The following is a 72089-nucleotide window of genomic DNA, read 5'->3' as shown; positions in this document are numbered from 1 at the left end:
TGTATATACGATTTTGAAGTTGTCAAACTTAAACTTGTAGTTGAATTATCATGTTGATCTTATTTGGTATGAAGTTATTTTGTGCCATTTGAATGGTAGGCATGTTTTGGGTTTTGGTATCTTACTTGTGGATAGATATGGAAATGGTCACTTTAACATTGATATCTTATAGTTTTGGAATTGAATATATTTGTTTTGGTAAGTAGCATGAATAAATGATTTTAGTATTTGATATTTGAAACCTTATTGATGATAGAATAAGATTCATGTGATGATTGGTTAAATTGCTTATTGTTTATATATATACAAATTATGGAGTCAATAAGAGTATATTGGTTAGGCACTTAAATTGAATGTTTTAGTATGTTTTAAGCTTGTTTGGATGTGTTTTGAAGGCATGTAAATAATTGATTTTGGTGTGGCTTGTTTTAGAAGTCATTTTAGGTGCACATGGCTTGGGACATAGACACACGACCATTCCACATGGCCGTGTGGCCTATTTAATTTTGGTGCAGGTTTGCCCCACACGGTAACGGGTTGTCACACGGCTTGGCGACACGGCCGTGTAACCCTATTTCGAATCACACACAGTTTGGCCACATGGCCTGGGCTTTGTCACACGGCCTAGCCATAAGGCTATGTGACCCCTGTTTTAAATATTTTTACATTTTTTCTGTTTTATTTCAAATTAGTCCCTGATTGTTTCTAAATTTATTTTTACGTTCCGTAAGCTTGTTATAAGGTGCAAAAGTTTTTATATTCAATGTAACTTATCCCTGATTGATTTTTAGGTTCTGTAAGCTCGTTATTAGGTTCCGTAACACAATACTAAATTGTAAAGTGTGCAAAAGTTTGTGTGTAAAATAAATTATTGTGTTAGGAAGTTTAAATGGAATGTTGAGTGTTAGTGAATTAATTATAAAGTGGTATTAAATTAAATTATATTAAATGATGAATTTTCATGATATTAGAGAATAAATTGTAAAGTTGTGAAATTTATAATTAAAATAGGATAAGTTATGATAAAACTATATGTTAAAGATATGTGAGTTTTAAGGATTAAATTGAATAATAACCAAAAGTATAATGACTATGTATGTTTAAATGAAAGTAATGAAAAGAACCATGAAAAAGTAAACATCAACATTAAAATAGTTTTTGAATAGTAAGAGTGGTTTAAATTTGAAAATTCACCAAAAATTATAGAAATTGAGTTAGAGGTTGAAAAAAAATGAAACTAAATTTTAATAAGTCTAGTTTTGTATAGAAGAAATGGTGCAATCAATAGAATTGTAGATTATAAGATATATTAATTTTTGTGAGACAATATCAGAATGATTTTGGGTTCCCGAATGATTTTGGGTTCCTTATTCTCACTTTGAAAATCATTATAAATTGTAAAAACATGTTTAGGTGATGAAATTTATATTCTTAAAAGTTTAATGAGTCTATTTTCAAGGGAAATAAACAGAAACATAATACGAGTCTTGTACTGAAAGATAATTAATTTTTAGTGAAGAAAGGTCAGAGTTGTCTCATAGCAAAATAGGGGAATATTTGAAGAAAAAATTGTATTAATTGGCTTAAGAAAAATTCTGATAATATAGTGACTAAGAAATAAATAATATAGTGACTATCACTCAAATGGACAATTTTGATAAAAGCATGTGTGTAATTGGAGAAACCTTAATTAATGCCCCGTAGGCATGATATGTTAAGAGCCAAAGATTCATAAATATATAAAAACATTAAGGACGTAGACTGGAGAGGCGGGGGAGAAAAAATAATAGGAGAATTTATAATGTAAAGAAATTATTGCAAATGAAGGATTTTGCTAATACATAAATGAAATTCAAAAACATTATTGAGATATTAAGTGAGTAACTGATATAAGATGAATTGAGGAAGTCCTAATTGATAAATCATATGGTAAAGGTTGATAATAGATATGGTATGTAGCAAGGGTAAAATGATTTTTGAAAGTACAAGACTTTTAATGGATTTATTTGTAAAACTTTAATAATTGTATTAATTCAATAGACTTTAGTATTAAAGGCATGTATATGGGATTCATTAAGGAAATATCAACTGATTTGAGAAATGAGTTGTTGGATAATAATATTTGATAATAAATTTTGTATCTTGAACATATACTGTTACTCTTTGATAAATAACAGATGCTAGAGTATAAGGTGCAAATTGACCCAAAGTGAATATCTCTTATTTAAGAACATCGATCCATATTTTGGTATGGATACCAGGGACATATTATCGATACTTTGTGGAATGTATTGATATTTCAGTTAGTGTATCAATATTTGTTGTATTTGTTTGAATTTTCTGAACTTCAAAGCTCAACTGGTATCGATACTAGACAAAGGTATCGATACCTGAGTTAAGATATGGACACCATGTAGAGAGTAACGATAGACTCTCCTAAAACCACTTTTGCACTTTGTAAAACATTTGAAATAAATTGTTACATGTCCCTAAAGATAAAAAAGTATGCAAATAGGTCCTAAATGGCTTATATACTGTTGAAAGAGCTGACGAAAGCTCGATTAAAGTTTAAGATGAAATCAATATTTTATATTAACCTCAAATTATACTATTTACTTGATTAGGTAGAATTTTTGTATAAAAATTTTTGAAGTTGATTTGACAACGAATGTAAAATCTTACTGCTTGACTTGATGTTCGAGTCAAGTATGAGGTTGTTACACTTAGCTAAACCTAGCCCAAGTCCAAGCCCAAGCCCGAGTTTGTTGAGTGTATCGCCCTACCAGGCCTCAGAGTCACTTGGGAGCCTGAAGCCCAACCCCAAGTGGGATGTGTTTGCATTTGGGGTCATACTGCTGGAGCTCCTGACGGGGAAAGTGGTGGTTGTGGATGAGTTGGGGTATGGAAATGGGATTGTAGTTGAAGACAAAAACAAGGCGTTGAGGATGGCTGATGCGGCAATTCGTGGCGATTTGGAAGGCAAAGAGGAGGGCTTGCTGCTTTGCATCCCCAATCCCACAAAAGAGACCCACAATGAAAGAAGCCTTACAAATCGTTGACAAAATCCCAGTTTCCACACACTATTATCAACACCGATAAACAATCAATAAATAGACCAAATTGGAATCTATCTCTGTAGATAGAAAACAGAAATGTATGTACTGATTGACTGATGATAGGCATTCGGGTTTTATTTCTTTCTTTATTATTATTTTTGTTTCAAATTTTGTGTTAACATGAACCAGTTCGTCTTGGTGTGTGACATTAACTAAGATTTACTGTTGACTTCTGACCCAATCCATTTCTTTTGTTTAATTTATGAGGAGTTGGGGTCAGTTGGTTTGGTTAACTAATAAGTTATTTTTACAAGATATTCACATGTCTTTATTTTTACAAATCAAATATGAAGGCCTAGTCAAATTTTATGTCAAGGGGTTTTAATTTGCTCGGACATGTTATATCTAGAAAAAGAAAAAATGAGTAATATAAGAGGGCGTAACAAGTGTAAGTGTGCACTTGATGTTAGATCCTCTACTTTCGGCACCTAATTGGTGTTGGAGACCAAGCATTCATCACCCATGTCTCACTATCATTCCATTTACACCTTATTTATGTAAATAAATATTCTCATTTACTTTTTAATATCCAAATCCAATATCTTAACTAAGATTCTTCACATTCAATATGAACATCCAATCTAGGAAGGTATTGTTTGCTTTTTTCTTTTATATTTCTAGCTTCTCCTTAATGTTTCATCTTAAATTCAGATTTTATTTTTAAAATGCATTTTCCTTTGAAACAGGAGTTTGAGACCACAAATGCACAAGGTGATGTAGCAAGGAAGGGTCCAGAGATGAAGGCCGTGCAAGTAACTCAACAGCATCCACCAACCAACCAAAAGACCAGCGGTGGCGTCCTCACCAGTGCCGCTGCCGCTGCCACATTGGCACTGGAATCCGCAAAAGATGCAATATCTCAAAAGTAAATGGAACAAAAGATTACCCTTCCGACTTCAGAACCGCTTACAATTTTCATTGTTTTGGGAGGGTATTAAGACTTTATGATTTATATTTTGTATAGGGTATTTGAGTAATACTTCTATGTTTGTCTTGTAAGTACACAAAGTGCTTAAATGTTTATCAAATATGCAATGCGTTGCCTCCACATCCTGTATATTATTTCTTTTCTGTTGTGCCTCAAGATATTATTGCCACAAGCATAGAAACATAATATTCCTTCGCTTTTCCAATTGGAATCTGATTTCATCTTCGAATTTTGCCTTCGGAATTCATTCTCAAAGTACAGTTGTCAATTTACACATCACCAAAAGCAAAAACAAAGTTAGTTCCCTTTATCCTTCACCATTTATCTTGCGAATCCTATTCTTTGTTTGATACCACAGCCCACGTCTCTCATTGGTTTTAAAGCATCCACTATCCAGCCATATATTTCCCTTTGCTTTACCACTTATTCCTCACCATCTATACTCACAACTTGTTCCTGCTCCAATATTTTCAGGTCTGTGAACCCATTTTTCATTCGAACGGTTTATGTTTTTTTACTACTTTCATGGCATCTTTATATATATATAATAATTTATAGTCTTTTCTTCCATGTAGTTAAAAATAAGAGTTGCAGCCATGGGAATGGCAATATCTAGATTGGTGAGGATGCTTTTTGCAAAGAAAGAAATGAGGATATTGATGGTGGGACTGGATGCTGCTGGCAAAACAACAATCCTTTACAAGTTGAAGCTTGGAGAGATTGTTACTACCATACCAACCATTGGTATTAAAACCTTAAAATAAATGGGAACACTGAGTTTCAATTGAGTTTTCATTAGATTTCTTAATCTAATTCTAGCCTCTAATTAGATGTTTAAAGTATATGTCTTATTACCTTTCATTGATCATGCATTTGGTGTCAGAACATCATCTTCCTGGTCTCAATTCAAGCAAATATAGGAATTGACAAAACCCAATGGAACAATCTTGTGTCTAACATGGTTTTTTTTTTCTAATCCAGGATTTAATGTGGAAACAGTTGAGTACAAAAATGTTAGCTTCACTGTCTGGGATGTTGGGGGACAAGACAAGGTAGTAAATAAGCATATGAATACAAATGATGACTCTTTCATAATCATAGAAATCCGACCTCTCTGTTTCATATTTTGCTTTATAGATACGACCTCTATGGAGACACTACTTTCAGAATACTCAGGGCCTTATTTTTGTGGTGGATAGTAATGACAGAGAAAGGGTATCAGAAGCTAGAGATGAGCTTCACAGGATGCTCAGCGAGGTTCATAATTTCTTTCAACTTTGTGAACTCTTTACAATTTTGTTCGGTCGGACTCAGTGTCGGGGGCTAATTTTTATAAAAACATTGATGAAAACGCTATTGATTGGTTGCTTACTCTCTAAGATTTGCAGTGTGCAAAATAGGCTCAACTAATTTTCTTCTTGCAGGATGAACTGCGTGATGCAACCTTACTTGTCTTTGCAAACAAGCAAGATCTCCCAAATGCCATGACCGTTTCCGAAATCACGGACAAACTTGGCCTGCATTCACTTCGCCAACGCCGTTGGTAAATTCTAAGTGTTAAATCAACCAACTCATTAGCCTATATAGTCTATACATATACTATACTTATCACCAACTAACACAGCAAAAATTTGATCATTTTAACTTCAAAGATATGAATTAAACTAGAACTTAACACCATCTTGACAGCCAAATGTAAATTACTAAATACAAATAATAGAATTTTTAGTTTCTTCTAATAGTAGGCATTTTTGGAAACTGATATAGGTACATCCAAGCTACTTGTGCCAGCTCTGGGCAAGGACTTTATGAAGGTCTTGATTGGCTATCCAGCAATATCTCTAACAAGGCAAGATAAACTTTACGCAACTAAATTCTGGGTTTAAAGAATGCTTTCAATGGCCTAGTTAGTCCTATTTTCTTTGTTTTGCTTACAGGCATAATCTAGCCGACCCTCCCAAAGAAAGACTTGAAAATACCTGCAGTCATGGGCATGTAACTATATATCTTCATTGTTCAGTAGATTTTGAACCAATTTTACAATTAAGAAACTAATATATATATATGTATGTATCTACGCATGTATAGATCTTTGTGTGTGATATATCATAAAGAAACATTTGGCCAGTGGTTCAAGAAAGTGGATACAATAGCTGATAAGCTCCTCTCATTTTGTACTAGCAATCATTGAAATCAAACTAGGAATACTTTAAGAGAATCTAAACCTGCTAAATATCGGTTTCTTAGGGGGTAAGGTAAACCTTCCAACGACATAGTATCTAGAGAAGAGAATTACTTGCTGCATGTTGTGTTATAACCAAAAAATGTTAAGCCCCTGGATTTGATGTGTGTGTTCAATTAGCCCCGAACTTTCAGGCATTTCGGTCTGAGTTTGTAACTTTTGAGAAGCAAGCGTAGGTAAATGGATCCAAATCCTGGAAAAAGACTACCTGATGTAATATGACAGCCCATTAGCCATCACAAGGTCAAAAGGGCTAAGCATGGTGGTCTTTTAAGATTATGTTTAAAGCCTTCGATTTGATGCGATCCGTCAACCTGTTAAGTTACGGAACAGAATAAAAGAGAGAGCTGGAAAAGAAAACAAAACCAGAAAAAATTTAAAACTGAATAGTTTATCTTTCATTAAGATTTTGGTGCATAAAATATACAAAAGACCACTGCTGTTGCAGTGGTTAGTCATATCCTAAAACTTCAGCAAGTGTTACATCAAAAAGATTATATCACCTAACCAAATACAAACTGACACATTAGGTGCATCATGCTTGACCGCTTATAACTGCTCTGCCAAGCTAAAACATCAAAAAGATTGACATACACTCTTAGAATATCTAAGAAAAATCTCAGTCATCTAATACAACCCACCTCTCTCACAAGGTCAAAAGTTTTTGTTAATATTATGCTCATCATTGGGGGTTTTACATTCTAAGATGGAGGGGTGTCCATATAGTTGCATTTAATCAATACGGTAAATTTTCTAGAACTTCAACTAAATCAGCTTAGACTAGGGGTAGTATTTAGAGCAGAATCACTGAGGTGAAAGATAGGTTAGTACTTCTTTCATGAACATCTAGTTTTCTTTTTCTACTTACATGGTGAAAGTTCTCTTCAATGTTTCTCTGGCATACAGAACTTCGATCACTGTTTGATTCCATACTCAGAATTTATTACGTCCAAGTTATATCAATTGAAATTCATGAATCCAGCTCTCGGTTCACAGCCTCAGCCCAAAATACTTTTGGAAGATCCTTTTCAAACAACAAACATCTAGCCATCTCCATGATTGTTCTATTTTTCCTTTCACTCACTCCAGTTTGTTGAGTGTAAGGAACAGTTAATTGTTGCTGAATTCCAACTTGTTGACAGAAACTAGCAAATCCCCTTGAGTTGTACTCAGTCCCATTATCAGATCTCAATTTCTTTATTAGACATCCGGATTCAACTTCAACCATGCTCTTGAACCTTTGGAATGCCTCAAATACTTCTAATTTTTGTTTGAGAAAAAATGCCCAGCACATTCTAGTGTAGTCATCCACAAATAAGAGAAAGTACATTCTTCCATTAAGAGATCAAGTACTCATAGGTCCACACACATCGGTGTGCACTAGTTGTAGCTTCTCTGTAGCTCTTGAGCAGCTTTTATGTGGGAAGGGAAGCTTTTTTTGCTTTCCAAATTGACATGCAACACATACATCAGCTTTGTCGTAGATAACAGGTGGATTTTTAACAAGTTTATTTGCATGCATATATCTCAAGCTGAATTATTATAATGCCCAAGTATTTTATGCCATAAGATAGAATCATCCATTACACTAGCATAAGCTTTCAAATCTGATTGTTTCCATTCTATAGGAAAACTTTTGTTCTTCATTTTGACTGTCATCAATTCAGAACCAGTAGGATCAAAAATGAAACATGACATATCTTGAAAATGCAGAACATAGTTCTTTTCTAACATTTTTCCCACACTCAACAAGCTTTGGCTTATATCAGGTACAAATAGAACATTAGAAATAAACTTTGTACCCGAAGAAGTTTCGACTTCAATCATTCCTTTTCCTTTGACATCCACAAGCTCTTCAATTCCAATCTTCACCTTGGAGAAATAGGACTTGTCCAACTCCTTAAAGAGACTTACATCATGAGTCATATGATTGGTGCATCCACTATCCACCAGCCATGTTTCTGTTCCACTATTTGCATCATAGAAAGTAGCAACGAAGAAAATTTCTTCTTCTTGCTCGAGCTTTTCAGCAACCTGAGCTTGGCCCTTTTGATTTGCTTTGTTTTTTCAAACCTTCTCCACATTTCCAAGTTGATTACAAGCTCTACATTTTACCCCTGGTCTAAACCAGTAAAACTTTTCAATATGATTTCTTTTCTTGCAATAAGAACAAGGTGGATACCTTTCTTTTTTGCTTTCCTGCCTGTGGTCATCTCTTTCTTTCTTCTCTTTGTTTTTTCGTTCACCAGATTGCTTATTTCTAGAATTGTTGCTGCCATGTTTGACTTTGAGCTTTGCTTGAAAAGCTCCTTCAGTTGACTCCTCAAACCTAATAGCCCTTCTATGCTCCAAAGCTTGAAGAGCATTTACAACTTCTGTCAAGATAAGTTTTGAGATGTCTTTTGAGTCTTCTAGAGAGAAAATTTTTTACTCAAAGTCTCAAACCTCTCTGGAATACTGACCAGAACTGATGCAAATCGGCTCGGTGATGTGAGTCGAGTCGTTAATGTGCCCAATCGTTAAAATGAGAAGTATCGCTCGATTTAAAATAAAAGGGGTTAAATTTAGCTAAGTGTGGTATTTAGCTTCCAAAATAGGTTCAAGATGGCTAAGTATGATATGTAATGGATTCGGTTAAATGAAGAGGCTAAAGGTTATTTGAAGATGGATTTGCGGTTGGCTCGAATGGCTTTAAGGTCAAGAAGGAACCAGTACTAAAATGGAGTACTAACCCGAATCTTATAAGACACTTAAAGGTGATGAAAAGGACCTTGACCCGCTAACTATAAGAGTTAGGAACCAGAGATATCAAATGGTTGAACGCCACACTCAAGATTGAGTGATAAGTTCGAAGAAACAAGGAAGATGCCACTAGCAAGCTAGATAAGTCTACTTGAGTCTAAAACGAAATAAGAGAGTTGAAAAACTCACAAAATGTATAAACATTAATCAAAAGGTTCAAAAGTCTGAAATACAATGAAATAGCTAAGTATTTATAGTTAGAGAATTAGGCAAGCCGAATAGGCACTTTAGGTAGCCAAATGGACAACGTGCAGCAACTTAATGAGCTGAAACTTCTTGGCACCTTCCTAGAACGTCCCTTGAAGGTTCCTTGAGCATGGAGAATGTCAATGGGAAGCTTCTAGAGTGTCTTTATTCAGCTGAAGTTGTTGTCAATTAATAAGGAGCTAAAATGAGCTGAATGACCTTAATTAGGTTCAGTCAAAGTGATTGAATGAGCTGCCTTGAAGAACTGATTAGTCTTGGAATTTAAATAGCATCTTAGGGCACTTCAATAGCCATGGAGTGTGAACCAACAAAATTGAGAAGCCTTTGTGTGTGAAAGCAAGTGACCGAATGGTCATGAGTGTGAATGGAACCTCCAGCAAGTGTGAACACGTTTGGAGTTGTTGGAGTACACGATGAGGCAGCTTGGGGAAGAGAAACCAGCAGCTCACTTGTCCATTGATGTGCACGAAGAGTTGCTAGGGCATTTCAATTAGCAGCCCACCTTGCATTCATACCGTTCATGTATGTAGCTGCATCTAATAAATTCAACAATTTAATTAGCTTAAGACAGATTAAAACACACACATTAAAATCAGCAGCAAGCTTAAGACATTTTAAACTTGCACATTAATTTGGCTGAACTAAGACATATTAAATTGGCAGCAGGACACATTAAATGGATGTAATGAGCTGAACACTTTTAAATTATGTACTAACTAAGACATATTAAAAACATGCATTTAAAATGTTCAGCTAAAGACACATTAAAATGCTGTAGCTAGACATATTAAAGACAAATATTAATTAAGACTCAACTTAAACTCAACAGCAGCTAAGACAAATTAATTAAAAACATGAAATTAATTTGTCTCAACTTTAGACACATTTAAACACTTCTAATTAAACGTCCAGAATTAAAATGCAATTTAATTATTTAAGATAAATAAACTAATTGGCATTTATTTTATTCCAGCAACTAAATTATAGAAATTAAAGTAAGCTCAAAACGAGCAAACAAACTCATTGAGCTGGAAACGAGCCGAAATGAGCTCAACGACCTAGAATCGAACTAATTCAGCGTGCAGAGGATTGCAAGCAACGCTTTGAGAGCTAGTCCAAGAGTGTGCTTGGGGTATGGCCGTATCAAGCACCTTTTCAACTATCCTCTTGTCTGGCAACTCCTCCTCATGCAACCTAATTTGGTTTACGACCTTCATAATTCTATCAGAATACTCCTTAACAGTCTGACTCTTTCATCTTTAGAACCTCAAACTCTCTCCACAAATTCAGCAGTTGAATCTGCCTCATTCTGTCACTTCCTTAGAACGCTTCCTTGAGCTTGTCCCATGCTTCCTTTTCAGTTTCATAGGTCATTATCCTTGTGAAAATCACATCTGGTACAGTAGAGTGAATACAAGAGAGAGTCTTGTATTTCTTAGCTACCTCCTCACTGTGTTACTTGATTTGAGCAATAGTTGAATTTGCTCTCGAGAGGCACATCTCTACTTGTTTCTACAGCTTCCTTCAGGTTAAAAGCCCTCAAGTATGCCTTCATCTTCACTGCCCAAATAGGGTAGTTTTCTCCTGTGAATACTGGAGGATTTGGGGTTGCAAAGCTACTGGAAGCCATATCAGGTTCTAAGAAGTTTTTGGTGTAGAAGAAGGTTTTATTCTGGTTTTTCAGCTCACACACAGTCCCTCAAGATCAATTTTTTTTAAGCTCTAGATACCATGTTAATTTATGGAACAGGATAAAAGAGAGCTGGAAAAGAAAACAACACCAGAAAAATTTTAAAACTGAATAGTCTATCTTTTATTAAGATTTTGGTGCATAGTATACAAAAGACTACTGCTGTTGCAGTGGTTAATCATATCCTAAAACTTAAGCAAGTATTACATCATCAAAAAGATTGTATCACCTAACCAAATACAAATTGACACATTAGGTGCATCATGCTTGACCGCTTATAACTGCTCTGTCAAGCTAAAACATCAAAAAGATTAACATACACTCTTAGAATATCTAAGAAAAATCTCAGTCATCTAATACAACCCACCTCTCTCACAAGGTCAAAATTTTTTGTTAATATTATGCTCATCATAGGGGGTTTTACATTCTGAGATGGAGGGGTGTCCATATAGTTGCATTTAATCAATACTGTAAATTTTCTAGAACTTTAATTAAATCAACTTAGACTAGGGGTAGTATTTAGAGCAGACTCAATGAGGTGAAAGATAGGTAAGTACTTCTTTAATGAACATCTAGTTTTCTTTTTCTAATTACATGGTGAAAGTTCTCTTCAATGTTTCTCTAGCATACAAAAGCTTTATAAGATTTAGATTTTTTTTTCTAGGAAATCCGAAAACTTTGAATGAAAGATAATGGAAAACAAATTGGCAAGGATTCCCTCAATATTATTTATGGTGGCATCCGGCTAGTTACATCAATTCTTTGCTCAATAAAAGTGAATGAATAAACGCAATGAATCAAGTATTTTGAACTAGATCTTATCATAGTTGATGAAGAAACTAGGATCATTCACTTTCAAAATCTTCTTCATCTCCAAAACTGAAGACGAGGCATCAACAGACATAGCCTTGATATCACTGGCACCCATCGACTCTGTGATGGGGATTTGAAGTCCTGAGGAAGCTTTGTCAACTCCATTGTTGCCTATATCTTTGGAAGCATTACTGAATGAAGGTTCTTGGTTTTTGACGGATTGCTGATAAGTACCATCTTTTGATGTCCCTATTTGCTTAGGTTTGGGGTAAGATAGATGGCTGGAGACCATAGGTCCGATTCCGGCACCAGCTTGAGTCAGGCTTTGTCTCCATGAGAATAAGTTATCATTGTTGCTACTTTCAGAAGGTTTGATTTGGTTCAAATTGGCTGAGACTCCTCCCTTGGCAAAACCTGAATCACCCTCTGTTCCTTTATTGGCAAAATTAGCTTTAGTTGTCTCTACCGTGCCCTCATAGTCTATCATTATCAATTCAATCTTGAATCCAAGATAAGGCAAACCTATCTACAGGACAAAATTTACAGTTCAGTAAGAGGAAACAAATGAAAGGCAAAGTGAAAGAGAAACAAAAAGGTATACAAGAAACTATTAGCAAACTGAAGAAACAGGTATCCTTATGTCATTTACCTTATTAAAACCATCAATATCAGAGGCTTCTAGTATCATTCTGTTCTCTATCATTGTTGTATTTAACCAACAGAAAAGGGAAAACAAGAAGTATCAATTGGACAAAGCTATTTTAAGATATAAAACACAAAAACATTACAGACCAATAGAAATCCCCTCGGGGGTTGTGGAAATGGATTTTGAAGTCACTCGTCAATTCCGCAAGACCAGTTCCCCGTGGCAGAGCAAAAATCACTATTCCTTTCTTAGGTGTCCTAATCCATAAATCTTCTAGCTGCAATTGAAAAGTATTAGCAGAGAGTACTGGTATTAACAAAATCGTATCACTTTAAAAGATAAAATCACCATTAAATTCTTAGTTTTTGGATGCTTTGCTGTAGAGAACAAAACTCCTAAGATGAGAAAAACTCAGCTGTTATCGTATCTGTAAAAAATGACCTTCAAAGAAAATTACAATATACAGAAAACAATGAATCATCTTGTATATACTTCACATGGAAACACTAAAAGGAAAAAAAAAGGATATTCTGGCATTGCAATTGGACAAGGATGTATTTGCTTATTTGGCCCACCTCTTTAAGAAGATTAGGCAGGTGTAACATAAAATGAGTGAAACTTGTTGAAAAGTGGTCAACCATGCTGCTGTTATGTTTTTGTTAAAGTGCGTGCAGTCTATTTGCATGTTGCAGCTCTTGTGCATGCTGCATTAACAAGTTTTTTGTGTAGTCGCATTGTAATTAAACTTAGTTGAAAATGAACAAGCTGATGACTAGTTTAGGTGGCTTGTTTGTGTCTACAAGAATGTTTTGCAAGTTACTAGGTGATGAAGGTTGGTTAAAATGCTGCACTGAAGCAAACCAGCAAGACAAGAAGCTCGGGCATAGCAGATGTCACTGCAACAAGCTCAACTATTCAAGTTTTTGTTTATTTTGTAATTCTTAGTTAATGAAATGTATTTTAATTCATTTTGAACTAAGTTAGGTTGATGATTGATGTATTTTGCTGATTGATGAGCTGTTTATTCAGCTTTGCTTGTATGTACAAGTTAATTACTTCAAGTTTCAATGCTTAGTGGTGTTAGGTAATCATTAGGTAAACATTTGCTGTTTTTGACAAGCTAATTGCCCGGTTTATGTATTGGCACTATGCCATTGTTTTTACTAATGAATGAAATCAGATTTGTTCATCAAAACTTTCTCCATTTTTCCTTAGCTTTTATTCTTTTCTTTTGCTCGGAATAGTTTGTTTGCTCAGCAAGCATCGAGGCTTGTTGCACAAGACACAAGCTGAGCTTGTCTACTTCTATTCTAACACTAACAATTGGTATCTAGAGCATGTTTCTTAAGGGGCCTACTATTTAAAGGATGACTTCATCAAACTTTTTACCAGCTGCACTACAAGTCTTCAATGGAGAAGGCTATCACATATGGGTGGTTAAAATGAAGACCTTCCTGCAGGCTTTCGATCTGTGGGAGGTGGTCAACTCAGATGTTGAACCAGAGCCACTTAGAGCCAATCCAACAGTGGCTCAGATTAGGCAGCATGTTGATGAGAGGGCCAAGAGGCATAAGGCCATGTCTTGCATCGAGAACTTAGTGTTAGATGTGATTTTCACAAGGATTATGGCCTGTGAATCACCAACGCAGGCCTGAGACAAGTTGAAAGAGGAGTTTCAAGGGACAGAGAGGACAAGGCAGCAATAGTCGTTAAATTTGAGGAGAGATTTCGAGAATTTAAAGATGAAGGAAGAATAAACTATCAAGCAATATTTTGACAGGATTATGGCTGTGGTAAATAGCATAAGGCTCCTTGGTGAGCAGTTTAATTAAGCTAGGATAGTGGAGAAGGTTATTTCAACCTTGCCCGAGAGGTATGAGGCAAAAATCTCATCCCTCGAAGACTCAAGAGATCTGACCAGCATCTCCTTTACAGAGCTGATCAATGCTCTATATGCTCAAGAGCAGAGAAGAGCTAGCAGACTGGAGAAGCACCAAAAAGGTGCTTTTTAGGCAAAAACAAATACTGCCTACAAAGGCAAGAAGGCCTGGAGAGACAAGCCAAGGTACGATGCTACAAGGAAAGAAGATCAGACTTGCAGGCATTGCAAAAGGCCTAGTCATCCAGAAGAAAAATGTTGGTTTAGACTAGATGCTTTGTGTCAACACTGTAAGAAAAAGGGTCATGTTGAGAGAGACTGCAAAAGCAAAGGTAAACCAAGGCAAAACCATTCTCAACAAATGAAGGCTGAGGCTCGAGTAGCCAAGGAAGACAGTGACCAAGAAGAGCAAGTCTTTGTTGTGTCATGCTCAGCTGCTCAAGAGAGTTTTTCATCTGGTTGGCTCCTAGACAGTGGATGCACCAACCCTATGACACCTGATGCTGCTATCTTTAAATCCTTAGACAAAAATTGCAGAACCAAAGTCAAGATAGGTAATGGCCACTTTATAAAAGCAGAAGGCATGGGTGATGTGCTGATATGCACTTACACAGGTTCTAAAGTTATTTCAAATGTGCTTTTGGTGCCTGAAATTGACAGGAACCTGCTTAACATAGCTCAATTGTTGGAGAAAGGTTATTCTGTTGTGTTCAAGAACAACCAGTGCCAAATTAGTGATCCAAGTGGATCCAAGCTCATGGAAGTCCCTATGACTGATAAAAGCTTTGTGGTTGATTGGACAAAGGACTCAGACACTGCCTATACAACTACAATAGATGAATCCAAGCTTTGGCATCAAAGACTTGGACATGCCAACTACAAATCGATGGAAAACATGTGCAGAAGTGGTTTGGCTGAAAATTTCATAAGTTTAGTTCAAAACCAGAAAGTGTGTGAAGTGTGTTAGCTAGGCAAGCAGGCCAGACTTCCATTTCCCTCGAATCAAGCCTGGAGAGCATCTAAAAGACTGCAACTGGTACACACTGATGTGTGTGGTCCTATGAAGACTGAGTCTCTGAATGGAAGCAGGTATTTCATACTGTTCATTGATGATTTCTCGAGATATTGTTGGCTTTACTTCTTGAAACAGAAATCAGAGGTGGCCTCTGTGTTTTAGAAATTCAAGACTACTGCTGAGACTAAAACAGGCTGCAAGCTGAAGATCATAATGTCTGATAATGGGACTGAGTACACCTCAGCTCAGTTCCAAGCCTTTTGTGATAAGGCAGGCATCAAACATCAGCTTACAAACATTTATACACCTCAGCAAAATGGTGTAAGTGAAAGAAAGAATAGGAGCTTGATGGATATGGCCAGGTGCTTGATAATTCAGAAGAATTTGCCTAAAGCTTTGTCGGCAGAGGCAGTTAACACTGCAGCCTACATTCAAAACAGGCTTCCAACCAAGGCTTTGGTTCAGAAGACTCCATTTGAGGCCTGGTTTGGATTCAAGCCATTACTGGCTCACCTGAAGGTCTTTGGATGCATTTGCTATGCATATGTGCCTACTGTTAAAAGGGACAAGTTGTCTGAAAGAGCTCGACTTGGTGTTTTGGTGGGCTACAGCACTGTCAAGAAGGGCTATAGGATCTTGGATCCTTCAAAAAACAAGGTGTCAGTCAGTAGGGATGTGGTGTTTGATGAAAAATCATGTTGGAACTGGGAAAGAAATGAACCGGAGGAAATTTCTGAAGATCTTGCTACAGATCAAGCTAAGCCAGATCAAAATGGTCCTGAAATGAACATTGATGATGAACCAGTCAGGAGAACTAGACCATTTGCTGAGATTTACGAAAGGGCTCATGTAGCTATAGCTGAACCAAGCAGCTTTGAAGAGACTGAAGCTCAGCAAGGGTAGAAGCAAGCAATGGCTGAAGAGATTAGCATGATTGAGAAGAATCAGACTTGGGAATTAGTTGAAAGACCAGTCAAAAGAAAGGTTATTGGGGTGAAATGGGTGTACAAAGCCAAGCAAAATGCTGATGGAAGCTTGAACAAAATGAAAGAAAGGTTAGTTGTCAAGGGGTTCAGTCAGAAATATGGTCTGGACTACCTGGAAACCTTTACACCAGTGGCCAGGCTCGATACCATCAGACTGCTGATTGCCTTAGCAGCACAACTCAAATGGAAAATCTATCAACTCGATGTGAAGTCAGCTTTTTTGAATGGCTTCCTAGATGAAGACATCTATGTTGAACAACCACAAGGGTTTGAAATAACTGGCAAAGAGCACATGGTGTACAAGCTAAAAAAGGCCTTGTATGGCTTAAAACAGGCTCCAAGGGTCTGGTATAGCAGGATCGATGGCTACTTGATTGATTTGGGATTCGACAGGAGCAAGAGTGAGCCAACACTGTATGTTAAGAAGGAAGAGACACAAACACAGCTCATTGTGTCTCTGTATGTTGATGACTTGCTAGTGACAGGAGGGGATCAAGCAATGTTGGTCGATTTCAAGGCCAAGATGCAAGAAATGTTGAAATGTCTGATTTAGGGAAAATGTCCTATTTTCTTGAAATGGAGGTGTCACAAACACAGAATGGGATATTTCTAAGTCGGAAAAGCTTTGCCTTGAATATTCTAACCAAGTTCTCTATGCAAAACAGTAAGGCAACAAAAACCCCTATCGCTGTTGGAGAGAAACTATCGAGCCAAGGTGATTTTGAGAAGGTTTGTGAAACAACCTACAGAAGTCTAGTTGGTTGCTTGTTATACTTAACTGCCACTAGGCCAGACGTAATGTATGTTTTAAGTTTGCTCTCAAGATTCTTGCATTGCTGCAATGAGAAGTACTTTCAAGCTGCAAAAAGAGTGCTCAAGTATGTCAATGGTACTTTGAACTATGGTTTGAGGTACAGCAAAGAAGGAAATTTGAAGCTGGTTGGCTATACTGATAGTGACTGGGCAGGCTCGATAGATGATATGAAAAGCACCTCAGGGTATGGTTTCAATCTTGGTTCAGCCATGTTCTGTTGGAGCTCAAAAAAACAAACCTTGGTGGCTCAATCCACTGCTGAAGCAGAGTATGTGGCAGCAACAAGTGCTGTCAACCAAGCCATTTGGCTAAGGAAAATCTTGGCTGATTTGAATGTGCATCAAAGGGAAGCAACAGAGATCTTTTGTGAAAACCAATCTGCTGTTGCAATTGCAAAGAATCCAGTGTTCCATGGAAGAACAAAGCATTTCAGCATTAAATTGCATTTTGTTCGAGAAATGGAGCAAGCACAGGAGGTGAAACTGATTCATTGCAATTCAGAGGATCAACTTGCTAACATTCTAACTAAGGCCCTTAATGTCACAAGGTTCGAGTGTTTAAGAAGAAAATTAGGTGTTTGCACCATGCAAACCAAGGAGGAGTGATGAAGGTTGGTTAGCATGCTGCACTGAAGCAAACCAACAAGACAAGAAGATCGGGCATAGCAGATGTCACTGCAACAAGTTCAACTATTCAAGTTTTTGTTTATTTTGTAATTCTTATTAATGAAATGTATTTTAGTTCATTTTGAACTAAGTTAAGTTGATGATTGATGTATTTTGCTGATTGATAAGGTGTTTATTCAGCTTTTCTTGTATGTACAAGTTAATTACTTCAAGTTTCAATGCTTAGTGGTGTTAGGTAACCATTAGGTAAACATTTGCTGTTTTTGATAAGCTAATTGCTTGGTTTATGTATTGGCACTATGCCATTGTTTTTACTAATGAATGAAATCAGATTTGTTCATCAAAACTTTCTCCATTTTTCCTTAGCTTTTCTTCTTTTCTTTTGCTCAAAATAGTTTGTTTGCTCAGCAAGCATCGAGGCTTGTTGCACAAGACACAAGCTGAGCTTGTCTACTTCTGTTCTAACACTAACACTAGGCTACTAAGTGGTAGTAGGCAGTATTTGGTGATGTATTTGGTTATAAATGTATTGTTTTTCTGGTTGAATGAATGAGCAAAATGAGTTTTCAGCCATAAGCTCCCTTGCTGCACGATTGCACGATTGTGAGCAAGTAAGTATATTTCATGCATCTTGCTTCCTTGTTCTGTGTCCTATTTTTTTTCTTCCTTTGCTGCTGATAACCCCAACAAAACTGAACAGAAGGTTCTTGAGCAACAACGAAAGGGGTGGTGTCCCAATCATTAAAGTGCTGAAAGGATCAACACTGTAACACCCCGAACCCGAGGCCGTCGCCGGAGTCGAACACGAGGTGTTAACAGACTTCAAACCACTTAAAAAAATTTCCCAGACAAGCTGCCAGTCTGCGTACTAGTCGCTTAAAAAAATCATATCTTGAGTTCTGAAACTCAAAATCCAGTTCCGTAAATTTTCCCTGAAAATAGACTCATATGGCCATCTACACATTTTTTTCTAGAATTTTTGGTGGGGCCAATTAGTACAGTTTATTAGTCAAAGTCTCCCATGTTACAGGGATCGACTACACTGACCTTTGTGCATTACGACTTGGATATCTCCCTGCACAGAGCTTCAATACTGATGCCGTTTGTTTCTATAGAAACTAGACTCAGAGAGGAATTTATACATATATGGTATGACTCCTAATTATCTCTGGTTAATTTATAATGAATTTCCAAAGTCGGAATAGGGAATCCAGAAACCTTTCTGGCCCTGTCTCACGAGAACCTGAATATCTCTTAACATACTATCCATATGATCTTTTCGTTGCTTCTATATGAAAATAGACTCATCGAGCTTCGAATACATAATTTATTCATCAATTAATTCCACTCCTACTATTTTTAGTGATTTTTCAATCTCACGTCACTGCTGCTGCCAGCATCTGTTACGAAAGCAACTATGCCCATTTCGTGATTTCTCCTTGATCTAACTAGTAATTCGTCATACATATCACAAATTATGATCATGACTAGCCATGCCAAAGGCTAATCATTGTCAAACATCCCCCTACTACACTATTGCCATATCATGAATTTTAACACCAAAATAATCAACCATGACATATGGCATAAAAAGGTCGAATTATCAAGATTTACGACCTAACGTTATGAAACCAAACCCAACCGAACATTTATGCCATTTTCGCATGGCTAAAAGTTTACATACCAAAGTTCAAACACAACATAATAGCCTATACATGCCAAAATGTTCTCCTAAGCCGACTAAGAAGAAAGTACCAAAACTTGCTAGCCGGTGTGATGACTTCGACAACGGCACGATCACGCAAAAAGAGACGAGTCCAAGAAACCTAGAATAGGTGACAAGCAAACACCGAATGAGTATATAACTCAGTAAGCCATAAGCATTCCGCAACCATCCATTAATAAAATTATCACAACAGGAAACAATGAAATGAGGTTAAGTACTCCATCCATACCAAACTATACCATAGTTCCTTAAACCTTATGGTTCAATCTCATACCAAGTCCTACATTGGCCTTTCATACATCATTTTATTTTCGTTATAATCATACAATTAAACGAACTTTCACCTATTCCACAATGAACCTTATGTACGTGACTTCAACTATAATCGTCACATAGGTTCAAAACTTACCAAGCTCAACTCCAAATATAAACATAGCGCCTATTAGCCATGAACTCAAGGTACTTACCTTTTCCGCTGTCCAAAATTGACTTGGTAAAGTCGCACCCTTCATGTAAATAATTTATAGAAAATATATATTGGGTTTGCACACATAGTGCTTAATAATCAACCGCGCACACTTAGTGCCATGTACTTTAAACTCACACACTTAGTGCTGTACAATTTAAACCCGCACACTTAGTGCCAATCTCATGACCGTGAACACTTATTGCCCGCACACTTAGTGCCGAAAACCAGCCACTCAATAGGCTTCACTTCCTTTTTACATTCGACAAATTTCATCTCTACTTACATATACATTTGTATACATTTCATCTCATTAAACACAATGGTATAGGTATTACGATCCTTTAAATCAATACCAAAGATATGCTTAATGACTTACTTGTGTTGGGTAAGATGGTTCCAACTCGGCTACTCGATGATCTTTTCTTTGCCTTTGCTCGATTCTCCTCCTTTAACTCCTTGAGCTTAATCAATAAATCAACTAGTTTAACCGCCTTGCTAAATATTTACAATCCAATTACACATGCATATGTATGTTAGTATATTCGGCAATCACCCTTACTAATCACCCACTTGATCAATTATAGAGAATCAAAGTTAATATCACAATGTGTACCCTATATGGCCCATTATACATAATCAAATTTAACATCATCTATATATTTACTCATATGGCCGAATATACCTAATCATACATACACCTAACCAAAAATAATTTCTAAAATCTTTATATCATTTATACACTAGTAAAGCATCCTCTCCCTTTCCATCAATTTAGCACATGCATTACTCATTAACCTACAAAAATTATATTCGGCCTTAGCACACAACTTGCTAGCCGATTCTTCCCCATCTAGCAACCAATGCACATATGTGCTCACTCAAAAATGCTAAAAAAAAAGAGATTCAAGAATCATCAATCCACCATCACATGCATCATTAACAAGCTTCATATTTAGCATGCAATGGCATTAACACAAACTCCACCTAGGCCGAATCTTAACTCATCTTCATGCCTCATCACCACAACATCAAACATCAAAATACCAACCAAGAATGTAACATGCATGGCCGAATATCATCTCCATCATTTAACAAGGTTTGAACCATGGCTGGGTAGATTTCAAACTTACAACTTAAAATATACATGAATCTCAAAGAATAATATCAAACATACCTCAATCTAGTTACATGCATGGCCAAACTTCCTCCTAATTCTCTTCCAAACCAAACATGAAGCAAGAACTCCTTCCTCCTCCCTTAGAATTTTCGGTCAAAAGAGGATGAAAAAGGATGAACAAGTTTTTCTTTTCCTTTCTTTAGCTCACGGCAATGGGGGGAAACAACCACTCATTTTTTTGTTTTTCCTTTCTTTATTACCCATACTCCTTATTTTATTTTTTCCTACATACCTCACTAGGCCAACATGTTCCCAACATGTTTCCACCCATAGCATGGCCAACCACTAGCTCAAATTTTGGGTAATTTGACATGCAAACCCATCATTTTCACAACATGCATTAATAGACCATTTTAAATTAGCCTATCATATTTTCACCATGTCTCATATCGATCCCTATTTAATAATTTCTCATGCAATTGGCAAAATTGGAGAATGAAACTTCCACATACTCATGTACACACATAATAAGCATAGAATATGGAAATTAATTATTTTTATGACTCGGTTTTGTGGTCCCGAAACCACTTCCCGACTAGGGTCAATTTTGGGCTGTTACAACTCTCCCCCACTTAAGAAATTTTCGTCCCCGAAAATCTTACCGGTAAATAGGTTTGGGTATCGTTCTTTCATCGAGCTCTCGGTTTCCCAAGTAGCTTCCTCGATCCCATGTTTGAGCCATAACACCTTCACTAACGGAACCCTTTTGTTTCGCAACTCCTTCATTTCACGAGCTAGGATACGTATCGGTTCTTCTTCATAACTCATATCGGCTTGAATTTCAACCTCTGATGGGCTCATTATATGCGATGGATCAGATCGATAGCGTCGAAGCATCGAAACATGAAAGACGTCGTGACTCTTTTCAAGCTCAGGGGGCAAAATCAATCTATACGCAACCGGACCAACTCGTTCGGAGATTTCGTACGGCCCAATGAATCTCGGGCTCAACTTGCCCTTACGGCCAAACCTGAGTACCTTTTTCCAAGGCGAAACTTTAAGGAACACTTTATCTCCCACCTGATATTCAATGTCCTTTCGTTTCAAGTCCGCATACGATTTCTGACGATCTGTGGCTGCCTTCAGACTTTCACGGATTACCTTTACTTTCTGTTCGGCATCTTTAATCAAATCAACTCCGAAAATTTTATTTTTCACCGAGCTCGGTCCAAAACAATGGTGTACGGCATTTACGACCGTACAAAGCCTCGTAAGGTGCCATATTAATACTTGATTGAAAACTATTGTTGTAAGCGAATTCAATCAAAGGTACATACCGTTCCCATGAACCACTAAACTCAAGGATGCAGCATCTCAGCATATCCTCGAGTATCTGAATTATCCGCTCGGATTGACCATCGGTTTGGGGATGAAAAGCGGTGCTAAAATGCAGCTTGGTACCCAAAGCTTCTTGCAATTTCTTCCAAAATCGTGAGGTGAATCTCGGATCTCTATCCGACACGATAGAAATAGGTACTCCATGTAATCTCACAATCTGAGAAACATACAATTCGGCTAGTTTATCCAATGAAAAATCCATACGCACGGGGATAAAGTGAGCCGACTTAGTCAGTCTATCAACAACAACCCAAATCGCATCATTCTTACTTGTTGACAATGGTAGTCCGGACACAAAGTCCATTGTGACTCGATCCCATTTCCACTCGGGTATCATGATCGGCTGAAGTAATCCTGAAGGCACTTGATGTTCCGCTTTCACTTGTTGACATATTAAACATCTCGAAACAAAGTCGGAGATGTCCCGTTTCATACCATGCCACCAAAACCGTCGTTTCAAATCGTTGTACATTTTCGTACTCCCCGGGTGAATTGACATTCGGCTACAATGAGCTTCGTTCAGAATCATCGAAATGAGTTCTGAATTTCTTGGAACACGCAACCGACTTCTGAACCTCAAACAATCGTCATCATCAATTTGAAATTCGGATTCCATATTCGGAATACATTTAGCTCGTTTTGCAACCAATTCATCGTCGACTTTCTGAGCTTCACGAATTTGATGAATCAATGATGGTTTGGCCTTTAATTCAGCTACTAACACATTGTCGGGTAGAACAGACAAGTGCACATTCATCGCTCGTAAAGCAAACAGCGATTTCCGGCTTAAGGCGTCCGCAACCATATTAGCCTTTCCCGGGTGGTAATCAATAACAAGCTCGTAATCTTTCAACAACTCAAGCCAACGTCTTTGTCGCAGATTTAAGTCTCTTTGAGTCATCAAATATTTGAGACTTTTGTGATCTGAAAATACATGGCACTTTTCGCCAAACAAGTAATGTCGCCATATTTTCAAAGCGAATACGATAGCGGCTAGTTCGAGATCATGGGTTGGATAATTTCTCTCGTGTGGCTTCAATTGTCTCGACGCATAGGCCACAACTCGACCTTCTTGCATCAATACGCAACCCAACCCGAGTAGGGATGCGTCACTATAAATGACAAACTCTTTGCCTGATTCGGGTTGCGCTAAAATTGGAGCTTCAGTCAAATGAGTTTTCAGTTGATCGAAGCCTTTCTGACATTTCTCCGTCCATTCGAACTTAGCATCCTTTTGAAGTAGCTTCGTCATTGGTGTGGCTATCATCGAGAAACCTTTGACAAATCGTCGGTAATAACCGGCGAGTCCCAAAAAGCTCCGAACCTCAGTAATATTTCTCGGAGGTTTCCAGTTAAGTATGCTGAGATTTTGTTCGGGTCAACTCGAATACCCGATGCGGATACCACATGACCCAAGAAGCTAACCTCTCTTAACCAGAACTCACACTTACTGAACTTAGCATATAACTTCTTATCCCGCAAAACTTGCAACACTAATCTCAAGTGTTCAGCATGTTCGATCTCATCTCTTGAATAGACCAAGATGTCATCAATGAACACAACTAAGAACCGATCCAAATATGGTCTGAAGATCCGATTCATCAAATTCATAAATACCGCAGGGGCATTAGTGAGCCCAAACGGCATCACTAAGAACTCGTAGTGACCGTACCTCGCTCTGAAAGCAGTTTTGGGTATGTCCGAATCTCGAATTCGCAACTGATAATAGCCCGATCTCAAATCTATTTTGAGAACACTGAGGCTCCCTTCAGTTGGTCGAACAAATCATCGATGCGCGGCAACGGATATTTGTTCTTTATCGTCACTTTATTCAGTTGACGATAGTCAATGCACAACCTCATGGTTCCGTCCTTCTTTTTCACGAACAATACTGGTGCACCCCAAGGTGAGAAACTTGGTCGAGCAAAACCTCTATCCGTCAATTCTTGCAACTGAGATTTTAACTCTTTTAACTCGGTTGGTGCCATACGATATGGAGCTATCGAAATCGGCGTAGTCCCAGGTACAAGCTCAATACCAAACTCTACCTCCCGAACAGGTGGTAAACCCGGTAATTCTTTAGGAAAAACATCCGGGTATTCACAAACCACCCGTACAGATTCGGGTTTCTTTTCTAATTCTTTATCATCAAGTACATACGCAAGGTATGCTTCGCACCCTTTTCTTACATATTTCTGGGCCAACATTGCTGATATTACAGCTGGCAACCCCTCCAAATCCGTAAACTCAACTCGGATTACCTCGTTATTTGCGCACCTCAAATCAATAGTCTTGCTTTTGCAATTCACAACCGCATCATGCGCAGTCAGCCAATCCAAACCAAGAATAACATCAAATTCATCAAACGGCAAAAGCATCAAGTCCGCCGGAAAACAAGAACCTCGAATTACTAGGGACATCTCTTACACACTTTGTCGACAAGCACGTAACGACCCAAGGGATTTGACACCCGAATTACGAACTCAGTAGACTCAACAGGTAGAGTCTTACTGGATGCTAAGGTTTCACATACATATGAATGAGTAGAGCCAGGGTCAATCAATGCAATCACATTAGTATCAAAGAGAGTGAAGGTACCAGTGATGACGTCAGGGGAGGATGCCTCCTCTCGTGCGCGAATGGCATATGCTCTAACAGGAGTACGGTTCTCGGCTCGAATAGCCGTATCAGAGGTCCCTCTCTGACTACCACCCCTACCTCCTAAAATTCTCGGTGGTCTACCTCTAGTTGTCACTCCACTAGGTCTTGCACCTTGAATCTTATTCTTCTCATCAAGCTCCGTGCAATCTCTAATGAAGTGGTCCTTCGAACCGCATCCGTAACAGGCCCTGTTAATAGACTTACCCCAACATTCACCTATGTGTCGTCTTCTACATTGGGGACATTCAGGTTTCTCTAGACGATTATTGCCCCCACTAGCTACCGAAGTAGCTCGGGAGTCCGTCGATGGTCTTGCTCTGATAGAAATTCCCGCAGTCGTCCTCGACTTATTAGTGTCCTCCCTGAACTTCTTTACGGCTGAGAACGGAGCTTTACCCGTCGATCTTTTACGATAGTCTCTAGCTTCAAATTCAACCTTCTTCTTCTCCTTTCCAAGTTCTTCCGCCTTGCAGGCTCGTTCGACTAGTGTTACGAATTCTTTTATTTCCAAAATACCCATTAGTAGCTTTAAATCTTCGTTCAATCCTTCTTCGAATCTTTTCCACATGGCAATCTCATCAGCTACACACTCCCGGGCATACCTACTGAGTCTTACGAATTCATGTTCGTATTCAGATACTGTCATACGGCCTTGCTTGAGTTCCAAGAATTCCTTACGCTTTTGATCAATGAACCGTTGACTAATATATTTCTTTCGAAATTCCGTCTGAAAGAAGTCCCAAGTTACTCGTTCGTTTGGGACTATGGAAATCAGTGTCCTCCACCAATAGTAGGCTGAGTCCCGCAACAAGGATATAGCACACTTTAGACATTCATCGGGTGTGCATGACAGTTCATCAAACACCCGAATGGTGTTATCAAGCCAGAACTCGGCCCTTTCAGCATCATCAGTAACTATGGCCCTGAACTCCTCAGCCCCGCGCTTCCTAATCAAGTCTACAGGTGGCTTACTCAGCCTCACAGGATCAGTAACTGATGGCATTACTGGCTCCGGGGGTGGATTATTCAAATTCGGGAATTGTTGGACAGCCGGATTGGTTCGGGCATACTGCGCGACCCACTCATTCATCATGGTAAAGAAGGCTTGTTTAGCCCCCTCACCTTGATTATTCGCAGATGACTGAGGTTCAACAGGCGGTGTCCCTTGTGCAGGAGCAGCCGCTACACTTTCAATGTCATCCGCCAAGGTTCTCTCTACACCGGGATCCATTTACTAATCAAAACATAAATTTTAACCGTCAGAAGTCATCACACAGTTAAACATTAACATTCGGCATGTATAGCTAGACTCATACGTGCTATGGTAGTCCTAGAACTGACTAAACCATAGCTCTGATACCAATCAAATGTAACACCCCGAACCCGAGGCTGTCGCCGGAGTCGAACACAAGGTGTTAACAGACTTCAAACAACTTAAAAAAATTTCCCAGACAAGCTGCCAGTCTGCGTACTAGTCGCTTAAAAAAATCATATCTTGAGTTCTGAAACTCGAAATCCAGTTCCGTAAATTTTCCCTGAAAATAGACTCATTTTCCCATCTACAAATTTTTTTCTAAAATTTTTGGTTGGGCCAATTAGTACAGTTTATTAGTCAAAGTCTCCCATGTTACAGGGATCGACTACACTGACCTTTGTGCATTACGACTTGGATATCTCCCTGTACAGAGCTTCAATACTGATGCTGTTTGTTTCTATAGAAACTAGACTCAGAGAGGAATCTATACATATATGGTATGACTCCTAATTATCTCTGGTTAATTTATAATGAATTTCCAAATTCGGAACAGGGAATCCAGAAACTATTCTGGCCCTGTCTCACGAGAACCTGAATATCTCTTAACATACTATCCATATGATCTTTTCGTTGCTTCTATATGAAAATAGACTCATCAAGCTTCGAATACATAATTTATTCATCAATTAATTCCACTCCTACTATTTTTAGTGATTTTTTAATCTCACGTCACTGCTGCTGCCAGCATCTGTTACGAAAGCAACTATGCCCATTTCGTGATTTCTCCTTGATCTAACTAGTAATTCGTCATACATATCACAAATTATGATCATGACTAGCCATGCCAAAGGCTAATCATTGTCAAACATCCCCCTACTACACTATTGCCATATCATGAATTTTAACACCAAAATAATCAACCATGACATATGGCATAAAAAGGTCGAATTATCAAGATTTACGACCTAACGTTATGAAACCAAACCCAACCGAACATTTATGCCATTTTCGCATGGCTAAAAGTTTACATACCAAAGTTCAAACACAACATAATAGCCTATACATGCCAAAATGTTCTCCTAAGCCGACTAAGAAGAAAGTACCAAAACTTGCTAGCCGGTGTGATGACTTCGACGACGGCACGATCACGCAAAAAGAGACGAGTCCAAGAAACCTAGAATAGGTGACAAGCAAACACCGAATGAGTATATAACTCAGTAAGCCATAAGCATTCCGCAACCATCCATTAATAAAATTATCACAACAGGAAACAATGAAATGAGGTTAAGTACTCCATCCATACCAAACTATACCATAGTTCCTTAAACCCTATGGTTCAATCTCATACCAAGTCCTACATTGGCCTTTCATACATCATTTTATTTTCGTTATAATCATACAATTAAACGAACTTTCACCTATTCCACAATGAACATTATGTACGTGACTTCAACTATAATCGTCACATAGGTTCAAAACTTACCAAGCTCAACTCCAAATATAAACATAGCGCCTATTAGCCATGAACTCAAGGTACTTACCTTTTCCGCTGTCCAAAATTGACTCGGTAAAGTCGCACCCTTCATGTAAATAATTTATAGAAAATATATATTGGGTTCGCACACATAGTGCTTAATAATCAACCGCGCACACTTAGTGCCATGTACTTTAAACTCACACACTTAGTGCTGTACAATTTAAACCCGCACACTTAGTGCCAATCTCATGACCGTGAACACTTATTGCCCGCACACTTAGTGCCGAAAACCAGCCACTCAATAGGCTTCACTTCCTTTTTACATTCGACAAATTTCATCTCTACTTACATATACATTTGTATACATTTCATCTCATTAAACACAATGGTATAGGTATTACGATCCTTTAAATCAATATCAAAGATATGCTTAATGACTTACTTGTGTTGGGTAAGATGGTTCCAACTCGGCTACTCGATGATCTTTTCTTTGCCTTTGCTCGATTCTCCTCCTTTAACTCCTTGAGCTTAATCAATAAATCAACTAGTTTAACCGCCTTGCCAAATATTTACAATCCAATTACACATGCATATGTATGTTAGTATATTCGGCAATCACCCTTACTAATCACCCACTTGATCAATTATAGAGAATCAAAGTTAATATCACAATGTGTACCCTATATGGCCCATTATACATAATCAAATTTAACATCATCTATATATTTACTCATATGGCCGAATATACCTAATCATACATACACCTAACCAAAAATAATTTCTAAAATCTTTATATCATTTATACACTAGTAAAGCATCCTCTCCCTTTCCATCAATTTAGCACATGCATTACTCATTAACCTACAAAAATTATATTCGGCCTTAGCACACAACTTGCTAGCCGATTCTTCCCCATCTAGCAACCAATGCACATAAGTGCTCACTCAAAAATGCTAAAAAAAAAAGAGATTCAAGAATCATCAATCCACCATCACATGCATCATTAACAAGCTTCATATTTAGCATGCAATGGCATTAACACAAACTCCACCTAGGCCGAATCTTAACTCATCTTCATGCCTCATCACCACAACATCAAACATCAAAATACCAACCAAGAATGTAACATGCATGGCCGAATATCATCTCCATCATTTAACAAGGTTTGAACCATGGCTGGGTAGATTTCAAACTTACAACTTAAAATATACATGAATCTCAAAGAATAATATCAAACATACCTCAATCTAGTTACATGCATGGCCAAACTTCCTCCTAATTCTCTTCCAAACCAAACATGAAGCAAGAACTCCTTCCTCCTCCCTTAGAATTTTCGGTCAAAAGAGGATGAAAAAGGATGAACAAGTTTTTCTTTTCCTTTCTTTAGCTCACGGCAATGGGGGGGAAACAACCACTCATTTTTTTGTTTTTCCTTTCTTTATTACCCATACTCCTTATTTTATTTTTTTCCTACATACCTCACTAGGCCAACATGTTCCCAACATGTTTCCACCCATAGCATGGCCAACCACTAGCTCAAATTTTGGGTAATTTGACATGCAAACCCATCATTTTCACAACATGCATTAATAGACCATTTTAAATTAGCCTATCATATTTTCACCATGTCTCATATCGATCCCTATTTAATAATTTCTCATGCAATTGGCAAAATTGGAGAATGAAACTTCCACATACTCATGTACACACATAATAAGCATAGAATATGGAAATTAATTATTTTTATGACTCGGTTTTGTGGTCCCGAAACCACTTCCCGACTAGGGTCAATTTTGGGCTGTTACAAACACTGTGATTGTAAAGGGACTACATGAAAACCAAAGCATACCAATGTGATTAGAGATAGTAATGGAAGGCCTAATCCAATAAGGACATTTGTAAAGCTGGACCGCCCTAAGCATGCACCTGAAGATCAATAACTTGGTAGATTATTGAGGGTAAACAGATATGAAACATACCTACGTCCAGGCTGAATTTCTCCATTGAAACATGTTAGGATACGCTCAAAGTATTTGACATATCGCTATGCAAAGTAGGAAAAGAATTACCTATGAGAAATGGCTTAAAAAATTTCAAACTAAGAAACAAAAAAAAAATCAAACTAATAAAAGATTTGAGATATTAGATATTAGTAATGACTGACAATCTGACTAGGGAGAACCAGAGCTCTCCCATCTATGCATCTTTTTCCTGTTGAAGTAGTTGATGTCCTCTTCAGCTGTCAGAAAGAACTGACGAAAGCAAATGATAATACAATCATAAAATGAACTACAAATGGAACCAAAAAAGAAAACAAGTTTTTGCAGGAAAAGGAAAACACAGATTTTTAGTGAGGAAATAATTAACTCTAACCTTGAGGAATAAAAGAAGACTGCAAATCATTAATCCTGTCCTTCCCATACCAGCTTTACAATGAACAACCACCACATTTCCTATATCCTCCTTCAACCATGAGTATGCACTTTGACAAAAGGATTTTATGAGTTGAAGTGGGGGGCAATTGTGGTCATTAAATGGGAAACTTGCAACCTGTAAAAACTAAAAAGTTTAGATGTTAGTTTTAAGGGCGGCTGGAGAAATGTGTATTAGTAAAATCCCAACATAGTAGAATGTAGGCAATAGCATCATCTAATAATAACCGCCAGCATTCTGTATTGGAAACATTACAGGCAGTTTCCAAGATTGCTCATTTCTACTGTATGACATAGTAACAGAAGCAAACAACTTAAAGCACTTGCATCTATTTATTTCTAAAATTGATATCTCACAAGTTGAAGAGCATAGACCACAGGTTTTAGGGGGCAAATAGAGATGAAGAATACACCTTCCCCTGAAAAAGAGATGCATCATACAACCTTTCTGACATAGGTTGTAAACTTTGTGTCTCCCCTGTGCAGAAAGTATTGATGTAAGATATGTGACAAAACAAGCGCTCCATTGAGCTTCAGAAATGCAAGACAAAGCAAACCTAGTCATAGAACAAACACAAGTATGTTCAATCCAAAAACTTATAAAATGAGCTATTACCGGCTAGTAACAAAAATAAACTTTGACCTTTACTTTTTAATTCTGCAAAAAAGCAGAAACATAAAGAAAGGAAGAGAATTATATTACTATTCAACTATCTTTCTATAACACTGGAATTTTTTGTCTCTATTTTTGCTCAGTCTTGCAATTTAGCCTCTGAACCTCCAATTTAATGAGACAAACACTGACATTCAATCTTTCAACAATTAAGATCTCAGTAAGCACTAGTAATGAACAACCTCTTCTGTCTCTATGTGGATTTAGTAAATATTTAACTGCATTATTATGTTATCCAAAATGTAGAAAATATTTCCAAGTTCTAATCCAGTCCTACCTTGTGATGTGTTTCGAAAAACTTGATCACTTATTCCATGTGATTACGACAGAAGCCCTGCATCACATTTAAGTCCATAAACCATAACACTGGACATTCTAAAGGCTAAAGCAGGTAAACCTTTTTACCTCTAAGAATCCAACAAGCCCTGAGCTTAGATCACCAGCAGGAAACCCCATTATATTCTCAGTGATATAAGTCAAATCCAAATCAAATTCTCCCTCCTGTATATCATACACTAAAATGTCTTTTCAGCATATAAATGATTATATCTCTGGTAGCATATTAGATGTACAAAACTAAAAGACAGGAACTTTTCATCATAGTTGGGAGAGCACACATTTTGATTAATAATATATCACCACTAACAATACAATTAGGCTACCTAGTATCTTTGCTTATTGTGGGAGACAATATGGCATGCTTTGACCTGAACAGCCTTCACTGGACTCTAAGATGAGTCAAATATAACCTTTTTAATGATTGAAGAATAGCTTGTGTTGCTGTACAAGTATTTTCTGTACTATTATCCATTGGTTGAGTCTTCGATTGCAACTTAAACCCAAGCCCACTGGAGAAGTGTGCAAAAGGTGAAGTACCGGCATTTCCAGCTTGAGAGTACTATGGTGGTGGTATAAGCGTTGGAAATTTGAACTTTCTTCCCCAAGAAGATATATCAGTAGATGCATTATCTCCGGCCTTTGGAGGTTCAACATCATAAGTTTCGATAGGAGATTTGATGTCGTTAGCTCTGACAGGAGGTTCCACCTCGTTAGCTTTGTCGTTATGTTTGATACCATCTGTGCTAGCAGGCACTTTAACACCACCGGCTTCAGCAGGGGTTTCAATATCAGAGGCTTTAACAGGAACAGATTCTAAGTCCATTCTACTGCTGAAATCCAATCCAAGTTCAACAGAAATCTGAACAAATGACAGAAATCCAAAATTATTGAGTAAAATGGCACAATTAATCAGCAATGAGATGCAATGCAGATTTAAGCAATCAACAAAAAACTAATCCAAGAAAACATGTATTTATAATTCTTTACATACTCGAAATGGACTTTTTGCTTTAAATGTAAATAGCAAAAACTAAAAACCAAATGGAGCCAGAGGATATAATTCGAAATTCTCCACAACAACAATTGAGCCAATCGAACCATAAAAAATTATAAAAGCTTCGAGGCTTTCAAAGCTAACAATTTCAATGACAGCTACTTCTTGATTGCTCTTGAAATCAAATTCTCAATACGAAATGCATTTTTTTATATATAAAAATAAGCACCTGCACTTCATTATTCGATAAGGCAATTAAAAAAAAATCCTGAACCAAATCTTAAATTACTCCGAAAAATATATATATGAAATTGCACTGCAAACATAATCAAGAGTAGCGACTTGTTTTAATTTGAAAACAAAAACATTACTCGAATTTGGATCCTTAGCTGGAAATTGTGTTGAAGACGAAGAACAATCTCAGGCAATTGAGGGTAAAAAATTAACCACTGTAATAATGGGTTAACGATTACAATTAACGAACCAAAGCGCCGTCGTTTGGTCTAAACCGCAACCAAAGCTTTAACGGGATGGGTTTTTCTAACTTTTCAAATATTTAAGTTGTAAAAGGCACAAGCAATTGGAGAAAGGAGATGTTCACATACTGTTGGATTGCTTTTATGATTGTTAATAAAAGAAATCAGATTTTTTCTATGCTCTTCAAATTGATATTAATGGTTGCCTTGCAAATTGTTTTTGGATAGATGCAAGATCTGGAATGACTTATAAGCATTTTGATGATATGGTAGCATTTGATCTTATTTATTTAATAAATAAATATAGAATGTCATTTCTTTTGTTTACTGGTGTGAATCATCATTATCAATCTATTTTATTTGAATGTGCATTATTATGAGATTAAATTGGAGAAACGTTTATTTGGTTATTGAAGACTTAGCTTGAAGCTATCTACAGATGTCCACCAACAACAATCCTCGTAGATTGCATATTTATAAGCTTGTAAAAATTAATACCTAAATATGTATTGGGTTATCTTTCTAGGATGGAAAATGGCCTATTTATAGGCTAAATTCGTAGGTCAAATAATATTAAAATAACCTACACTAATTAGAGTTTGACTGGGACAAATAATCAAAATTTGACTGGAAGTAGAAAACCGAGAAAATTGCATAACATGCCGCCTCGTCGTGACATGGTTGCTGCCTTTTTGAGATGCACTTCATCACGTTTTCGGGACAAGACGTCTCTTCTCGTCAGGACGTCGGTGGTTGCATCATCGGGACGACGCCTCTTCCTCGTCAGGACGTCAATTTTGTTTTAGCCAAAAATGTGAGGCATACTCCAAAAATCTCCACCTTTACTCTATTTCCACAACTCATTCTTTGCCAAAGCTTGCCACGGGCCTATCTCGAACTATACATGATATTAATTGATTCAAAGTTGTGCTTAGAAGTTAGAAGACTTCTAGTATTCGACTTGTGCACTGCCAAATCAAAACTGACCCGAGTCTGATTTCCATGAATGTAATGGCCTATCTTTTCAAAACCCGCATCAAAAAGAGAACCTCTCTTATACAAAACGATTATACATTTTTCCCTCCTATGACCAAGTTGTCTCCGCTTCAAACAAGTCAACTTTGACTCCTTAACAGATGACATCTTGTTTCACCGGTCACCGTTGATCCTTCCAGAACATAAAGACTGCTAATCTTTTTACTTTTCATCAAAGCGAGAGCCTCATGGGATACCTTAATTTCGCTTGACTCAGTGTTAATTATACAACCCCTTAAAGTCTAAATTTCCCAAGGAGATGAGATTTTTCTTTACGTTAGGCACATGCTTGACATCTGATAGTGTCCTAATTGTCTCGTCGTGTATCCTGATCTGAATAATACCAATACTGATTACCTTATTGGGTGAACCATTCCCCTTATGCACAACTCCACCTTCAACTGAACTGTATGTGAAGAACCAGTCCCTATTGGGACACATGTGGAAAGTACACCCCAAATCTAGGATCCACCCGGATGTAAGCTCAGAGCTTTCACTTGTTGACACAAACAAGAAATCATCACCCTTGTCATCGGCCAAATTAGCACAAACTAAATCTTCCTCTTTGCTCTCAACAGCCTTTTTATTTCATAGCTAAATACCCTTGAAGGAAGTAGGGTTTGACGAGACAAAGAAACCCTAATTAGTTGCCGAAATACGACCGCACTTGTCCATGTTTATGTCGCATTGTCACGACATCAAAGCCCCTCTCGTCGCGACGTCGCCTCTCAGTTTCATCCCTGGTAACTTCGATGTTCGGTGTTGCGACATTGCATGTTGGTGTCATGACACTGAAGTCGTCCCTTATGTTCCTTGGCCTGAAACAGTGTCCTGCACACTTAGGTAGGCAATAAGTCATACCTTAGGCCCGAATTGGTGTAATGGGTCATCGAACCACCTAAAAATGTGTAAAAGCGTTTATTTGACCAAAATTAAACATTAAAGAATAAACTATAAAACTAATCAAAATAATAAAAAATTATGTCGAAAACAAGCTCATTAAATATAGAAAAGAACCTAATTTTTCACCACGAATTGTGGTAGATCAAATTCCCACAAATTTAACTTGTTTCTTGTCCTCAAGTAACAAAACAAAAATGCAAAAGAAAAAAAGAACAAAAGAACAGAACACTCAAAAGAAAATGTACTTGAGCATGCTTTATACTCAGAATTAGTTCGGACACCTGAGCTAGGAAAATTTGGCTAAATAGGCAAATCTAACTAGATATAAAAACGATTCGCAATTTTAATTTCAAATTGTTAGTTTAGTAAGTTACAAGGCAGACAAGTCAAGGATCACTACAGCAAATTAAGCTTTTAGTGGCGTTTGGATCAAAAATACTGCAAAGGTCAAACTTTTAACGGCGATTGTATTGAAAAACGCCACAAATATATACCATTAATGGTGCTAACCAAAAAATGCCGCAATAAGTCGTTATATAATGGCATTTGTGGAAATAGTGTCATAAATATACACCAAATGGGAGCAGTGTTAGCGGCGTTTTTCCCATAAATGCCGCAAAAGGTTAAAAACAATAGCGGCATTCTTCTCATAAACGCCGCTAAAAGTAAAGCAATAGCGGCATTTTACCCATAAACACCGCGAATATTTTTTAATTTTTATTGAAACGGTGCCTTTTTTATAGCTGACCCCAACCCTTATTCCCCTAAATCATTTTCCCCAAATCCCTAACTTAATTTTCCCCAATTCCCTAACTTGTTTTTTTATTTCTCATCCGTCTGCTGCTGATTGTCTGTCCGATCATTTGTCTGCTACATCACGGTCGATAGTGCATTTGCCATCGATCTCTATCTCCTTCATCGACGTTGCTCTGTCCATCGCAAAAGGATTTTCGATCCAAACTTGCTTAAAAAGAAAATACATTCTACTTTTCTATATTTATTTATAGGAGAAAATTCTCATTAGAAAATGTTTGGATTCTAGTTCTCATGGCATTCATTTTTTATGCAGCTAAATGATAAGGAGCTTGCAAAAGAGTTGTATAAGAAATATAGTGCGGTAGTTGATACTTTTCTCTTCATTCTCTTTAGGTTTCTAATTCTATGTTTCAAATTGGTCGAAATGCTAATTATCTGTCCTATCATATTTCAACAGATCCATAGGCGAAAAATACGTGCTTGGCAAATGATATGTGTTTTGTCACAATTTGTTGATGATGACATGGTTGGAGAAGTCACACAGTGCTTGCAAATAGCTCTCTATGTAAGTAACTATTGCTTCTTTTAAAAAATCTGATAGTTCTTTCTTAACTTAATATAGTTCGCTTAAGTTTCATAATATGGTAAGTTTGATAAGTTTTTTAGGAGAGAATAACAAGAAATTTTTTGGTTTTGATAGAAATTTCATGAAAGCCTATCTCAAATATTTTTCTTTTTCCTGAATGCCTACTTTGTGTTCATGTATGTAATGTTTAGTTTTCTTTATACTTCTAAAACATTGAATGCTTCTATTTGGTGTCGACAGAGGTTATTGTCAGGTGGTTCCATAAATCAGGCAATGTTAACACAATAATTTTCTTATTTTGTTGCATATCCCTGGTAAAGTACTTGCTGTATGGTGCACTTTGTAGATTAATTCATTTGCTGTCATTGCTACTTAGAAGAAACTGATAATACTGAATGGTCTTTAATTAATTATTTTGACTTTGGATTGTGTAACATATCTCCACTAATTTTTGGTCATGTCTCTTTTACAAAGAAATAACTTACCTACTGTTTGCCAGTATTTGGAAACATTTGCAATTAATATTTACATGAAGTTTCGCTCTTTGGTAATGCCCCGTCTTAAATTTATTTAGTAAATAAAGATTAACATTCATGCTTGAGATGTGTGTAGAAACACACATGTTCCAATAGTCTACATGCCTGAATTGTCAAATATGAACTTCAAGTGAGTGAAAGGACCCCTGTCCAAAGTCTAGACACCAATAAAAAAGAGGCCTCTTTAGAAGTTCACTCCGCTTATGCATGGCATCATTTGCTAAAAGGAAAAGGAAACCATAGTGATATTATCAATCTCCACGACTGGTATCAATCATTCAAATCAATAGTTCTCTGCCCAAATAATAAAATGAACCAAGGCAGACCCTATTACCAAAGAAAAGAAAAGGCATAAAAGAAGCAGAAAGCTAGAGTCCTTTGTTGTACCATTCTTCTATGTTTATTTTCAGTAAGTTGGTCTAGTATATTTCCTTTACCATGCATTGCAGCTGGTTGAGAGATGTAGAGTTGCACTGTTGACTGATAAAATTTTTGCATTAAGTCATATTTAGGGTATGTTTGATTGAATAGGAAAGTAGAAGGATGAAAATAGTAGAGTGGAAAGATGGAAAAGTAATAAATTTGAATTATTTTAAATATTTATCATGTTTAATTATAATGGTTTAATTCGTCGTTTGTAATGCAAATAATGCCAAGTTAGGCTGCATTTGCTTGATTATATATTTTATTTCTAACTCATTAATTGATTTATTAGGAAAAACTAAAGGATAAAAGGGCGGAGTATGAAGTTAAGGCTTCAAGTGATAGTTCTGTTAATCTGGATGACATTGATAACCGAGTTATTATTGAAGCTTTGGGTCCTGAAAGGTATGGTCGGGTTCAATTTCAAGAATCTTTCGTTAGCCCAACCCAATATTTTGGATCCAGCTCGCAGCAATGCATGCCTTCGGCGAATTAGGCTCAAGCCGAAGTTTAGAGGTTAAGAGACCAAATGGCTCAGATGCAAGCGAGCACAGTTGAGCAAATTGCTCAACTTAAGCGGAGGCAGCATCGAGGGAAGCAGAGGCTAAAAGAAAATATAATGAACTCTAGCTACAACTTAAAGTAGAGGCAACAGCGAGGGAAGCAGAGGCAGCAGTAAGGGCAGCAGAGGCAACAAGAAAATATGACGAACTCTAGCTACAACTTCAAAATATGATGGAGATGTTTCAGCAGAATCAATTGCAAAATCTGCCATCTTAGACTTTTGTTTTCTTATTGTGAGAATATCTTAGCAATATAAATTTTGAATTTTTTTATTATTTCAGTTATTAATTTAGATCATATACATATTTTTTTCGTGATAGTATCATTTAAATTTGAATTTTTTTGTTGGATTTGAAGTTACAAGAAAATATATTGAAAACTCGGGTTCTATGTGAAATAAAATGGGTTTGTAAAATCTGTTAATGTTAGTGGCATTTTCCCCACAAACGTCATTATAGAACATGATCTTTAGCGGCACTTTTACTACAAACGCCGCTAAAGAACATGATCTTTTGAGGCGATTCTAGCTACAAAAGCCACAACATGCTCTACTCTCTTGCGGCATTTGTAAAAAAAATGCCACTAAAGATCATGTTCTATAGCGCCGTTTTCTCACATAAACGCCGCTAAAAATCTGTTTTGCTGTAGTGGATAGTTAAACATATGCTTCCATCAAAACACATACATGAGCATAAGCAACTCAGTTTCTTTCATCCATGCTTTGAACTCTAGTACAGTACTAACAAGCATAAGCAACTTCAACGAGTACTTGTGCAATTATGAGTGACAATTTCTTAAGTACTCATACTTTTTACTTACTTTTCATTTCATTCACTCTTCACTCACATTACTTTTAACCATTCTATGCTTTTATTTCACTTGCTTTGCCTTTTGCTTTCACAATATTTTTGTTCACTTATTAGTTTTCATTTATGATCTTGTTTCTCTATTTTGATTAATGATATATTCTTATTACTGAGAAAAAAAATACTTTTATTAAAAGTACTTGTACCAACTAGGCAACATAAGTAATATAGTGCCATTAACATGAAAACTAGAATAATCTATACTGAACTCTTTTTATTTGAACTGTTTAAAGTTTATCTTGGAAAGTTAATGCCCTGTTAAATAATTCTTGTGTACCCACTTGTTCAAACAACAGGACAAATGTTTTATCTATTTATGTATAGAAAATGGCCTCATCAAACTTGTTAGAGGGAGGCTAAAGTATATACATAGTTGACCTTATATATATATATATTTGTTTTCTTTTTATTCTTTTTTATCATATTATTTATTCTTTTTTTTTTTACTTTTTACTTATAATAGCCAAGAGCTTCATGTCGATAATGAAGTGTGATTTGTTTTCGACTCTTTTAATGGTTAAATAATTTTCTGCTTATAATGCTTGTTTTCTATAAGCAATGCTTTGATTTGTTTTTGTGTACAGACTTGTTTAATAGGGAATAAGATACAGAGCTTTGAGACGTCATCAAAGTTCGAGACAATTGAGATTTGTGGGTGTTTTTTTTTTTTTGTTAACTTTGTAGAACTTGTTATGCTTAAACTGTTGTTGATGTATAACATCTATGATGCTTAATATAACTCATAATGATTCACATCTTTATTAATTATAAGATAATTTATTTCTTGATTTATATTAGCGATTTTAATTATATTTTTCACTTGATTTTTTTGAATAATTAGTATTTTAATAAAATTAAATTTAATTATGAAAATGTTTATAAATAATTATTGATATAATAAAATTAATTTGATGTTAGCAAATACCATCAATACAAGGTAGTAAAAGTGGCTTAAAAAAATTACAAAATCAAACTTTTACGACGGAATTTCACCCTATACCAATGACAAAGTACAAAAATTTAAAAGCTCAAAGCTAACTTTTACCGATGAAACCGTTCCATAATTTGTTAGTATATGATAGAGTATTTTATTGACGAATTTTCCATCAGTAACGGTTTTGTAGGATAGTTCTCATTTAAGGGAAGTTCTACTGACGGAGTTGTCATTACTATAGGCTAATAGGTATATACGAACGGAATATAGTTGTTGCTAAAGGGTTATACAAACAAGCCCCTCCACCAACGGTGAATTTTTTGTCAAGGTATTTTTTCTGACCGTCATTATAGACTTTTAGGCTCTATATGACTATTTTTAATGCTTATAATGATGGATTTTGTCCGTCAATATATGCCAGTTTTGTTGTAGTGTGGCTGACTAGCCTTTGTTTATATAGGCAAATATAATGAAAAGAAAACAACTCCTAATTGACTTAAAACTCCTAAATTTGCTTGAACAAAAAGTCTTGAAGGAATCAACTTTCTTGACAAACAAAAAAATTAAAACTTCTAAAAAACTCTCACAAAATTAGAAATAAATAACTAAAAAATACAATATTGGGTCTATATATAATGAAAATTAAGCCTTAGAACTGAACCTGATATGATTTAAAAGTGTACCCAAAGTCAAAAGTCGTCATTCACGTTTTAATCTCTTCCAAAAAAAAATTTGCTCACGTAGTCTTTACCAAAACAACCATATGTTAAGCTCCTCAGCGTGAATAAGGTGATTCAAAATGCATTTTGAAACAATGAGACAGATCGTGGATCCATATGAAGATATCTTAACTAAAAAAATGATTGGATCCCATCCAAAAAAGCATCACAAGTTTATTGATATTCTAGACTTTAAAGTTGACCGCTTTAATGAACATGCCTCAGTTGTAGAATTTTTTTTTAGTAGAATGCTTGAAGGCAAATCTAATAAGCATCAGCCAGCTTTGTGATTAAGGGATGTTTGTGGGTTTTTTACCTAAACATTTTTTTTTTAAAATTAAATTCTGAAATAGGTCGTCAGCTGGATTATATACGAAAATGGTATGTTTGTCTGGGTCGCACCTATCTGACAGGTGCAACTACTTTTTTATATTATTTTTTGTTTTTTTAAATTATTATGTGCCACTGCTTGTATTTTTTTCCCGGATCAGTATATGACCCGTGTAGAGATACGAAAATGGTATTGGGGTAGGTGGCGCCTATCTAGTAGGCGCGACTGGTGGAGTCTATCTGACAGGCGCGACTAGTGCTTGATTTTCCCCCTATATATACTCCCTCAAAAATCAAATGAGTAGAAGACACAAAATTTAGCAGAATAGAAGTAAGAAGATAGGGAGAAGAAAGAAAGAAAGGAAAACAAAAAGAAGGATAAGGTATTTTAGTTTATTTCTTTTTAAATAGAATGTAGAGTTTTGTTAGTATTTTTATTATTTGAAAGTTATTTTTTTAGGATATTAATTTTGTTAGATTCTGAATGAAAAGTTTTGCATTAAAAATTTTATGTAACTTTTTTGCTATTCGAAATTGTTTTTAGAATTTTTAATTTTTTTAACAGATCTAGTATTGAAGATGGAGAATCAATTTTTCGTATGCATTTATTTCGATGGAGAAATTTTGACAACAACCGTGAGATGTATATTTGAATGTCGCAAACAAGTAGTAATGAGATTTAATAGAAATATCTAGTTTGATGATATGAAGGAAAAAATTAGTGAAAAATTTATAGATGTTGTGGGAGAAGGATCTCGAAACTTTTCTACAAGTTTCCAGTTTCGAAAGATCCCATAAAATTCACCGCAATGGAACTTGTAGACAATAAAGACGTGGAAAAAATGATCGCTTTTTATTGTGGGACTCGGAGTAACCAAAATGCACCGATTCAGTTATTTGCTGAGTTAGCTGGTGTGGAGCCAACTGAAGATCCCACTCCATTAGGTGAAGAAGATGGAGCTCAAGAGTTGTGTATGGTGATTCTGATATCGTACGTTGATAGTCAATCAACTATACACGAGATCAACATTTATCTTAATGCTGCACCCGAGAATGATGTGGCTGGTGATGATGTATGCCATAGTAGTGATCCTTCATATCACTAGATCAATACTGATAGTGATCCCGACATGGATGAGGTCCCGGATGATATTGACGATGAAGGCGTGAATGAGGATAAAATATTAATGCGTCTTTAGTCGAGAACCAGATTCGTTGTATTGTAATACACAATAATCTTAGGGCACACATGTCTCGGATAGACCCCAATGCGGCGCACTAGAAACACGAAAATTTACACATTTTTACATACCCTTTTTAACTTAAAATCATACAGTTTCAATAAAATTCTTGTCAAAAAATAATTAATTTTTAAAAAATAATTAAAGTGAACTTAAAATATGAAAATTTTGAATTTTAGTTAATTTTATAATTAATTTTGATGAATTTTGGTTATTTTCGACAGATTTACACAAAGGGCGAAAAATGGCTCGGCAGACACTGCTAAAAGCACAAAATCGAGAAGCAATTTGAAGTATCGAGGTGAACTAAATTTCAGCCTAAGATGGTCCAAAATTATATGTATTAATTCAAAATATAATTAATTTTAATTTATATCCAATTTAATTTGAGTTAATAAATTATTATTAATTAATTATGAAAAAGTGGTCCAGTTGAACTGAACCGAGTGAACCGAATCGGCCAAGAAATGGACAGCCCAAAAGCCGTCCCAAGAGCTGACCCAAATTAGCTTATTAGTTGATTATTTAAGCTTGAAAAGAGGCCCTTGAAGACTTGTTCAAGTTGCATTCAAACCCCTCCACAATTGGCGGCTTTATAGATTTGCCCCAAGCCTAAATTAGCAAAGTTGAAACTATCAACCTTGCCACATGTGTGGCCGGCCAAGGGAGGGCCCTTTGGTTGATAATTTTAGCTATTTTTAGCAGCCCTCCTCAGCTATAAAAACCCCCCTTAGGCTAGTCATTTTAGAAACACACCTCAAGCATTCACATCTTTCCTCTCTTCTCTCCACTTTCTCTCTTCTTTTCCATTCCAAAATTCCCTTGTTCTCTTGCCAATTTCTCCTCTTGGGAAAGGGGCATTCATCAGCTATCTGGAGCAGCAATTAAGTGTTCATAACAGCCTTGGTCGACGAGGACAACGGAGAAGGAAAAACGGAGCAACTAGTCAAGCCACGAAAAAATACCAGATTTGATTCTTGTTCCCTATCTCTTTAATTTTTGTTGTTGTTATGCTGAACATATCTATGAATATTTATGTTGTTGGAATGGTTAATTTAATCAATTTAGCTTGAATTTAATTCATGTTAGGTTGATTGCATTTCGTTTGTTAAAATTATTGAAATTGTGTTTATGTTGTTATAGGCATCGGTAAGATGTTTGATTAAGTAAAATAATAACTATGTTATTCTTGCATTACAATTGTTAGGTAACTAATGAATTAATTATTTAAACGAATTGAAATTGTAATTAATGGACACAGTACTTAATCAGTGCATGTTTAATCATCTAAGGTAGTTGAGGATTAGATTAGCAACGGTATATGCCAATACATTTGCCTTACATAACTTGCAAGATTATTGTGATTAAACTGTTTCAAGGCAAGGATACTTTGTTACCTCACATAGTCTTTTATGTGCTTATTAAATCGAGTTAATTGCTTGAATTGACATAGGGATATGTACAAGAGATAAATGGATTTTGGTAGGTGAGTATGTTCATAAGTTAGCAAATTGCCGAGTTGCCGTGAACTTATTCATAACAATATAAACATGAGTTTAATAATTCTAAGTTAAGAAATGTAATTAATCTAACACAATTATGTCATCTTGATTAAAATCGTATTTTGAAATCATGCATTTGAGATTTATTTATTTAGTTTACTTAGTTTAAAATCTTAGTTTTTAATCATCCTCTTCAAACAAAATATTTTTCTTCACCAAAGTGTTTTAAATAGCATTCATAAATAATTCTTTTCACAGTCTATGTGGGTACGATAACTCGACATTTACTTGTCACTTTATTACTTGTTGCGATTGTGTACACTTGCACATTTTCATCGTTCCACGCACGCGACCAAGTTCCTGGAGTACCCTGAAATACCACTTGCTCACTAGATGGTCGTATATTCCGATCCTGAGGAGTTGTTCATGGGGCTAGAGATTCGAAAGTAAGGAAAAGTGCGTATTTTCCATTAAATGGTATAGCATGAATATATCAGTGAACTACAAAGTTGCCGTGTCTAAACAAACATTATATATTAGAGAGTGTTTGAGGTCAGCAGAAGGCTGCAATTGGCGGATACGAGCTGCATTTATCCAGAAGTCGTAGATGTGGGAGATACAAAAATTTGTTGGGCCTCACACATGCACTTCAACACGTATGAAAGAAGATCATCGAAAACTTGATTCCAAAACTATCTATACGTGCATCATGCCGACCATTAAAGTTTCGGTACTGATTTTTGAAATGAAGGCACGGTTCCAGTATCGAGTATTATACCGAAAGGCATGGATAGCTAAACAGATGGCAATTGAGCAATTGTATGGAGATTTCGATGCATAGTACAATGAGTTATAAGGATGGATAGCCACTATACGGGAGTACGTGCTAGGGACTATCATTGAGTTGCAGATACGACCTCATTATGGCTTGGATGACCAATTACAACCAGAAAAAAAATTTCAAATGGATGTTCTGGACATTTGATCCATACATGCATGCATTTCCTCACTGCAAGCCGTTTGTGCAAGTAGATGGGACATGGTTATACGGTAAATATACACAGATCCTATTTCTTACGGTTGCTCAAGACGAGAACAATAACATGCTCCCGATTACGTTTGTCATCGTAGATAAGGAGAATATGAAGTCATGGGAATTCTTCCTTACAAACCTGCGGAGGTATGTTATTAGTAATGATAATATTTGCATCATCTTCGATAGAGGGAAATGATTAATTGCCGCCATTAGGCATTCCGATGTGCCATGGAGATCCGTCTACTGCATCTGGTACATCGCAACTAACTTCCACCGAGATTATAATAATGCAGACTAGCAGAGACAAGTTGTGAGAATGGGTAAAGAATAACCTTATCCTTTCAATATATAACCTAATGTTTTAGGGCGAGACTGTAACTTATATTTTCTTAATACATACACGGTGCACGAGCTAAAGCCACACATTTTCCAGCAAAAGATGACTCGACTTGAGAGTGACATGGAAGGTCAGACGAACAAATCTTTCCGGCAATGGTTGGGTACCATAGAGCCATGGCAATGGGCTCAAAGTTTTGACGAGGGCTTTCGTTATGGTCAAATGACCACAAACTTGGTAGAGGGGATCAATGATGTGTTGTTGAAAACACGACATCTTCCGATTTCATCTATCTTCTCGGCTACATTCTATAGGTTGGCTACCTTGATGCCAAAAATGGGTCAGCAACAAGTCAACCATATGGTGGCAAGACACGTGTTTGTCGAAGATGTCAATGATGCAATGGTTACAAACTGTCGGATGGTGAGGTCGATGAATGTAGAAGTATATTCATGACGTAATGAAATGTTTCGAGTTACAAAGACCATCGGTCATCGACCTGATATACCACCTAGGTCCTACGGAGTTGATCTTTGAAACAGACGGTGCGATTGCAGGAGGTTCCAGACACTTCATTATCCTTGTGCACATGTTGTGGCAGCTTGTGCTAAAGTCTCGCTCAATGTAGAACAATTTATCGATGAAGTGTACACCCTCGAGTGCACATTGCGTGTATCGGAGAAGTTCCCCGTGCTTCTTGACCTATCTACATGGGAGGTTCCTCGAACGACCTTCGAGCTTGTCGTAGACAAAGGGTTGTGTAGGAACCTGAAAGGTCGTCCGCAATGGACATTAGGGAGAAATTCGACGGGAAGTTGCGTGGCGTATCCAAATTAGCTGATAATAATCGGAGTAAATGTCAGCTCTGAAACTACCATATTGGACAATCGTCGCGATCAGGTAGAAATTGAGATGTTGTTCATTACATGTTGAGATGATTGAATCTAAAATTTGTCTACGATTTGTTGCAGTTAATCTAATTTGATTTATAAAGTTAGTCTAAAGTTTATTTATTTAAATTGCAAAAAAAAACCATAAAATTGATAACTGAAATAGTGAAAATGTCATTACATAAATACAAAGTTTACTATTTAAATTGCAAAAAAACCATAAAATTGATAACTGAAATAGCGAAAAAGTCATTACATAAATACAAAGTTTACTATTTAAATTGCAAAAAAAAACAACCATAAAATTGATAAATAAAATGGCAAAAAAGTCATTACATAAATACAAAGTCAACTATTTAAATTGCAAAAAAACCATAAAATTGATAAATAAAATGGCAAAAAATTCATTACATAAATATGAAGTTATTTATATTACAAAACCCCCTAAAATTGATGATTTGATGGTGTGGTTCTAGGGGTATATTTTTGTGGAGCTCGACATTCACGTTGCTGGCAATTGCAGCAATCAACTTTTTCTTCATCCGTATGTGGGGGTGTGCAAAACATAGACAAAAAATCATGTCTCAAACGCCATCAACGAACTTGATCCGGGAGGAATAGAGTACAGAAGTGGATACGGGCCGGAAGGAGTGGAGTATGGTGGTGGATATGGGTCGGAAGGAGCGGAGTACTGAGGTGGATATGAGCAAGAATGACTAGAGTACTAAGGTGGTAGTGGGCTGAAAATATCAAACTCTGAATGATATCCGTGGCCTAATGAGCCCTGAAAATAGTCATCGTCCCCTAAATTTGGATGATAAGAACTATCCCCAGGGTATAGTTCCGACTCTAGCTCTGGCTCTGGTGCATGATGCGGATCTAGAAGGGGTTGCCCAATTCATGTCGTATGTGAGGGAACTACCATCGACCGCCCACCAAACTAAAATGGTTTCCCTATCTCACAGTACCACTGTATGTACTCTAATGAGGGCTACAGATCTAAAGCACGATCCATCTGAGGTACCTTCCCTAACCGACTGTTCCACATCGTAATATATTCTTCATGCACTTCTCCCCAATCATTTCCATGCTTCCTCCTCCTGTTAATCCCATGGATCTCCCCCAATCATACTGGTAGTGTCGGGATATACTGTATGCAACCGAACTACTAGAGTACTCGATCGCCATGATACCACTCCATTGTCTGAAAATTGATAATGGGTGCACTAATGCACCATAGCTTTGAGTGGACATGGGCAAATGAGGGAATAATCACCATAATTTCTGGAACAGAATATGACATCCAAATGAACTGCACAGTTAATAACATTGTTATATTAACGCGGGTCGAGTGAGATAAAATAATAAAATTAAGTTGATATTGGAAAAACTTACCCCCACTCCAGCATGATTCTCGATCATCAGACGGTATATCGGAACTATGTATGACCTCCCGATACCCAGATTAGTGCTCCATCTACGAAAATAAATTGTTAAAACAATATAATCTGAAAAAAAGTCAACTAATTGTTATAACGAGTAAAAATTCATCACCTATTAACGAATGGAAATACATATGATTGGTGACTAATGGATGCCAAGAATGGCATCCGGTAAAGTGCCCACGACTGCAGCAGTATGAGGCATCCGCCTATGTCCATCGCAGAAGGATTTATCGTCCGAAAAAGTTCACGATACAACATGGCTAACACTGCGGACCCCAAACTGTATGAACGGGTGTTATGCAAATTGGATAATAGGGGTAACTACATCAAGTGGACCGTACTGTCGTTTGCATCCGGCATGAGTACACCCCCTATAAGGTGCATAATGTAAGCTCGAACGGCCTGCATCATCTCCCATTCATTGGCAGTACTCGGCAAATACTCAAAATTGGCCTTTAGCCATGAAAACCTCAAACTGGCAAATTTCCCCTCACTTGGCGAGTGTCCAAGTAAGTCATAGCAAAGGGCAACCAGCTTAGAGATTGAACTTACACCCATGACCTCATTCTTGTCGATGGGGAGCCCGAGCTGTAGTTCAACATCCTCTAGAGTGATGGCGCACTCCCCGTACGACAAATGAAATGTGTGAGTCTCCGGACATCATCGCTCAACTAAAGCGAAAATCAAGTCATATTGTAGATCAAAAGTCCGGATCAATGCCACTGATCCGAACTTGGCTAACTCCAAGCATGACATTAGGCGTTCATCTGGCAGAAACCCTACACTATTAACACAACCCCTCAATACGCGGTACGGGCCCTGACATTATTAAATTAGCAAAATAGTTAGTACAATATAATTTAATTCCGCAAATAACATGAGTATCAAATAAAAATTTCATTATCATCTCATTAATAGTACTTGATATGCGATTATTATTATTATTATTATTATTATTATTATTAATCAAAGAACTCATTTGTTGCAAATTTGCAATTAAAAAAAATAAATTCATTTAATTTGTTTCAAAACATACAATAAATTATTTCAAATTTCAGAAACAAAACACGGTAAATATCTCATAATTTACCTACAATAAAAAAATTTATGTTAGTTTACAATAATAATATAATTAAAATAAATATAAACTATCTAAACATAAAAAACATACGAAATAAAAAAAATAAAAATAGAAATAGAAACATACTTGATTAGTTTCTTTCAAAGAACCTATAAAATTATATAACAACAAATTTAATCAACATTTTAATAAATCAATAAAAATTTTCAAATAAATAAAAATCAAATAAAATTAAATTATATAAAAATTACATTAAAAAATTACAAAACACTAAACTAAACACTGACAATTTATATAACCTAATCATAAATTACTAACAAAATAACTATAAAATTATTTTTTTAAAATAAATTACTAAAAAATCACAAAACACATAACTAAACACTAACAATTTATATAACCTAATCATAAATTACTAACAAAATAACTAAAAATTATTTTTTTTTAAAATTACATTACTAAAAAATCACAAAACTCAATACTAAACACTAACAATTTGTAACCTAATCCCATAAATTATTAACAAAATAAATAACTATAAGAAAACACAAAACACTAACAATTTATAACCTAATCATAAAATACTAACAAAATAACTATAAAATTATTTTTTTTAAAAATTTACATTACTAAAAACTCACAAAACACAACAATTTATAATAAATTACTAACAAAATATTTAACAAAATAATTTTACATTACTAAAAACTCACCAAATACTAAACTAAACACAACAATTTATAACATAATCCTAAATTACTAATAAATTAATTTTAAAATAATTACAAACACAACAATTTATAACATAATTCTAATTACTAACAAATTAATTTTAAAATAATTATAAAAAATAAAAAAAATTACATTCATACAAAATATTAACTCAAAATCATAAACACTAAACATAAACAATTTATAAATAATAATTAATAACAAAAAAATTTCACAACATCTTAATTAAACTCTTTAAATTATAAACAAAATTATTTACTAAAATAATACATTACCTTTTTTCTTTCTTTCTTTCTTCTTCTTCTTCTTCTTCTTCTTCTTCTTCTTCTTCTTCTTCTTCTCCTTTCTTTCTCTCTTCCGGTGGGTGCTTGAACTTGGGGCACCATGATTATAAGGTCACCCATTTACAATTTGTTTTCCCTTGTGAAGGGACTCCACATTGCCAAGCAGTATATCTGTGCAGTAGAGGGGTGCAAGGGGGGTTTTGCGGCAGAAGGGCGCAGGGGGGCTGTACGGGGTAGAGGGACGCAAGGGGCAGGCAATTGCGCCTATCTAACAGGTGCAACCTGTTTCGGGTATTTTTAACCCGTATTTTGACCCGTTGACTGTATTTTGACTTGTATATATATATTTAAATATTTTTAATAAAAATAAATTAATAATATTTTATTTAAAGTAAAAAAATATTTTTAATATAAAAAAGTAATTATGCCTATCAGATAGGTGCGACCCAAAAACATACTATTTTCGTATACAATCCAGCTGACAACCTATTTCAGTATTTAATTTTTTTTTTAAAATTATTTAAGTAAAACACCCTATGTTTGTTAACTTCACATAAAAGTAAATTCTTGGTGACCAACAAAACTAATGAACTAGTTATGGAGGGTGCCAAATTATTCAATAATTGCTACAAATTGAACAAATCCTTGACTTACAATCATCTGAGCTACTCTTTTTAATTCTTTTGAATGCTAATCTCAATTTCCTTTGTGTGTGTGTTTGTTTTTAATTTTCTATTCATGCATTTACGTTTCAAAAAATATGTCGAACATAAGATTTTAAAAGAAAATAACAATTTCAAAGAGTTTTAAAAAAAATCATGTTTTTAAAACAAATAGAAGTTTTTGTTTGTGATTTTTTTAAGACCTAGCAAGGAATGAGAAGAGTCTTCAATGATCTTCATTGCATTCAAACCCTAGCCATGGATAATGCGATGGACCCATAGAAAAATTACAAAAAATCAATTTCTTTTCTTACCCAAAAGAAGCTATATAGACGGTGTTCATTGAAAGGCTTTTTCTAGCACCATCTAATCACATTGTGTTATCCTACTCAATAAAGCTTCATATTTAAAAGAAATAATAGGAGCAAAAACCTAATCAATTTTGAAAGACAACAACCTTTTTTTCCTTGAAGGAGTTTACAAAACGATTACAATTAACTCATGTCATTTACTATTCATATATGAAATTTATTATATTTTATTATATAGTCCCTTTAAATGGGCCCTTAAGGCCTAAAATAGGCATTAGAAACAAATCGGGACTAAATCAGAAACTTAGAGAATTTTTTACGAAATTTCAAAATTTTTCCTAGGTGCAGGAGACACACGCCCGTGGGTTAGACCGTGTGGCTCACACAGCCAGGAGACATGCCAGTGTCTTAGGCCGTGTGGGCATTTGATGTGGGACACACGGCCGTGTCCCAGCCCATGTAACTCTTTGACTTAGGTCACACGGCCAACCACACGCCCGTGTGTTAGGCCGTGTGAAGGGTGCAAAGGTCACACGGCCAAGCCACACGCCCGTGTGCTAGGCCATGTGCAAATATCTAGGCATTTTGTTTTGAAATTTCAAGATGCAGGGGAGATACGACCAAACTACACGCCCATGTGCATGGTTGTGTGTCACACATGGCTAGACACACGCCTATGTCTCTACCCGTGTGGACAAAATTAGGCCATTTTAAGGCCACTTTTCTCACTCTTTTTGACATCAACTTACACACAACATTTAAATATACTAGTATATCCTAACCAAGTAATCAAAACCAACCAATACATGTTCTAAACATAATATAACATTACATATACATCAATTACTTATACTTACCCATTTAACTCATTTCATCGATTATCAAATTCTACTACTAATTACACACATACAAACATTTAAGATTCACAACCACAATTCAAACTATTTCATTTCCAAACCAACCCTATACATGCCATATAAACCAAAATTTACATTTCAAAAACTACCGGATTAAACTAGATAGTGTGGCTTGATGTGTTGATCCGATCTCCCGATCACACATTAATCTACAAGAACATAAAACAACACGAGTAAGCTTAATAAAGCTTAGTAAGTTCAATAGATTAAACATTGATCTTATTGAACTTAATATAATAAACTAAATTGTAAATAAATCATATATTCTCCCTGTCAAATACAACATAAGTCAATGAACATACTTCCTTCAGATCAATATCATTAATAATCAATATATCTTTCAATTCATTCACATAGGTCTTTTACCAACTCTTACTGAATCGAGGAACGACTTACGGATATAAGTACATCGTTTTCTTTGTGTCATAGTCCAACTATTGTCTTACACATGCATTTCCATGGCCCATCCATGGTCTTACTTTCGTAGTGTCATAACCCAGTTATGGTCTTATCATCAGAATGCCATATCCCAGCTATGGTCTTACTTATAAATACTGCCATAGTCCAACAATGGTCTTACGTTCAAAGTGTCATAACCCAGTTATGGTCTTTTCATTAAAATGTCATAGCCCAACTATGGTCTTACATATAAACATTGTCATGGTCCAACCATAGTATTATCTGTCAACTCATCCTTTGCTATAAAACGATTGTACTCTATCTTGCATTCTACTTGTTTTAAGCATTTATTCCAATTTCATATTTTAACAATAATTTTAATTTTAACAATAAAAAATGAATAAATATATTATATCATTCATAAATTAATAAATAATCGTGAAAGTTTAACCATACGAACATACCTGGATTGAATTGTAGTTAAACTCAAAAAAGGTAGTTGTGTTGGGCACTTGCTACATTCCCTTTGATAATTTGCAACTGATCTTTACAAGCAACAACTTCCTCTTGATTTTCCATCATCGTAAACGACAACAAGCTTGGAAAGAATAAATATATACTAATGAAATCGACAACAAGCTTGGAAAGAATAAATATATACTAATGAAATCAAGAGAGAGATTTTTTTTTTTTGAAATCATCAAACTGGACTTTTATTTAAAAAGAAATGAAACCCAAAAACAAACACAAAAAAACACGGCCCAAACATAACTACTGACCCCTGTGTACAAAAAAAAAACAAAAAAATCAAATAAAACATTAAAAGTAAGCCTAGTCCAATTATATATGAACTGTCCCCTACTCCTGGTTCTCGATTCTTCATTTCCCTTATTGTCAGTTCCAATTCCAAAAGAGCATAGCCTCTTCCATTATGAATCTTTCTGTCGTCGATGTCCTCTTCCTCAATTCAAGACCTATTTAAGAAATTCGTCTCAGTCCAGCTCTCTGGCCTTTTGTTTTCCAGTTCCCATCGATCGCACAACAAATTCAAGCACAATCCCCTATAGGTAAACCTCCTCCCCTTTTTTTTCAACTCTTAGTTGCTATTGTGTGAGCAACCAGATTCGTTGTTCTTGGTATATGTCTGAACCAAATACTTTGAAAACTTAATTTTTTATGTTGAATGACTCAGATATACACCCCTATTTTTGATTTATTTGAATCTTTCAACTGACATTTCTTTATTATTGTTAGTGCATCGCCCTCAATTACTAATATCGCCAATCCCATGCTTTCCCCCAATTGCACCGCTTGAGAACATGCAAGAGCCTCAACTGCAAATGAAGATGCTACATCCTTATGAAAGACAAATTTTGAGGCTAGTACCTTTCCTCTATCATTTCTGACTACCATCCCTGATCTCGATCTAAACTGTTGGGGGTCGTAAGCCGCGTCAAAATTAATCTTGATGGTCGTATTGAGCACCTCCTAAAAGCCTAGGTAAGCCATTCCCTACTATCTAAATTAGGCATTGATACAACCCATGTAAGATTTAAATTTTCCTATACTTCCAATGATACAGGACACTCACAAAACACATGATCAAGACTCTCTACATCCCCAACATCTGGGGCACAATGTATTTGCCACTAGTATTTTATAATATAGGTTAGTTAGAGTAGGCAAAAAGTGCCAAAAAGTGCCATGAAATTTTCCAGATTGTAATTTTTTGTTTAGCAAATAGGTTTAAATTTTAAAGTTTCTTGTAAAAATTTTTGGAATCATTCTATAAATCAATAGCATTAGGATCTGTATTTCTTGCTAGTAGCATTTTATATCCACTTCACACCGAGAATTCCCCAGAAGGCTCTTTCTCCATAACAGCATATCATCATGCCCTCATTAGCTAATAGGATTTGAAGGATTCTAGCCACATCAACGTCCGAAAAGTTATCTTTAATGACCTCCACTTTCCATACTCTAGAAGTAATTTCTATTAGATCCGAGACCAATGTTATATCAGCATTATTGAACTACTACTAACTTTGTAGTTAGCTACCCCTGGCAACCATGCATCCTCGACTACTAAAATTCTATCACCAGTACCAACCCTTCAACATAGTTAGTTTTGTAAAAGGCCTTCGCTGGCCACACGCTCTTCCATGTATAAAAAGATAAATTCGCTAATTTGGATTTTAAAAAATCACGACTCCAATAATATTTTGCTTTTAAAATACATGCTAACAAATAACTCGGATAAGTAATAAGATGCCATCCCTATTTTTCTAACAAAGCCAAATTGAATCTTGTTAAACTACTAAAACCCAAGCCATCGCTTTATTTTAACTTGCATTACCGGTTACATTCGCACCAATGTATACCCTTCTTTCCATGTTCTTTTTGCCACCAAAAACTTGCCCTTATGCTTTCCAAGTCTCCACAGAGTGACCTAGGGAGCAAAAAGTATGCCATAGAATACGTCGAAATGGCTTGTCAAACAAATTTAATGAAAACCTCCTTCCCTCCTTGAGATAAAAATCTCATACTCCAACTATAAATTCTTTTCTTGATCCGGTCATTTAAAATCTGAAACGACATATTCTTTCGCCTCCTCACTATGTTTGGTAGCCCTAAATACCTCTTTGGATCATTCGAATACCTAACCCCCCAATATTCTAGATACCAATTGCCTATCTCCTTCAGAAGTATTCGAACTATAAAAAATAGTGTATTTATCATAGTTAATGCATTGTCCCGAACAAACCTCGTATTCCCTTAAAATTTGTTTCAATGTTTGAACCCCTTAACAGTTGCTTCTCCAAATAGCACACTATTGTTCGCAACTAACAAATACGATATCTGAGGACCCCTTCTACTAACCTTGGCCCCTTTTATCAAACCGTCTTTCAAAGCTAATCTCATAAGAGCCGATAACCCTTCTGTTGCGGAAAGGATCGATTCGAGAACTCCGATATGACTACAAGTAAATTGACCGGAACGAAAAATAAAGTGAACACAAGGATTTACGTGGTTCGGCTTTAATGCCTACGTCCACGGGCAGAGGCGAAAAGAAATTTCACTATAACAAGATGAAGATTACAAGTGTTTTACACTCAAGACACAACCCGAGAACCTCACAACTCTCAACCCCTATAGAAAACCCGAAAGCTAAAATCCTAGCTTTCAAAGAACAAGCTTTGCTCTCTCTTGGTTTGGGATGATCAATATGGCTAATGAACCTCTCTATTTATAAGAGAGTTCAAGGACATAATTGTCCAAAACTTTGGCAAAGATTTGTGGTTGAAAATGGACACCAACAACCATCCACTAATCCACTACCACCAACAACCCACTACCAACAACAACAATCCACTACCAATTTTAAGCCATTTCTTAACAAATCTCCACCTTGGCTTGAAATTTACCAAGCTGAACATCATAGTGAATTCCTCGAACTGGATCACCTCTTCCAAACGCCTCTCTGGTGCTAATCAATCCCGAATACCTATCAAGTCCAAGCAATGCTTGAACTTATATGCAGGGATCACCTTAGTTAACATATCTGCAGGATTCTTCTCGGTAGCAACCTTGCTGATAACAATGTCACCTTGCGTAACATGTTCCCGAACAAAATGATATCTGACATCAATGTGTTTGGTCCGTTCATGAAACATCTGATTTTTAGTCAGATGTATGGCACTCTGGCTATCGCAAAATACAACAGTGAAATCCTGTTGTAAACCCAAACTGCTTACTAGACCTTTCATCCACAATGCTTCTTTCACTGCTTCTGCTAACGCCATATATTCCGCCTCAGTCATAGATAAGGCTACGGTAGACTGTAACACAGCTTTCCAACTAATGGCTCCTCCAGAATAAGTGAAAACATAACCCGTCAGAGATCTTCTTTTGTCCAGATCTCCAGCATAATCAGAGTCCACATAGCCCGTGACACTGCTAGTGCAGTCACTCTGATCATATACCAAGCATAAATCTGCAGAACCTCTCAAGTACCTGAGAATCCATTTCACGGCCTGCCAGTGTTCCTTGCCAGGACAACTCATGTATCTGCTGACCACACTAACTGCATGTGAAATGTCTGGACGAGTGCAAACCATTGCATACATCACGCTTCCAACTGCACTCGAGTATGGAATGTGAGACATTTGCTGCTTTTCTTCATCAGATTGTGGTGACAACTCTGCAGAGAGTTTGAAATGTGGTGCCAACGGAGTACTCACAGTTTTCGCTTTATCCATGCCGAAGCGTTGAAGAACCTTTTCAATGTAGTTCTTCTGCGACACACGAAGCTTGCCCGCCTTGCGATCTCTGTGAATATCCATGCCCAAAATTTTCTTGGCAGCACCCAGATCCTTCATCTCGAACTCACCACTCAACTGCGACTTTAACTTGTTGATTTCCGACATGTTTTTGGAAGCAATTAACATGTCATCAACATACAGCAACAAATAAATGTGCGAACCATCTGAGAGCTTCCGATGATAGACACAAGCATCATAGTCACATCTTGTGTAACCATGCTGAATCATGAAGCTATCAAACCGCTTGTACCACTGCCTTGGGGATTGTTTCAATCCATATAAAGACTTCTTTAATAGACAGACATGGTCTTCTTTACCAGGAACTGTAAAACCCTCTGGTTGACGCATGTAGATTGTTTCCTCGAGCTCACCATGCAAGAACGCCGTTTTTACGTCAAGCTGCTCAAGTTCTAGATCAGACTTGGCCACCATGGCAAGTAATACACGAATGGAAGAATGCTTTACGACTGGGGAGAAAACTTCATTGTAGTCAATCCCCTCTTTCTGAGTGAAGCCTTTAGCAACCAATCGTGCCTTGAATCTAGTTGTTTCAACCCCTAGGATGCCTTCCTTTTTCTTGAAGACCCATTTGCAACCAACTATCTTCTGGTTACTTGGCGGCTTAACCAACTCCCAAGTATGGTTCTTGTGAAGAGATTCTATCTCCTCACTCATAGCAATTGCCCACTGTGCCGACTCATCACACGTGACAGCCTCATTATAACTGGAAGGTTCTATACCAATGGACTCCGCCACACTGAGCGCGAAAGACACCAGATTAGCGTAACGCGGATTTGGTTTGATTTGTCTCTTCGTTCTTCCAGTGGCAATGCTATATGGTTTTTCTTGAGGTGACTCATCTTCATCGGAATCTTGCACCTCAACTTGATCATCCTGGACTGAAGTACCTTCCGTAGGAATTGGAGCGTCCACCTGACACTCCACCTGCTTCTCAACACCGTGATCTCCCATTCTATCTGACTCCTCCTTTTCCCGGGAATTTGTGGTGGATCGAAGCATGGATGACTCATCAAAAGTCACATCTCTGCTGATGATGAACTTGGACGAAACCGGATCAGGACACCACAACCTGTATCCTTTCACCCCTTGGCCGTATCCAAGAAATATGCATTTCTTCGCCCTCGGTTTGAGTTTTCCCTCATTTACATGAGCATACGCAGGGCAGCCAAACACTCTTAAACCAGAGTAATCAGCAGGAGAACCAGACCATACTTCCTCAGGAGTCTTCAGCTCAATAGCTGTTGACGGAGATCTGTTAACCAAATAACAAGCAGTATTAACAGCTTCAGCCCAAAATTCTTCACCGAGCCCAGCATTTGATCGCATGCAACGAGCTCGCTCCAAGAGAGTTCTATTCATGCGTTCTGCAACTCCATTTTGTTGTGGTGTTCGACGAACAGTGCGGTGTCTCACTATTCCTTCATTTTTGCAGAACTCATTGAATTCACCTGAGCAAAACTCCAAGCCATTATCCGTCCGGAATCGCTTGATCTCCTTTCCTGTTTGATTTTCGATCAAAGCTTTAAATTGCTTGAAGTTGATGAGAACCTCATACTTGCTCTTCAGAAAATACACCCAAACCTTTCTCGAGTAATCATCGATAAAGGTAAGCAGATATCTGTAACCACCTTTAGAAATTGTCGGAGAAGGCCCCCAAAGGTCAGAATGGAAGTAATCCACTGTGCCTTTTGTCTTGTGAATCCCAGTGCTGAACTTTACCCGAGTCTGCTTACCGAAGACGCAGTGCTCACAGAAATTCAACTTTCCTGTACACTGCCCAGACAATAATCCTCGTTTGCTTAGCACCGATAAGCCTCTCTCGCTCATATGCCCGAGCCGCATATGCCATAACTTCGTGGTGTCAGAATCTAGATCATCTGATGATGACACTCCCGCAACACCTGTAACCGAGGAACCATCGAGGAAGTAAAGGCCCCGCTCCAAATTACCACGTATCACAGTCAAAGCACCCGAGAATACCTTGAGAACTCCACCTTCAGCAGAGTACCGAAAGCCTTTCTTGTCCAACGTACTCAAAGAGATCAAATTTTTCTTCATTTCTGGAATGTGCCGAACATCAGTTAGAGTTCTAACAATACCGTCAAACATCTTTATACGAACTGTGCCAATCCCCATGACTTGACATGCGTGGTCATTTCCCATTAGTACTGAACCAGAATGCTTCTCGTATGTTGAGAATGCATCTTTCGAAGTACTTATATGAAATGTAGCTCCCGTATCAAGAATCCATCTCCCACCAGCGTAAGAGTCGGATACTGCAAGAACGATCTCGGCATCACTTGAAGAATCTGCATCAGCTACATTCGCACGATCATTTTGTTGCTCCTGTGATTCTGATTTCTCCTTCCTTTTCGGACAATCTACCTTCATGTGCCCGTACTTCTTACAGTAGTAGCACTGTATTCTCTTCTTGGACTGCGATCTAGGATGGCTTTTACTTGAACTTCCACCCTTTGCCTTGGATCTTCCTCGAGCAACCAAGCCTTCGCCTTCATTGTTTTCGACCACCTTACCAGTGATTTTCTTCCTCAACTCACTGGAACTTAAGGCATTTTTCACCTCCTCTAGAGTCAGGTCATCACGACCGTACATCATTGTATCAACAAAATTCTCATACGAGGGAGGCAAAGAACACAAAACAATTATTGCTTGGTCCTCATCATCGATTTTGTTATCGATATTATTCAAATCCATGATAATGGAATTGAATTTATCCAGGTGCTGGGAAACAGGTGTACCTTCCTCCATCTTCAGGGCATAGAGTCTTTGCTTGAGGTAGAGCCGGTTCGTCAATGACTTCGTCATGTACTTGCTCTCTAACCGGAGCCACAAACCGGACGCGGTTTTCTCATCCGCTACTTCTCGTAGCACTTCATCTCCTAGACATAGCAGAATAGCACTATGTGCTCTTTCTAGCATGTCATCCTTTTGCTCTTCCGAAAGCGTGCTTGGTAATTTATCTTTACCAGACAATGCTTTTAGCAATCCTTGTTGAACCAGCACTGCCCGCATCTTGATGCGCCATAAACTGAAACTATTTTTCCCGGTAAATTTCTCGACATCATACTTAGTCGATGAAACACTTGTAGCCATAATTTGGAACCTTTGAATGAATGATAATATTTTCTTCCTGATGTGAAAGATCAGACAAAGCTGCAGTCACAGGGCAATTCAGAAAATATTATCACTCCTTCAACTACGCTCTGATACCAATTTGTTGCGGAAAGGATCGATTCGAGAACTCCGATATGACTACAAGTAAATTGACCGGAACGAAAAATAAAGTGAACACAAGGATTTACGTGGTTCGGCTTTAATGCCTACGTCCACGGGCAGAGGCGAAAAGAAATTTCACTATAACAAGATGAAGATTACAAGTGTTTTACACTCAAGACACAACCCGAGAACCTCACAACTCTCAACCCCTATAGAAAACCCGAAAGCTAAAATCCTAGCTTTCAAAGAACAAGCTTTGCTCTCTCTTGGTTTGGGATGATCAATATGGCTAATGAACCTCTCTATTTATAAGAGAGTTCAAGGACATAATTGTCCAAAACTTTGGCAAAGATTTGTGGTTGAAAATGGACACCAACAACCATCCACTAATCCACTACCACCAACAACCCACTACCAACAACAACAATCCACTACCAATTTTAAGCCATTTCTTAACACCTTCTCTACAAATCAGAAAAAGAAACAGATTCAGAGGATCCCTTTACTGAAGACCTTTACTAGGTTTGAATACTTTCCCAAATTTCCCATTCATGATCATCGAATATGAGATAGAAGAAATACAACACATAATAGTTTCCACCCCTGGCCTAGCAAACCCCATTTGTTCCATTTCACCCTTAAAAATTCTCATTCTACCCGATCATATATTTTGCTCATATCTAGTTTCAGTGCCATAAACCCTTTTTTTTTCCTTATTCTCTTTTGTTGAAAAGTATGAAAAATCTCATAGGCCAATAGCACATTATCAGATATCAATCGCCCCAGCACAAAGGCACTTCGGGCACTGTCAATATAATCCTCCAAAACTTTTTCAAAATGATTAGCTACCATTTTCACTATCGGTTTATAAAGAATAGTGCATAAGCTAATTAGCCTAAAATTTGCTAAATTCATCGAATGGGGAATTTTAAGGATTAGCAAAATATTGGTAATATTCAAGGGATCTAACGCCATACCTTCGTTCAAGACTCCCAAGCAATAGGAAGTAATATTTTTCCCTACGATGTGCTAGCAATTTTTAAAGAATAAAGCCAAAAAATCGTCTTCGCTTGATACCTTTCTTGGCCCCATCTCTTTCAACGCCAAAAAGACCTTTTCCCCTGTAAACTTTTCTGTCAGCATCATATCGACATCATTCAAAATGCATCTCTCATTCCCCGTCAGAATATGATCGATATCTCCCATCCCAATTGTCGAGAATAGATTTTGAAAATAGCTTTGAGAGATCTCTTCCATTCCATCCTAGTCTATCGCCACCCTCCCATCCTCATATTGTAAACATCTACTTTTATTCATTCTTCTGGGCAGGGAAGCATAGTTGTGGAAAAAATAGTGTTTTTATTCCCACCGACCTCAACCAATTCGCCATGCATCCCAGAAATATACCTCGAATCCCCTTCTAGGTTTAAACCTAAAATAGGATCCCATCTCATCCCTGACTCTTTCCTTACCTCTTATCAAGATCCCTTCCCCATATCTGAATGTCCTAAGTTACTCCCGCTCATCTCACCTTCTCATTCCTCTCACCATCACACACTACTTATCGTAGAGGCTCCTAGATTGCGCCTTTAAAGACATCCCATCCCATCTTTGTAATATCCAAGCCTTTGATCATTCTAACTTGATAGAAAAAATCATTATGTCCTAAAAAACCAAAAAAAAAAAAAAGAATAACAATGTCAATCTCTCATACTTAAACTTGACATAAGTACATTTTCCAGACGAAAATATTATCTTCTTCTTTCGCTTCAAAGGTCACCTAACATCCATCTAGACCCGTATATGTAAGAAATTTCTCATTCTCATACTCAAACTCTTGAAGTCATATTCTAGGAACTAGCCAATTAAATCACCTAATTACTTTGCGATAGACTCAAAGAATAACCCCGGAGGTAACTCATGTATTTGCACCCAGAAAGTTGAAAGAACTAGCAAAATTTTCATCAGATCCTCGCCATCCTTCAAACGATGAAACACCAAAAGATGATTATTAAAAGTCCAAGGTGCCCCATTTACAACCCATTCAATATCTATTTTATGAAAAAATCTAAATAGAAATATTTTTCCCCTTAGATCTGATATCTGAACCACTCTTAGAGGATGCCATAGATTCGTCATAGTACTCATCATTGCCATAAACTAGACTATACTTGACGTGAGAAAACAACCAACCAAACAAAAATCATTCACCACATTTTGTGAATCAGATTCATTCTATATCAATAGAACCTCCTCATCACCATCCTCCAAAGATAAATCTGCCAAATCATTCTCCGTCACCAAAAAACAACACCCAGCCCGGTTGACCACCACCCCAAAAAACCCACAAACCTATTGCCAACGCCAAAATAAAAAAAAACCTAAAAAAAACCAAAAACATGCTAGAGTAGCAAATAGAGACGTGCCAAAGTAGCAGACCTTTTCACCCGTATTAATTAAGATAAAAAAAAGTTTTTTTAAACAGTTTCGATGAGAGAAAAGAGTATTTAGGGGATGTCGCAAGTTTATCGTGAAAGAGAAGGAAAACGGAGAAGAGAGGAAGAGAAAAAATAGTTGAAAGTGGAGAAAAAAAAGGTAAAATTTTATTGAAGTCATTCTATTTTGATTCTTTAGTTATTTTTCTTTAGCCCACAATGCCACATGGATTCTATTTGTTGATCCATGTGTCAAAAACCCAGAGAAATTACACCATGTTTGATTGAGTATAATCCCATAGCTATTACTTATCTATTCGATGAGCTCAAGTTATTAACTCGTTTGGTTGGGGGAGTTGGCGAATTGACCCGTAATGGAAATGGACGCTATTACGAGACGACCCGTAATAGCCATTCTATGACATGGGCTAAGAATAGGGATTCCAATTCAGATGAAAGGAAAATAAAATTAGGGATGGACCAAAATATCCCCTCTTCATCTCGTTCCCTCTCTCGCTTTCCCAAAATTAAAACTTGCGTTTGAAATCAGCAACTTACAAAGGCTCCATTCGCTAGCTTCCACTTGTTCATCTTGATTGAAAGGTATGTTAAAATTTCCGTATTATTCGTTTCTCATCTTCATCTCTCTTCAAAAGATTTTTCGGTTTTTGGAGTACTCTTTCTTTCCCTGAATTTGGCTTAATCTGAGTATGTTCTATTTTTTTCCCAAATTAACAAAGAAATGTGAATATTTAAAAAATCATTTTTTTTGGACTTTCTTTTTCCCCCGAATGTTACTCTGCCAACATTTTTTTTGTTTCCAAGATGAACCAAAAAATTTATAGAAAGAAAATCGTTTTTATCAAGTCGTTTTCTTTTTGTTTCCCCCGAGTTTTCATTAATCTAGCAATGTTATTTTTTCTCAAATTTAATTTTTTTCAACATTTCTAGAAAAAAATTGATTTGTTTCAGGATTTATTTTTTGTTTCCCATTGAATTTTCCTTATATGTTTCTGAATTTGGCAATTTAAATTTAAATTTGGCTTTGGTTTGTTGTTTGCTTCCCTCCAACAGTTGCTTTATTTTTTTTTTTTGAATGAATTCTTAATCTATAAAAACTTCACAATTGGCTTCTTGTCTATTATGGAATTATATTAATTTGTCGTTTTGCTTTTATTTTGTAGGTAAGCAATCTAAAAGTTTACGATTTTGTGCTGGTTGTTTCTCAAAAAAACTTGTCTTTCGAATGTAAATTGAGAAATTAGATTTAGGTATTTGCAATTTTATTTTGATATGGTTAAATTTGTCTTCTGTTCAATGTATTAGTTTGATTGTTTGGTTGTAATTTAGATTTAGCAAATTTTAAATGGTTATTTTAATTTAGTAGAAGTTAATTTCCAAAATTTTCACATACTAATCAAATGGTTGTAATTTATATTTAGCTGCAATTTAATATGGTTAAAATGGTTGTAAATATAATGAGATAATGAATTGTTTGGCATGAATTTAAAATTTAGCAGAAGGTATTGGTTTGATTGTTTGGCAGTAAGTTGCATTTCTGTAACTGATTGCTTTGGTGCTAATATGTTTTGTGTTCAATTTTTACCAATGTTATCAACTGGAAATGAACTGATTGTCAAATATGTCATATTGTTTTGTGTTCAATTGCCTGCAATTGACTAGTAAGACTAGCTTAATTACCACTGCAAATTGGTGTTCATTGAATGAAAATGGAAATGAACTGAATATGCTAAATTTAACATGATCAACATTACATGTTGGAAAATAAAAATGAAAAAGCAGTTGGAACCTACATAACTTGATTTCAAAAACATTTTTACATGCATATTGCAAAAGTAGAAAACAAACTAATTGCCGCCAATTGAAACTTTGCTTGCTAATTGAAAATTTCAGAATGGCTTAGGTCTGGCTAACTTTATTTTGCATATAGTTTTTATATTTATAATTCCATAATGTTTTCTTAATGTTTCAAACTTCTTTATTCATAATTAAAATATAATGCATCAATTTATGTTGCAATAATGGCACGTTTGCCTTTAATAGTACAAAGTAAGAGGCAAAAAAGAATTGGTCTTGCATTACAAGTATGGTTGCAAATGTGCACAATTGCGAGTTGGATTTTATTTCTGTTGGGTTTCATCTCCAGCCTACATACTTATAGACTAAGGATTAGATAATAAATTTATATTTTTATGCACAACGAGATTATGTGAAAATACTTGTACATGCTAGTGACGAGACCTGTATTGAACAAGTTAGGATGAATAGAGTTGTTTTTTTTAAAATATGTGAGATGTTACAAACTTTAGGAGGATTGAAGTCGTCAAAGAACATGCTTGTTGATGAGCAAGTGACAATGTTCTTACATATCATTTCTCATCACCTTAAAAATCGAGTTATCAAGCATCACTTTAATAGGTCTAGGGAAATCGTTAGCAGATCATTTCACAATATTTTAAATATTATCATACGCTTACAAGATGTGTTATTTAAAATGGTAGAGTCAATTACAGCTAATTCTGCAAACCCAGTGTGGAAATGGTTCAAGGTATTAGAGTGGGTTCCATATATAGCTTGTACATAATTCACTTGATTTAAATTTAAATATAGTATCCTAACCCGATATTTTTAAATTATTTCTCTAGAATTGTTTAGGTGCTTTAAATGGAACCTACATTAAGATTAGGGTTTCAAAATTGATAAACCTTGATATCGAACGCAAAAAGGTGACATAACAACAAATATGTTAGGTGTTTGTGCACTTGATATATAATTTTTTTATGTTCTTCCTGGTTGGGAAGATTTATTTGCTGATGGACGAGTTTTTTGAGATACCATTAGTAGGAGACATGGACTAAAAGTTCCCTTGGTAAAGTGCATAATTGAAGGAATTTGAATTAATTTTTAATATCATAATTTTTTGGGAAATTTATTCATTAAAAATAATTTTTTATTTTTTATAAGTTGTTATTATCTAATTGATGCTGGTTACACAAATTTTAAAGGCTTTCTTGCGCCTTTTAAGGGACAAAGATATCATTTGAATGATTGGTGTCAGGGTCACCAACCAAGAACTCTAAAAGAATTTTTCAATATGAAACATGTTTCAACACACAATGCTATTGAAAGATGCTTTCGGTTATTAAAACTTAGATAGAGAATACTTAGGAGTCCATCATTTTATCATGTGAAGGTGCACTATAGAATCATTATTGCATGGTGCTTACTCCATAATTTTATTCAAACCTATATCAGTTTTGATCCTATTGAAGCGGACTTGGGAGAAGGATTACCTAATAATGTGATAAAGGATGATGAATTGAATATTGTTAATGTTCATCCATTGGATGCATGGGCTACTTGGAGGATGGAAGTAGCCAATCAAATGTTCTATGAATGGCAAACATCTAGAAATTAGTTAGTTTTATTAAAACATAGTAGAAGGTTAATTTTTTTATGTTATTTCATGTATCTATTTTATGAAACTTTGGTGTTGTTTATATTGTCTTTATGTATTATACTGGACTTGATGAATTACAAATTTAATTTATTTTCTTTTGATTTATCATGTGTTATAATTTTATAAAGTGTCTATCTTCTGATTCAAAATATCAAACCTAATTTTAATTTCATTTTTTCTTAAGATAGTTATGTTAAACTTTTCACGATCAACTACAACTTCTTACCAAAATTCTCAAGGAACCAAAAGGAAATGGGTTCCAGAAGATGTTGCGTTGGTTGCCTATATGGTCGACTTTTGCAATGTTGGAACTTTTAACGCAGATACAGGATTCAAGGTTGGTTATTTAAATGAGTTGGAAACAATGTTAGAAAAAATTTTACCTCATGTTATGCTGAAGGCTAGAGCTAATCTTGAATTGAGGATTAGGACATTGAAAAAAGAACAGGCAATCATTTACGACATGCTCAGAGGAAAAGACAATAACAGCTTTGGTTGGCAGAGCATATGCAGATGGTTGTTGTTGAAGATGCGATGTGGAACTCATATATAAGTGTAAGATTTTTTTCCTATCTTTATTATCTTGTTTTGACTAAACTTATATCCTATGTGGATTCCTTATTTCTTATAGAGTCATAAAGAAGCTGGTCAATTCAGACATCGCAATTTCTCTTATTATGACCAACTTACTTCTATATAAGCAACTGTAACACCCTATACTCGACCCAATCACTGAGTCCAGACTACAAGGTGCTACACTCAAGTTCTACATTTTTCTAAATATTTCCTATCGCAATAATATCATTCATAAGCACATAGAATAAGTAATATGGACACGTAGACACCAAAAACCTTATTCAAACTTTAGTACAATAGTTTTTATAGCTATTTAAGATTCGCAACATGCGATTAAGATGATAGGAAAATTACAAATATTTTATTAACCCAATAAAAATTATGAATTTGATACCACCATTTTTAAGAACGCAAGGTTTATACAAGTAACTTTTAACCTAAGGTTAACTTGATGTAACTAACGAAATAGATATTTTAAAGCTCTAAATGGATACAACTTATGTCTGGCCTTGAGACTTCGTCAATGGGCCTCCCCAATGTATACACGATAATTAAGAAGAAATCTGAAAGAGCACGGTGGTTTCTGGCCTAGTCCCTTCACAAGCACTCCAGATCTTCTTTATTACCTACGAACAGGATAGCACATAGGTAAGTTTTAAAGAACTTAGTGAATTCTTCATACCATATTAACACAATGCGACCACTTTTGACGTTCTTGTTCGACCCGTCTGTATAAGGACAACACAACTCTCATTAGCGTAGTGTTTAAATTCCATAACCCAACTTACTCATGCTTGGCACAACATCCTCAGCGACCATCTCTTGCTTCCGCATCCAACATAAAAATTAATAGTTTTTGATCTCTTGGTGAATCATCCCTGCGGATTCCATCTTATTAGATGCCTTTGCAGATTCTTTTGCATTTATTTCCTCGAGGGGAAATCTTAGCGGATTCATACTTGCGATCTTACGAAAGATAATCTATTAAAAATTTCCATAATTTGTTTTTCACAAAAAGCACATAAGGCCGATCTTGGTGGATAGTCCTTTTTGTAGACTACCATAAGCTACATGTCCTAACAGACTCAAGCTCATAATACAATCCTCATAAATTTACATTTTCTTAAACATGCCAGCAGATTCGTTGCAAATACCCATTACAGATTAATAAAGAAAGTCTACCCCTCTCCATCAAAAAAATAGATCTGTCGGACTAATTTGCCCTACATTGGCTACTGAACAATAGGTAACTCACTCATGGTGGAAAACCTCTTGATTGATATCCTATAGGCGGATTCTTAAGGAAAAATCCACTATTTACGGATTCATATATTGAACATCCATGGTAGACGATCATATCTTTTATATGCGGTCTCATATAAATAGATAGCTCATACCTTTGGTTTCATACATAGCAACAATTTACCACAAGCAGATTCCTGTATGACGCATAGCCTTGACGGACTTCTACATACAATATAGTCCTGCGGACTTCCACATACATGAATTTCCTTGTGGACTTCCACATATAAGATTGTCCTTGTGGACTTCCACATATATGGTAAATTCATGGATATGTTCTTCATTTTCATATATACGACCCCAGGCCGAAGACTCCTAGAGTTTTTTACCACTTCGAAAGGCTTCCACACGACCCATAAATGGGACCTCATATATGGGTGCGCACTGAGTCTTCGTATCATTTATCTCCTTCCTAGCTTAGTCCAACCGAACCTCCCCCAAAGCCACATAAATATAATGCATTTGAAATTCCTGTGTATGACCATCCAAACCTCTTCAAATCCATATACATAAATAGAATGCATATCATACACACATTCTGCCAATACAGGCTATGAGTCATACTACTTATAACACGCCAATTCCCTTGACATATGATAAACATACTTTAATACTCAATAACTCATTACACCAAAAAAATCGTTCACTCAACATATTTAGCTTACAACCATACAATTGCATCTCGTTAAACAATATACATCACACCAATACACTTATTTATTCATTCATGATCAGATTCGTCTAAACAGTATTAGCACTCACTACCCCATACATATACAAGGTAACAACACTTCGCCACAAATTGGTAAAACACTATTTCATTATATTCAGCATATTAAGGACACATAATACATCCATTTAATATTTGAGTTTGAGAACTCTCTTGGGATTCGTCACCAATTCCATCTTTTAAGCCTTTCCACCTTGCTACACGAGCCTCCTTAATCAATACAACACAACAAATATATCATAATCCAGCTAAAATCATTTATTATCACAAAAGTTATAATTCCTTTGCATATAGAGGTCATTTGAATGATTATTTGCCACTTTACCCCAAAATAGATCAGAACCAGTAATTTACTAAAATTTTTAACTACTTTCTTTTTCTTGAATCTGCTAATGCAAAGAGATTAATAAACTTACCAGCATGTAAGATTTCCAATTTCTAAGAATACATCCTTAGTCTCTCCCCTTCATGCTCGAACATTCCTCAATCTTTCTCTCTTCCATTGCAAACTAGAGAAAAGAAGAACAAAAAAAACAAAAGAATAAACCCAAGAGAAGAATGTTTCTCATATATATATAGTCCTTTCGACCTCTAACACCAAAACCAATTCACAGTCACTTGGAAATCACTTAATCATCATGTCTCCCACTAACTTATTTCTGGTTCATAACCAACTGGTTATGGTTGAAATCCAAATTTTCCTTAACCAACCCGCTACTTGATCTTATTAAAAAAAGAACCCGCCAGATTAGAGAACCTTTCAATTTTACACCCAACTCTTTCACTACATAAGACTTTTCAAATTTAGGTGTGATAGTAAAAGATCAAGCACTAAGAAAGTTTTTCAAACAACTACTGATATTGTTGCAAAAATATATGCTGAGGATGTAGCTACTACAAAGAATCCTGAAGAAGGAAGCAATGACTATGGATGCGAAGTTGATGTTTCCTTGGATGAGATGGATGTCTTGGCTACACAATCGCAATCGTCGAAGCCAAACCAAGATAATTCCACATTTTCAAAGAAGAAAAAAAAGATTTCTGATGTAAGTGAACAATTTTTTTCTACTTCACTTATTGATGTTGCCACATTATTGGGGGAAAACATACGTGTAACACCCCTCATCCATCTCCATCACCAAATTTAGGTTACAAGATGCTACAGTGTATAACAAAACATGAGCAAGCAGTTTAATACAAAAAATTTATTAAAACATTCAATAATCATGTAACATTCATTTAAAACATGTTATACATACAAGATCGGGCTTAAATCGAGCTTACGAAAGCTCTAAAAATAATTAAAAACTAATTAGGGACTAATTTGAAACTTTTCAAAAACTGTGACAAAAATACAAAAAATGGGTCAGACGGCTATGTGGCCAAGCTGTGTGACAACCTGAGGCCGTGTGGAGCTGAACCACATAGCCATGTGCTCCAACTATGTACAAGGCTGATGTCGTGTAATGTAGGGTCACACGGTTGTGTTGTCAAGCCGTGTGGACCTAATTGTTAAAAATTTGCAAATATTCACATAACCATATGGTTGGGCCATGTAAGAGACTGAGACTGCATCAAAAATCCTGCATCTAAATTACTAGAGGCATACGACCGTTTCAATCAACCGTGTGTTAGTGGGAAACTGTGTGACATAAAAAATGGTCATTTTCCAAATGATGTAATCCAAACCTTGAGACATTACCAAAACACATGATTAAGTACAATATAATCTTGCCTAAAACACTTTAAAAACTCAATCCAAATCATGATATATTACATCTTAGAGTACCTAACCAATATGCCATTTAGGCACCATTACATTCTAACTAATACATTATCAAATCACCAAACCAAGATTGACAATTGAAATACAAGATCAATACATCCAAAAATTCACTTATTCAATACGATCCCTATATACTTGCCAGTTAACTAGGTCAGGAAAAATAGAAAATATATCAAATCAAGGTTTGATAGTGTGAGCCTCGAGTTGATCTGATCGATGCGTTTCGCAATAACATCTAAACAATGACAGGAAAACAAAACAAGATAAGCATTACTAATTCTTAGTAATTTCGTATGAAATTTACTTAACTTACCTCAACATTAAATTAACTTAAGCAATTAAAACACGTTGGTAATAAACTTGGCATCCCTTAAACTCCTAATGCTTAAATATATATTTCAACAAAACAACCAATAAGTTAGTTTGTTTACACATCAAGCACTTACAATACGTATCACATGTACATCTCCAATATCCCTATATAGCATCATATATGATAACCAATTCATACTCAGTTCATAAACATATAATTAATTTCATGTTCAGATTACATTCAAATCATGCTCGATTTACAACATAACAATTTAACTCATGTTCGATCTTTTGACCATTTATAACTCAAGTCATTTTTGTTCCATTATCATTCATAACTTAAGCAATATAACTCACCTCAGTTCATATTTAAATAAATGAACTAGATACTATACAATTCTCTGTTATCACAATCTCATAACAACAAGTGAGTTTAGCACACATGAATCATATAACATTTATGTCATTCCACTTTCATTTATCCAATTCAGAATCAATATTCAACATCATTCAAACAATTTCATTAAAAAAATATCAAGGGACTGATGAACTATAGCAAAAATAACTCGGATACATGGTTACTTACACCACACCAGGGAGCATCGTAATGCTAATAGGGGCACCAAAGTGCAAACAAAGGCACAATTGTGCAACCAGAGGCACCGAAGTGCAAACAGAAGCACGATTGTGCAATTAGAGGCACAAAAGTGCAAACAAAAGCACAATTGTGCAATCTGAAGCACCAAAGTGCAAACCTATACAAGCGCACATTCTAACCCTATTAGCATGCCAATTGTATCCTAATCATTTACAACATTCAAATGGGCATTTATACAAGATTTGTAAAATTTATAAATCAGGGGCACTTCATGATTTCAGGATACATGTCATAACCAAATCAAAATCATTCAGAATTTTATACGAATTATATTCCTCAAGAATACATGATCTGCAATTAGATCCTTAACCCTTTCTCAACTTTAGTACTAAATTATAAATGTTTCAAAATTTCAAACCCTGTAGCTATATATACATTTCATATTTCAAAAACAATTCAAATACATCTCAAACCATGTAATATCATCATATGCATTTCGTACATTTATATAACAACTTAACGTTCAGTCGACACCACACATCTATTCTTATTTATCATATATTTCATATTTTTACAATTAAATCCATTCAATGCCAATACTTTATGTATATAACATTTCTAGCTAACAATAAAACAAAATAATAAAAAATATTAAAGATTAATAAATCAAGTCCATATGAACTTACCAAACCAAGCCAACAACAAATACGACATCGAGGACTATTTCGCAATTTTTTCTTTTTTTACTATTAAGCTCCGATTGGTTGAATCCTTGATCTATATGATAATTAAGTTCAATTTATCAATTCCTATAGTATTATAACATCTTATTATATGCATATAAAAACTTAATTTCATTTTTGACAACTCCCCTAAAGTTTCACATTTTATTCAATTTAGTCCTTAAAACCGAAATGGTTATATCTTTAATTCTATGCTTCATTTTTCAACCAGATTTCAATTTCATTCCTGTATGTCCCTCTAAATTCAAAATTTTCAAAAATTTCATTTCAATTTCAAAATATTTTCATTTTAGTCCTTAAGTTCAAAACTAACAAAATTCACTTTACAAATTAGTCCTTAATCGATTCTAAGCTTACAACCAAGCCATTTAACAACAAAAACATCAAAAATAATCAATGGAAACATGTCAAAACCTTAACATTTTTGAGAAATGAGGTATAGGTTAACTAGATTAAGCTACAACAATCTTAAAAATATAAAATTCATTAAAAACAAGATTAGATAATACTCACATGCAAGAAGAACACTTAGCCGAAACTTTCTTAGCTTAAAAATGGAGGAAACTATTTTGGAAGCTTGAAGAGGATGACATATTCTCTTTCTTTTCACTACCTTTTGTTTTTATTTCATGTTTGTTTCTATTACCAATATTTTAATCATAATTTTTCTAATAAAAATAATGTCATCATATGCTTAAACCATCCACCTAAATGCATTAAGGCTTAATTACGATGCAAGTCCTTAAATGTTTACCATTTATGCCTTTCATTTACTAAAAATATATAGTAATTAACTTTTATGGTTTTTAAGATTTAGTCTTTTTTCCTTAATTAATCACTAAATCAACAAAAAATACTTATCCAAAATAAAATTCACTTATATAATAACTCTGTAAATATTTAATAAAAATATTTATGAGCTCAATTTATAGAAACGAGGTCTCGATACCTCAATTTTTAAAACCACTGACTTTTGAACCGATACACTTATACTTTGACTAACTTTCCACATAACTAAAATTATTAGACCAAAAATCAATTTAATACTGTAATAACCTCGTAAATATTAATAAATAATATTTATTGACTCAATCATCAAAAAATAGAGTTCTAAAATTACAGTTTCTGGTACCACTGAAAATCAGGCTGTTACAATACGGACTGTTTGTCACGCCTGGATTTCATTAGGACTCAGGTTTAAAGAAATTTTGGGGAGTCAATTGAGTAAAGTACAATTTTGGCGGACTATGCTAGAAACTTTTGGAAAGTTTTGTGT

The 72089-nt window shown here is 36.0% G+C and overlaps 2 protein-coding genes and 2 long non-coding RNA genes across 9 annotated transcripts; 2 read left to right on the top strand and 2 right to left on the bottom strand.

The window, feature by feature from the left end:
• Positions 1 to 3587: 3587 nt before the first annotated feature.
• On the top strand, positions 3588 to 6171 carry LOC121203093 (ADP-ribosylation factor 2). Of its 4 annotated transcripts, XM_041103945.1 has the most exons (8): positions 3588 to 3705; positions 3803 to 4518; positions 4620 to 4788; positions 5026 to 5096; positions 5182 to 5301; positions 5469 to 5587; positions 5812 to 5893; positions 5982 to 6171. In XM_041103945.1, exons 3-8 carry the CDS (start codon positions 4641 to 4643, stop codon positions 5985 to 5987), a joined length of 546 nt encoding a protein of 181 aa, XP_040959879.1. In that variant the 5' UTR covers positions 3588 to 3705; positions 3803 to 4518; positions 4620 to 4640; the 3' UTR covers positions 5988 to 6171. The 4 variants fall into 4 exon arrangements, with proteins under 4 accessions (XP_040959879.1, XP_040959877.1, XP_040959878.1 ...); XM_041103943.1 differs by having other exon boundaries at positions 5812 to 6171; XM_041103944.1 differs by having other exon boundaries at positions 4603 to 4788; positions 5812 to 6171.
• Positions 6172 to 11680: 5509 nt separating this feature from the next.
• LOC121223032 (phosphatidylinositol 3,4,5-trisphosphate 3-phosphatase and protein-tyrosine-phosphatase PTEN2A) lies at positions 11681 to 14461 on the bottom strand. The gene is made up of 3 exons (XM_041103942.1): positions 12793 to 14461; positions 12448 to 12721; positions 11681 to 12324 (listed from the first exon to the last, which is right to left on the bottom strand). The coding sequence occupies exons 2-3, from the start codon at positions 12499 to 12501 to the stop codon at positions 11797 to 11799; spliced, it is 582 nt and encodes a 193-aa protein (XP_040959876.1). The 5' UTR covers positions 12502 to 12721; positions 12793 to 14461; the 3' UTR covers positions 11681 to 11796.
• A 13848-nt stretch (positions 14462 to 28309) lies between these two features.
• Positions 28310 to 32946, bottom strand: LOC107901658 (uncharacterized). Of its 3 annotated transcripts, none has more exons than XR_005920379.1 (9): positions 32677 to 32945; positions 31635 to 32170; positions 31378 to 31473; positions 31250 to 31306; positions 30713 to 30777; positions 30241 to 30417; positions 30032 to 30119; positions 29847 to 29911; positions 28310 to 28394 (listed from the first exon to the last, which is right to left on the bottom strand). It is a non-coding gene; the product is annotated as an uncharacterized lncRNA (long non-coding RNA). The 3 variants fall into 3 exon arrangements; XR_005920378.1 differs by having other exon boundaries at positions 28330 to 28394; positions 30241 to 30426; XR_005920380.1 differs by having other exon boundaries at positions 28349 to 28394; positions 29847 to 29936; positions 30241 to 30426; positions 32677 to 32946.
• Positions 32947 to 52117: 19171 nt separating this feature from the next.
• LOC121223031 (uncharacterized) lies at positions 52118 to 62820 on the top strand. Its single transcript, XR_005920377.1, has 4 exons — positions 52118 to 52337; positions 52525 to 52770; positions 52853 to 61888; positions 62470 to 62820. It is a non-coding gene; the product is annotated as an uncharacterized lncRNA (long non-coding RNA).
• The last annotated feature ends 9269 nt before the right edge of the window (positions 62821 to 72089 follow it).

Source organism: Gossypium hirsutum, chromosome D11, assembly GCF_007990345.1.
Source record: "Gossypium hirsutum isolate 1008001.06 chromosome D11, Gossypium_hirsutum_v2.1, whole genome shotgun sequence".
Lineage (NCBI taxonomy): Eukaryota > Viridiplantae > Streptophyta > Magnoliopsida > Malvales > Malvaceae > Gossypium > Gossypium hirsutum.
Note: the sequence above shows the minus strand (reverse complement) of the source record. Positions and strands in the feature narration are given on the sequence as shown.

Excerpts from the sequence above, each read along its gene's own strand:
- LOC121203093 (XM_041103943.1), top strand. The coding sequence starts at position 4,641 with ATGGGAATGGCAATATCTAGATTGGTGAGGATGCTTTTTGCAAAGAAA. Across the intron at positions 5,302-5,468 it reads TTCACAGGATGCTCAGCGAG|GATGAACTGCGTGATGCAAC; the intron begins GTTCATAATTTC and ends TTCTTCTTGCAG. Across the intron at positions 5,588-5,811 it reads TCACTTCGCCAACGCCGTTG|GTACATCCAAGCTACTTGTG; the intron begins GTAAATTCTAAG and ends AAACTGATATAG.
- LOC121223032 (XM_041103942.1), bottom strand. The coding sequence starts at position 12,501 with ATGATAGAGAACAGAATGATACTAGAAGCCTCTGATATTGATGGTTTT. Across the intron at positions 12,325-12,447 it reads ATATTGATGGTTTTAATAAG|ATAGGTTTGCCTTATCTTGG; the intron begins GTAAATGACATA and ends TTTGTCCTGTAG.